Source organism: Meriones unguiculatus, chromosome 7 (assembly GCF_030254825.1).
Source record: "Meriones unguiculatus strain TT.TT164.6M chromosome 7, Bangor_MerUng_6.1, whole genome shotgun sequence".
Lineage (NCBI taxonomy): Eukaryota > Metazoa > Chordata > Mammalia > Rodentia > Muridae > Meriones > Meriones unguiculatus.
Window position 1 is genome coordinate 24767279 of NC_083355.1, and position 66801 is coordinate 24834079.

At 53.6% G+C, this 66801-nt stretch overlaps 6 protein-coding genes across 13 annotated transcripts; all 6 read right to left on the bottom strand.

Annotated features, from left to right (window-relative positions):
• Positions 1–1983: 1983 nt before the first annotated feature.
• On the bottom strand, positions 1984–4614 carry Hoxb5 (homeobox B5). The gene is made up of 2 exons (XM_021641966.2): positions 3924–4614; positions 1984–3249 (listed from the first exon to the last, which is right to left on the bottom strand). Exons 1-2 carry the CDS (start codon positions 4483–4485, stop codon positions 3002–3004), a joined length of 810 nt encoding a protein of 269 aa, XP_021497641.1. The 5' UTR covers positions 4486–4614; the 3' UTR covers positions 1984–3001.
• A 2050-nt stretch (positions 4615–6664) lies between these two features.
• On the bottom strand, positions 6665–15994 carry Hoxb6 (homeobox B6). 3 transcript variants are annotated; one of them, XM_060386875.1, is made up of 4 exons: positions 15972–15994; positions 15441–15718; positions 8740–9265; positions 6665–7637 (listed from the first exon to the last, which is right to left on the bottom strand). In XM_060386875.1, exons 3-4 carry the CDS (start codon positions 9152–9154, stop codon positions 7378–7380), a joined length of 675 nt encoding a protein of 224 aa, XP_060242858.1. In that variant the 5' UTR covers positions 9155–9265; positions 15441–15718; positions 15972–15994; the 3' UTR covers positions 6665–7377. The 3 variants fall into 3 exon arrangements, with proteins under 3 accessions (XP_060242858.1, XP_021497643.1, XP_060242857.1); XM_021641968.2 differs by having other exon boundaries at positions 8740–9233; positions 15441–15985; XM_060386874.1 differs by having other exon boundaries at positions 15441–15985.
• A 2399-nt stretch (positions 15995–18393) lies between these two features.
• Hoxb7 (homeobox B7) lies at positions 18394–22230 on the bottom strand. Its single transcript, XM_021641969.2, has 2 exons — positions 21580–22230; positions 18394–19203 (listed from the first exon to the last, which is right to left on the bottom strand). The coding sequence occupies exons 1-2, from the start codon at positions 21971–21973 to the stop codon at positions 18941–18943; spliced, it is 657 nt and encodes a 218-aa protein (XP_021497644.1). The 5' UTR covers positions 21974–22230; the 3' UTR covers positions 18394–18940.
• A 1920-nt stretch (positions 22231–24150) lies between these two features.
• On the bottom strand, positions 24151–26976 carry Hoxb8 (homeobox B8). 2 transcript variants are annotated; one of them, XM_060386876.1, is made up of 3 exons: positions 26716–26976; positions 25856–26336; positions 24151–24906 (listed from the first exon to the last, which is right to left on the bottom strand). In XM_060386876.1, the coding sequence occupies exons 2-3, from the start codon at positions 26277–26279 to the stop codon at positions 24593–24595; spliced, it is 738 nt and encodes a 245-aa protein (XP_060242859.1). In that variant the 5' UTR covers positions 26280–26336; positions 26716–26976; the 3' UTR covers positions 24151–24592. The 2 variants fall into 2 exon arrangements, with proteins under 2 accessions (XP_060242859.1, XP_060242860.1); XM_060386877.1 differs by having other exon boundaries at positions 24151–24903; positions 25856–26976.
• A 5972-nt stretch (positions 26977–32948) lies between these two features.
• On the bottom strand, positions 32949–37989 carry Hoxb9 (homeobox B9). The gene is made up of 2 exons (XM_021645342.2): positions 37296–37989; positions 32949–34726 (listed from the first exon to the last, which is right to left on the bottom strand). The coding sequence occupies exons 1-2, from the start codon at positions 37831–37833 to the stop codon at positions 34491–34493; spliced, it is 774 nt and encodes a 257-aa protein (XP_021501017.1). The 5' UTR covers positions 37834–37989; the 3' UTR covers positions 32949–34490.
• Positions 37990–41608: 3619 nt separating this feature from the next.
• On the bottom strand, positions 41609–58925 carry LOC110553428 (uncharacterized). Of its 5 annotated transcripts, XM_021645343.2 has the most exons (5): positions 58490–58606; positions 57636–58002; positions 45227–45376; positions 44724–44856; positions 41609–42853 (listed from the first exon to the last, which is right to left on the bottom strand). In XM_021645343.2, the coding sequence occupies exons 2-5, from the start codon at positions 57871–57873 to the stop codon at positions 42763–42765; spliced, it is 612 nt and encodes a 203-aa protein (XP_021501018.1). In that variant the 5' UTR covers positions 57874–58002; positions 58490–58606; the 3' UTR covers positions 41609–42762. The 5 variants fall into 5 exon arrangements, 1 of the variants encoding a protein (XP_021501018.1); XR_009592808.1 differs by lacking the exons at positions 57636–58002; positions 58490–58606 and adding an exon at positions 58791–58925 and having other exon boundaries at positions 41609–44856; positions 45227–47933; XR_009592809.1 differs by lacking the exons at positions 57636–58002; positions 58490–58606 and adding an exon at positions 58791–58916 and having other exon boundaries at positions 41609–44856.
• Between the last annotated feature and the right edge of the window lie 7876 nt (positions 58926–66801).

A 66801-nucleotide genomic window follows, 5' to 3' on the forward strand; every position in this document is an offset into this window, starting at 1 on the left:
ATTCAGAATCCGGAGGAGGAAGAAGAGGAAAGAGAAACGTCTCAGTCTCTTTTGGAAATCTGTGTTTCTGGGCAGGTTGTATTTGTGTCAGGGTAGCTAGACATACCAGCATCCTCCACACCTGGACAGAAGCTCTCTTCTCTCCTACCCCTGGTCGGGAAGTAGGTTTGGAGCTGAAGGGCTACGAACCCGCTCTGTCTGCTCCTTGTTTTAACTCAAGCTCCTTCTTACAGATCAGCAGAAGAAATCAATTTGATACCAACAGGCCGAAGTGGAGTATTAAAAAGGATGAGCTCCCACATTCTAGATAACCCTGGGGATAAGGGGGGGATCATAGAGAGTGCAGGGGTGTTCTTTATGGGGGGGCAGACATCCCAAACCCAGAGAGCATTCTAGGGTGAGATAGCCCACAGCAGCCGCCTACCCTGGCCCTTTCTCTCAAATATATCCAGGTGAACGTGCCTTCCGGGTTCTCCCAACACACCCCAGACAAACGAATCTCATAAAATTCCTCTTCTGGGGGGGTTAGGGGTGATCTCCCTGAAGATAGCCTGCAGGGAAATGCCCCCCAACAGTTCACACCCCTCCTTCCTGACCCCTAATTTCCAAAGACATTGAAGGAACATGGACCCCCACAAGCCCCCCCTTCTCCACAGAGCTCTTGTACATAAAAAACTACACACCTCCCTTCCATGGAAGCCTTATAAGAAGTGAGCCCCAATTCTCAGAACTGAGTATGGAAAGAAAAAACAACAACCAACAACAACAACTGTTAAATTTCCTCCTGTACCATTCCACAGCCCTACTGGAAACAAAATTCACTTCTCCCATCCTGAGCCCCCAAACTGCAAGGGAAGAAACCGAAAGCTGGACTTACTGTTGTGCGCTGGGCCTGGGCTGTGGCCACTGCCTTCCTGGGCTTTTCCCGGCTGCTCTAAGCTGGAAGAGCGCTCACCTACCTCTGCCCCCTTCCCCACCACAGTGAGCAGTTAAAGTGTCACTTAACATTCTGGAGAATGTGAAATATACTGCGCGGTGTCAACTCCCCAAAACCATAAAACTAACTTTATGGACCTCACGTGACTTTCTCGAGCCAGTGAGGGGTATCTGTCTGACTTCTCGGCGATTTTTACGATCTAACTTCGAGATAAAACCCCTATCCATTTGACATCTAAATGTCATAGCGACTTTTGGGGTAGTTTGCTTTCGGCAAAGGGGGACAAAGTCACGGGGTGAGAGGGAAGGAGGGCCCCATACAGCCTCCAAGATCTTCACCATCACCTCACCGGCTCCCCCTCCCCCCTCCAGGTCCTGTAAGAAGTTGGGCCCAGCTGGAAGGGAGTGACCGGGTAAGTGTCCAGACTTGACTCTTTGCTCAGGGTGGAGGCTGAACTGGATGGATGAAGACTGGGCCCTGGTCCTGAACCAGGCTGGAGGGGGAATCAGGGGTCTTTCAGGAGGAACCCCAACCAAGAGGCAAAGGTCAGTCGGGACCTCTGGAGAGGAGGACCCTCCCCCCGAAAAGTGTACAGAAGGCCAAGTGTGACAGGAAACCTTTGAAATCGAACTGACTTTTTTTTTCCTTAGTGGGTGGCAGAGCTGAACTGGGGTTTGGAGTAGGAGACAGAGCATCTGGGCAGGCCTTTCCCAGTCTCAAAGACCAGGAACCTTCCTGCTCAGAACTTAGGCCCAAATTACTCTTCCTGGAGCATTTCCCACAGGCTTTCCAACCCAGCTGGTGGGAAGTCAGGATGGAGTCCAGCTAAGGCCTCCATGAAGTCCCTGGACCTCTCAGTTCCAGTTCCGTAGGCATGAAGGCCTGCCTGTCTCCTGGCCCAACCATCAGTGGCCAACCTAGGGACTTAGGTGACTCTGAGGGATTTCTAGTGGAGATCCTACTTTCCTTTCCTTTATGCCCTAGGCTTATCAAAGATGGTCTTAGGCTAGGTTGTGGCCCCCGAAGAAAAGACAAGCGGAAGGGCATTGGAGTGGGGGAGACATTTATTTGACTTCAAGGAAAAGCTACAAACATACCGAAAGCTAATCACTGAGACAGGCCTGGCAGAGACAGATTTCACACGTAGCACAGCATTCACTCGCTCACTACAAATGGTTTTAGAAGCGAAATGGGTAAGGGAGGAAGTGATTGGCCTGGCCCAGACTATCCCCATATTTACATACAAGCTTTGGGTCTTCTAGCCAGACCCACAGATTCACAGAGGGGTAAAAAAAAAAAAAAAAAAAATCACAAGACATTTTACACTGAGGATTATTTCTGATTCCACGCACTCCCAGAGTAGGCCTTGTGGGGCCTACCAGGCAGCAGGGGCTTAACTCTCACTCTTTCCCTCCCTTCTTCTCCATATCCACACTTTGGTCCTTCACAGCCCTCCTCGCCACCCCAGGAACAAGCCAGTAGGAGAATTGAGCCTAGGAAGTGGGGGGCTGAAGAAAGATGAGGTGGGCGGAAAGAGACACAATCATGGACTGCATTTCCCCAGGCCAGCTCAGCTGGGCCTAGCGCTGCTGCCCCTCATGGAAGTTTCCAGGGGAAACTCAAAATACAGCCACCATCCTTTTATAAATAAGTTAGAACACAGACGGGGAGGGGAACATTAAACATGCGGATTTCTTTTTCTTTTTCTTTTTCTTTTCTTTTTTTTTTTTTTTTTTTTCCTGGGGAAAGGAATGCAACCACGGAGACGAGGACATTCAGAGACACTGGCAATTTGGGGCGAGCGGGGGAGGATGTGGGGGATCATGGAGGGGAAATAATAATAATAATTATTATTATTAACAATAATAACAAGATAAACCAGTCCAGGAGAGAGGGAGCCATGGGAAGACCTAAGACCAAACGAAAAGCTGTAACACAAGACTGGGGCGAGACAGGCTCCTGGGAACAGGTTCCCAGCGAGCTGTGGCAGCACAGGGAGAGTTGGAAGGGTCGGGCTGGGGGTGGTGCGGACTCTTGGGCCGCCCAGGGCTCCTCCGGATGGGCTCATGGTTGGAAGGCGCTGCCGGCTGTAGCCAGGCTCATACTTTTCAGTTTGTTGTCTTTCTTCCACTTCATGCGCCGGTTCTGGAACCAGATCTTGATCTGCCGCTCGGACAGGCACAGGGCGTGCGCGATCTCGATGCGCCGCCGCCGGGTCAGGTAGCGGTTGAAGTGGAATTCCTTCTCCAGCTCCAGGGTCTGGTAGCGAGTGTACGCCGTCCGGGCCCTTTTCCCGTCCGGCCCAGTCATATCTAGAGCGGGTTAGAGGAGAACCCCGAGGCAATGTTATTCCGGTTAAAGGAGGGGGGCACCGAGTGGGAGGGGGCGAGGAGCAGGACCCAGGCGTCCCCAGCACCCAGCTCCCCGCAGCTCCGGTCCTCCTCACTCCGGATGCCCGCGCCCAGCCTCTGTTTCTCCATCCCTTTCTCCCTACTTCTGGCTTTGTCTCCGGCTCCGTCCCTATGCCTCACCCCAGGCTGGCTTCAGGCTGCCGCTCGCCCCCCCGGGAGGGAGGAGAGCCGCGGCGCTTCTGCCCTAGAAAGCTCCCCGTTTCCAGCCCATTCCCCCTTTGCTTAGCAGCTGTCTCAAAATTTCAGGAACAAACAGGACCCTTCCCCACAACACACAAATCCCATCTTTCTTCCTAGAGCCAGGCGACTGGCCGGGTAAATAAAACCTAAGCTGAGCGTGGCAACAAATTGCTTTTTCTTTAAAAGCCCACGCGTAGCCAAAGACCCTGTTTGTCTCTACCCATGGAACTGTGGGGACCCTTTGGACACTTCTCCCTCTTGGTGGGGGGGGGGAAGGAATCTATATTTGAGGCAAAGCCAGGCTTTCCTCGCGCCCCCCCACCAACCTCCAACCTAGAGCAGGGATGCTGAGAGGACAAAAAAAGAGAGGGAGAGAGAGAGAGATGGAGATTTACCGTGGCTGATGTGAAGCTTCCTCATCCAGGGAAATATCTGCGGAGCCTGCCCCTCGGGCGCGGCTGTAGAGGTGGCCATGGGCTCTGGCTGTGCCCGAGCTAGGCTGGGGCTGCTCAGCTGGCTGGCCGCTTCCTCGGGCTCGGAGGACGCGCTGGCCTCGTCTATTTCGGTGAAATTGGCGCTGGAGCTGGCTGGGGTCGCCTGGTCGGATGGGGACGAAGCGGAGGGCTTGGCGCCGTGGCTGTCGCCGTTGGTGCAGGGCAGGGACTCGGGCGAGGACAGGGAGCAGCTGGACGTCGCCTGCCTGAAGCGGGGCTCCTGGGCGGACGCGGGGAAGGCGCGCGAGCCCTCGCCCACCGCCCCAAAGTGGCTGGAGGAGGCCGAGGAGCGGTTGACGCTGAGATCCATCCCATTGTAACTGTAGCCGTAAGAGCCGGCGTGCATGGCAGCGGGATCCCTGTACGAGCCGCTCAGAGAGCTGCCACTGCCATAATTTAGCAACTGATAGTCCGGGCCATTTGGATAACGCCCCGAGAAGGAGTTTACAAAGTACGAGCTCATTTGGGTGATTTTGGAGGGCTTGATTTGTGGATCGTGGTCGTTATAACCCTGTGCTTGACGATTTATGATGTATTAATGAATTATAGCGATGCACTGTACTTCGTTTTGCTATGTATGCGGCCAAATATGGGGGGGGCTGGAAGGGGGGATGGGGGGGCGTTAGGGAATCACGTGCTTTTGTTGACCAGTCGTAAATTCTCGCTGATGACCTCAAGAGGTAATTCATGCTCTATGGTTACAAATAATGACGATCGGAGAATCGTTAGGGCCGATTCAATGCGAGCCTCCGAGAAGGGAGGAGGTGGGGGGGCGGGAGGAAAAAGAGAGAAGGGGGAGAGACGGGGAGAAGCTCGGCGTTGGCCTCTGAGCAGAGCGCGCCACCTCCCGGCGGCTGGCGGGAGCAGCGGGCCTCAGGCCGCCATGGCGGCGTCGGCAGCCTCCTGGCTGGCTCGGTGCTACCGCCGAGCAAGCAAGAAACCCCGGGTCCGCAGCTCACCCGCGGGCTTGAACCTTTAGGAGAATGGATTTGAGTCTCTCGCCCACTTTTTTATTTATTTTATTTTATTTTTTTAGGGTGTGGTCATTCCCTCTATTTATGTCCCCTCTGACATTATTATTAACATTATTATCGTCATCGTCATCACCACCACCATCATCGCCACCGTTTTAACTCTGGAGATTAGAGACGTAGCTGCCCGACCTTCCCTCCTTAAGCTTCTCCAGTCCCCCAAGTTGAGTAAGGAAGTGGGGATGGGGGGGGATGGTCAGAGGTTTCGTGTGAAGAACAGTTATCACGAGTGCTCTCCCTCAGCTGAGCCAGGCCTGCTTCCTGGCCGGGCTGCTTCGGTGCTGGCGGGTCCACACCACCAGAGAACCACGGGGCTGGAAGAGGCAGGGAAGCTCTTCGTTTTCCTGGGCCCCTGGGAAGTCTGAAGTTTTCCTTCTGACCTTGTCTTTAGCCTAGGCCTAGGAACAGAGCTGAACGGGTGGGGGGGGGGGGGGGCTAGAAGAGGAACAGAGCCGAGGCAAAGAGTAGAACGACGGCTTAGGTTTGGGGGAGTTTGGGGGGTAGAACAGATCCCCTTCGCAGTCTCGCCAGATGCCAGCCGTCCCTTTTGGAGGCTGGATCCGAAGCCTTGTGGCGCTGGTGGCTCAGAGTTGGAGAATTTGTTCACTGGCCTTTCCCCGCCTTCCCCTTCCCCGGGAAGGGGTTCGGGAGAGCGGCGGCCCCTCACGGAGCACGCTGGGCGGCCAGACATCTCCGCAGCTGGGCCCCTTCTGCCAGGCGGCTATTTTCTTTAAAAATAAAAATAAAAATAAAAATAAAATAAAATAACAGAGAGAGAGAGAGAGAGAGAGAGAGCGGGAGAAGGAAGAAAAGAAAACGGTGCCTGGAGCTCTCGGCTTGGGTGAGGGTGGGAGTCGAGAGAAAATGAGCCATTTTGGGATTGAGAAGAGGAGTCTGACTTGCCCCATCACCTGGCCCTCTGCCCTCACTCAGGTCTCCAAAGAGCAAGGTAAAGTCAGGCCCTTTGCAGCCTTCTGCTCCCGGGTTCTCGGTCCCTTCCTTGCCACCAGTTCCTACTTAATATGAGAAGGGGCACCCTGGAGCCTGTGGAGAGGTGCCCAGTGGCCTCATTTTTCAGTCTCCAGAGCAATAGGCCAGGGAGCCGAGGGCCAAGACCGGCAGAGACAACCATGTGGACGGGCCAAAGGCCAGGGGCCTTGGCTTGCAGAGGACAGAGAAAAAAAAAAGAAAGAAAGAAAAACAAAACAAAACAAAACAAAACAGTGCCGAGGCTCCCAGACCCACCCAGCTCTGTCTCTCTAGGGCTCTGAGCAAGGAGGCCTCAAAGTGGCATCCCTCCAGAGCCTCACCACCAAGGCGAACTTAGAGAGCGAGAGGGAGAAGGCTTCCTCCATCCTTTAAGTCTGAATGGGAGAGGCGGTTGTGAATTTAGCGTCAGCGAGGCACGACCACGCCGCCGGGGCCTGGGAGGCCGGATTGCAGGCCTCTGCTTTTGGCTCCTGCTTTTATCTCAACTGTAACTTCCGAATGGAGTCCGGCGGCTGGGAAGGTCCTTGGGGCTCGGACCTTTGCTGTTCAGACTCAGGGGTGACAGGGTGGCTGGGGGACTATGGGGGAGGGGAAAAAACGGCAGGGAAGGATTGGATGTGATTGAGCTGCGAGTTTTCACATCTTTATTATCATCATCATCATCATCATAATCATTATTAATAATATTAATATTATTACCGAAGTATTCCACGTCCAGACCCTAAGACAAGACTACAAACACAACACATAAAAAAATTAATAAAATAGAACTTTGTTTTCTTCTGAGGCTCCTCTTCTTACTTCTAGGTAGTATGTGCTCCTTCCAGTGGCTTTGGGGAGGGGGTAGGAGAGGCAAGTCTGGGGTGAGGGAGTCTTTCAGGTCCCTGCTGAGGGGACAGCGAATCTACCATTGAACCGTGCACTGGGTACGGGTGGGGGGACATGGACGAAATGAGACAAGGACAAGAGCGTTCCGCTCTGCTTCCGGGAGACATCCAGTGAGTCCGATTCTCAGTTCTCACCAAGGGAGCCTGCTGAGGCCAAGGTGGGTTCTTCCGGGAGGGAGGAGGCGCCGGGGTGCTGGGTGGTCAGCGCCCCCACCCCAAGCGCCCCGGGAAGAGCTCTGCGGAAGGGGGCGTCCGGGAGAGCGCTGGGCCCCGCCCGTCTGGCGCTGGACAGCAAGTCCCCAAACTCCCTCCCCCCAACCCCCGACCGCAGAGCCTTCTGGGGCTTTCGGGTGCCCTCGGTTCCTCCAACAGGCCTCTCTCCTCTCTCTCCTCTCTCCTCTCTCTCTCTCTCCCTCCGTGTCCCTCCTCCCTCTGCAGCAAGCACCTTCACTCGGCCGGTTTTTCTTCCTCCTCCTCCGCACTGAGCTGAGACGCGCTGAGCAGTTTGCTCTCCTTTTTCCACTTCATGCGTCGGTTCTGAAACCAGATCTTGATCTGCCGCTCGGTCAGGCACAGGGCGTGCGCGATCTCGATGCGCCGCCGGCGGGTCAGGTAGCGATTGTAGTGAAATTCTTTCTCCAGCTCCAGGGTCTGGTAACGCGTGTAGGTCTGGCGGCCCCGTCGACCGCTGGGCCCGAAAGAGGAACCTGTTACGCAGAGGGGAGAAACTGAGGCCTCGGGGGTCACCACACCAAACCCCCGACAGCCCCTCTCCCACGGGGCCCTCCAAAGTAATGCTAGGGAGGGTCGGAGTTGTCTTTCCCCTCGCCCGGTCCCTGGTACCCCCTTTCCCACTCCTCCAGCGCCCCCTCCAGATTCCCTCCTGGGCCTCCCGGGCCTGTGGCTTTCTTTCTGTCTAGACCTTCAGTGGGGGAGGGGAGGGGCAGTTGGCTGCCACCTGAGCTTAGGAGGAGGGGCTGGCCAGGTGTGTCTCCCGCTAGCTGCATCTTTTCCTTTTCCTTTTTTTCCATCCATCCATCCATCCATCCATCTCTCCCTACCCCACTGGGCGATAGATTCTGGCTCTTAGATCCATAATGATCGATTCATAGTCTGCATTAACAGCTCCTCACTTTCCTGTCCTGCTAATGGACATCAACTGGGACTCTTGAAGCCGACAGATAATCCAACCCGAGACCCGGGCGCCGGCCTGTCCCTCTCCCTCCCTCCGCCCGTCCCCTCTTTACTCTTCCTTCCTCGGACTACCACCCCTTCCTGGGGGCTCCCCAGTGCCCCCACCCCCAACCCCCAGCCCCAGGGAAACACAATCCAGGGACCCAGTAAACTGGCCCTTACAGGCGTCACGCGCCCCCTCCCCCTTCCATGACGCACTCTTGTTTTTAAATGGAGTGGTCTTTGGGTGCTGGGACCCGGGCAGATCCAGATGGGGGGAGGTCACCGAGGACAGTAAAACCAGACGCTGACTCCCCCCCCGCCCCGTCCTCTATCTGACTAGCCACTCTCGCCTGTCTCTCTCTCTCTCTCTCTCTCTCTCTCTCTCTCTCTCTCTCTCTCTCTCTCTCAGAGCCCACTGACTCCCCCTGCCTTTACTGTGCAAGCTGGGACTTTGCAAACTTTGCAACTTCTAAGGGCAGGAGGACCCATCTAGAGGCACGGCCCCCCCTCCCCATCTCGCCCTATCTGCTGAGCTGCCCACCTGGGGGGTGGGGGGGGACATGACACCCGCTAAGTCTGCCCTTCTGCTTGAGCGGGGACCCCGGCGCGGGACAGCGGGCGGCTCTCACTCACTGTTGCACGAATTCATGCGCTGCATCCACGGGTAGACGGGCGTGGAGCACTTTTGCTCCTCGCTCTCTCCGAAGACGCTCTTGTCCTGGGCGCAGTCGGACTTGCGCGGCTCCGGGTGGAACGGGGGAGGCTCGTCCCCGCCGGAGAGGGCGCAGGCCGCGTCCTTCTCCCGGTAGAAGGCGGGCGCCGGCCCGTAGTCGCAGGGCGCCGCCCGGCCGTAGCCTCCGCCGGCCGGTGGGTAGTAGGACGAAGCCGCGAAACCCTTGTCCTGGCCCGGGCCAGGCCCGTAGGGCGCCGGGTAGTGCCGCAGCGGGTCCGCATAGCCCGACGAGTAGAGCGGCAGCTGGCCCAGGAAGGACTCCTGCCCGCTGGCCAGAGTGACGGGGAAGGTGGAGTTCACGAAATAGGAACTCATCGGGAGGGGAGGCGCGCGCGGCCGCTGCTGGCTCCGCCGGGTTTATGATTTGTTGTGTTTTATAGTCCGAGCGCCTCGCCTATTAGTAGTATAGCCGAGATTGGGTTTTAGCTGAGGGGGGATGGCGAGGTGCCAGTGAGGGCCAGAAGGAAATACAACCATCTGATCCAACACTGACCAATGGCAGAGGCAGGAATTGTCAAATAGCACCCAGGAGGAGCGCAGCCTGCACGAGGGACCCGCGCACAAACCTATCAACCTTTTCCCCCTCCTCTCTCTCTCTCTCTCTCTCTCTCTCTCTCTCTCTCTCTCTCTCTCCCCACCACGAGCCCTGTTCCACCTACGTAGGATCTGCGAAAGAGGCGTCTGTGCTTTTGAGGGGAGGAGGAAACATGGAGATGAAGATCGCCCCGTTCCCTGGCGATGAAATAAATACACTCCTCCCCCCCTCCCCAACCCCACGCAGGAATAGGGAAAAGTTAATTGTGTTTTCAGAAAAGTTAACCCCTGCGTTGCATGGGCCCCGTTCTCTCGAGGGAGGGCTGGGTAAATGCCCACGAAGGTCGTTGAGAGAGAATGAAACACAGAGGTCTGTTGGGGGGGGGGGGGGATGGACGAAGTTGCCCGCTCATTTGCTTCATTTTAGAAACAGAGGGAAGAAAACACCCTCCTCTGCACGTTTGGAAAATTGTTTGTTCTGTTTATCAGGCCCGGCTCTCCCCCTTTAAGCTTAGGTGTGTTGGATCACGGCTTCAAACACAACTCTCTCTGGCTTGCTTAGAGGGGACAAGCCAAACTCCTATGCCTACAATAAAATGTCAGGGGTGTTTGAGCCCAGCTTCTCCCTCTGGCTGCTAGGCTAGGCTGGCAGCTTCTGGCGAGCCTGTTCTTACGCCCAAGACAGCTCAGCCGGCCTGGTGGCAGTCTGGACTGACAATGGGGCCTTGGGGGAAAAAAAAAAAAAGAAAAAACTAATAGTCCCTAAACTTAGTGATATAAAGTGCAGGAGTGAGGTGTAACCCAATCTTCTACTTGTTTGCATAGCTAATCTGCCTGCAACCCTCACTCTGGCTCCGCTCAATGTACCCTCACCTCTCACCATCCCTGGCTACGGCTTTTTAGATCAAGGCCATCCCAGTAAATCTAGACACAGGGAGGAAAAAACGTTCTCTTGGAAATGTGAGTCTTCAGATCCTCATACTGGAGAAGGTGAAAGTCCACTGAAAAGAACCTTCTCTCTCTGTCTCTCTCTCTCTCTCTCTCTCCCTCTCTGCTCTCTCTATAAATTGGTAATTCCCTTTGAAATCCCATCCAAGACTTGGTTTAGACTTAGTCTTGTAGGAAGGGAAGCAAGCGAAGGCCGCTAGGTCTCCCTAGCATCCATCAACTGGCCCTCTCCAGCTCAGACACCCACAACCCTCTGGTTTCTAAGCCACTCTACAGCACCCCCACCTCGTGTTTGTATCAGCTGCTAAGCTGCTGTGAGAACTTGAGAGTCAAGAGAATATCTGTGTTCTCTTTCTCTCTATCCGAAGAAAATAAGGACAGGTTTCCCCAAGCTGAAGGGCACAATGCATTTCTGACATTCTAAAAATGCACAACCAGGCCAAACAGGGAAGAGTGATAACCTTCCTTCCAATGAATTCAGGGGGACTGTGTGTAGAATGAAGTGTGAAACCAGCCCGGGCTGGCCCACCTCTGCCTTGCTGTTTGGGTACCTTTTTGTGGGCCAGCCTCTGCCCACGGGTAACAGGAAAGGGCCGAGGATGGTTGATCAAGAGTGAGGATTTATTTGGCTGCAAAGTGGCCTCTGAAGCTCTTTGAACTCAAAGCGACTGCTAGGCTGTCTCTTTGTGTGTGGGGAGGAACCCCCAACCATCTCTAGGTGTCTTTCTTAGCCTTCATACATGGGAGTGGGGAGTGTAAGAATTTTTTTTTTAAGCTCAAACCTCCTCATGGAGCAGAAATGCTCCGATCCAGAAATGGCTAAGCCAACTCTGAGAGAGAAGTGGGGGGCTGTTTCAGCAAGGGGACAAGGCGCAGAAGAATTACCACCACTACCACCACCATCTTGCCACTGAGGCTGGGCCTTGGGCCTCAGCTCTTCTCCCTGGTCACAATGTCCTCATCACAGGAAATATGGTATAGCTGTCCATGTAAACTGTGGTCAGAGTAAGAGGAGGTGAAGGAGGAGGCTTTTTTCCTTTGATAGAAGCAGGAAAACAGCTGCCTTCTCCTTTAAAGGAGCAGCCCGAATTAACCTCACCTCTGCAGGTTGCTGGTCTGAAGGCGGAGCCTCTGCAGGCAGGGCCAGGGCGCCTGGAATTGGGCATGAAAGGAAATAGCGCCTCATCGCTCTTATCTAAGCCCAGAGGTATTTATGAGCGTTTATTCATCTGATCCGTTTGTTTGGGGAAAAAGAGCAGGCAGGCAGAGCCGGGCCAGGGACCGCCTGGTTTCTGGAGCCAGGTCTCTACAGATCAGTCTGTGGTCCCATCCACCTCCGGTTTGTCTGTCTGCGCGAGGGAATATGTAAATACCCAGCAGGCATCAGCCAGTTCTCCGCCAGAGCTCCCTCGCCCCCTCTTTCGCAGACGGAGGGACGTCCATAGATACCAAGCCCTGGGTACACATCAGTGGGATCCTCCTGACACCCCACAGGCAGGGTTTATAATTGTGATTTTTCTGGGCCTTGAGTCTGCAGCCCCGTGGGTAAGCGCGCATTCCAGTTCCCAGAGGAATGTTGCCTAAGTCATGCTCAGCTCAGGAGTGAAAATCTCCGGAAGGTAATCTTAGGAATGGCATTTGCCTGTGTGAGGAGGAGGAGGCGAGAGACAATATCTAGGCTTCCTATTTCCTCTGACATACAGAGCTCTTCTTCCCCACCCCCCACCCCCCACGCTCCAGCTCCTTGAATAGTGGGCGCTTTCTGCTCTCCCACCCCCAACTTCACCTGGGGTGGGGAGAATGAAAATGTCTCCAGCCCAATTCTCTCCCTGGATACTGATTGCCCGAAATGTTCCCCAGTGGTGCAATGTGGTGGCTCCCACAGATTGGAAGGAGGCTCTTTAACTTGGACACCCTGCCCTAAAATCCGGCTGGTCCAAATCGAGGTACAAAGACCTCATTTCCATTATGCAAATGAGCGGCATCTTCTCTGATCTTCTAGGAATAGCAGGGACCCTTCTCTCTCCTTCTCCGGTTCACCCTTACCCTCAAAGCCCCCGAAGTGATTCAAGCCCTGTAGTAGCCTGACTTCCCTCTCCTTCTGGTTGCTCAGAAGAGAGAGAGAGAGAGATAGAGAGAGAGAAAAAATTTAGGAGGGCCCCAGACCTTCCTGCCAGATCCCTCGGGGCCTCCCGCAGAGCGACTCACTAAGCCTGGCCTTCCAGCCGCCAGAAAGTCACTCTCGACACGGGGGAGGAGAGGAAAAAAAAAAAAAAAAAAGCTTAAAGATCTGTTGCAGAGGCTCAGACTCTAGAGGCGCCTACCCCAACCCTTAGCCCCTCAGCTCAGGGACACCGCGGCCAGCCTGGCACCGCAGGCAATTTCCTGGAGCCCCCCGCCCGAGAACGGGGGGCCACAGCACCTTGAAAGGAGCTTCCTCCGGCCTTTTGAAAGGCCGAGCTAATCAGTAACCGGTGAGACTCGAGCCCGGACGCCGGCGGCGGAGGCGCGCACCCCGCCCTCGCCACCCCCTCCTGGGAAAGCGGTTCCGTTAGCCGGGTGCGAGGGGGACCTCGGCGGGAACGGGAATTACGGCGGGTTTTTTTTTTTTGGGGGGGGGGAGAGGGCGTTCCTTTAAATGCTTCCCTCCTCGCTCCCGGTTTTCCCCACCGAGGCGAGGCCTGCGTGCGCGCTGCGTGCGTCGATTTCGCTTGAACCGGTGGAGAATTTGGGGGGAGGGGAGGGGAGGGGACGGACCCACTCCCCTGGCGGACACCCGCAGCTTCCAGAAAACTCGGTTCAACTCCTCCACACACAACACACACACACACACACACACACACACACACATACACACACACACGCGGGACCCGCCAGCTCAGGAATCGGCCCAAAACCACAAACCGACTGCGAGGAGACAGAGCAGGTTTGTCTTTTGACAACCAAGTGGAACTGCCCGGCCGGCGCCTCCCCCTGGACGGGGGTGACTCTCCGTCCCTGGGCTGAGAAGAAAACTAAATAAACCTTGAGCAGCTTTGGCCTCCCCAGCGCCCCCCCCCCGCAGACGTGACTCGTGTCTTAGGTGGCGATGGGGGTGGTGGGCTTGAACCCCCAACCCTCTGGTTCGGCACCCCCCCTCTCCCCCGCCAGTGGGTTAGAGGAACGCTGACCTCCGCCTCTGCTGCCGGCCTCCGGGTTGGGATGCTGGGAGAAGGCCGAGGGGGGCGGAACGGGAGCCCCACCTCCGCTCTCTGATCTCCCCTCGGAGGCCAGGATGCGGCGGAGGGCACCGGCCGGGGAGGGGGGACCCCACCGAACCGTGCGGCTGGGAGTGTCGAGCGAGCGGCTGGCTTGTGCCAGAGACGCCTGTCCCCGAACGGACGGTAGATGGCAGCAAACCGCATAATTTGGGTCTGAGGAAACCGTCCGAGGGACAATTTATAACCCACTAGGAGGACTACAGGGGGAAGGGACCTTTAGTTGGGGTGGATTTGGGGAGTGGGAGGATATTTTCCGCATCAAAATAGGGTCCTAGATGCTGGCGATTAGTTGCTCTTGCTAGGAAGCCAAGCTGCCTCTGTGAGCCCAGCCCCAGGACTGGGTCCAGAGCTTTTTTCCCCCTCTGGGCCCCCGGGGAGCCCCAGTCCTGTGCCACAAGTGGCCACGTTTCCTTCTCCGAATAGCTCAGGAGGACCAAACGTACCGACGCGGTCGCCCCGCGGTCTAAAAATCCCAGACAAGCAGAGGCCTGAGCCCGAACCACCTGCACAGGCTTTAAATGAACAGGGAGGCAGCCAATCTCTGTTCGCGCAAACCAGACCAAACCAAACCACAATGGTCTCCTGTCCTTCACGCCCTAGGACACTTGTCTCTCCGCGCACACCTTCCCCGGGGACCCTTCACCCCCATTTCTCAGCCCTCACCAGCTGGCCTGTACCCCACCAGCTACTGTAGGAATCTGTGTCACACCCAGCAAATCTGCCCCCTCCCCCAACCCTAGGGAACAAAAATGGAGCGCCGAGGGATGGGACTTAGCCCTCAAATCAGCCTCCTAGGCTCAAGCCACTGGGTCCTCTAGTTGGGCTTTCTTTCTTTTCTTTTTTTTAATCCCCTCCCCCAACACACACACATAGAACCAAGTGGATTTCTTTTTTGTGTGTGTGAACAAGCCAGAAACAACTGCTAAAGTATCTCCAAAAGCCACCTTCAAATCCAGGAAAGTTTGCAATGTTTCCATGTCAGACATGCATTTTCCCCCCTCTCCACCCCAAATACACACATTGTACTCCAATGAAACACAAGCAACAAAATCAGTCGCGACAAGAGACCAACAGGCTTGAACCTACCGCGTGAAAAAAACCACAAAACTCTCTCTCCCTTCAGGCGAGGCTCCCTCGGGCTGGCGGAGGGGGGGGCGGGGTGGCAAGAGCATCTCTGGCTTTGGGTCCCTTCACCCCACAACGCTTTAACCTCAGAACCGTCTCCGACAGAAGATAGCGAACATCCATCTGTGAATTCCCCCCCCCTTTTTTTTCTTTTTTTTTTTTTTAATGTCCCTCTAGCCAACCTCCCCGCCCTCGGCCGGCCTCTGCGGAGATTCCAGGCCCTACCGAGACCAGGATGTCCCTCAGCGCCACCGCCCCTCGTGCCAACGCAGCCGGGAAACCGCTGTTCTCCACACACAAGCACAGGGCAGTCTGGGGAGGCCAGGCCCAGGGAGAGCCGGAGGGAGGTGAGCAAGAACCCGCCAGGGCCAGCGTGGCTGGAGCTCAGACGGCCCCCACCCTCTTTTTCGCACCCCCCCATCTCTGGAGCTCTCTCTCCCAGCTTAAAAAAAAAAAAAAAAAAAAAAAAAAACGGCAACGTGAAACTGGCCTCTGAGGCCCCTTTCCCTTCCTCCTCCCCCCATCTTCCCTGCAGCCTCTCCCCCCTCCAGGAAGCAGCCATCCCTCTCTCTCTCTCTACCACAGAATTTCCAGGGAAGCCTCTCCCAGCAGCGCCCAGAGGTGGGGTTCACCCCAGTCTTGGGATGGGGGGAGGAGGGAGAAAAAAAACCCTAAGCCCCACCCCCTGCAAAAAACCGATGCAAAAGAATTAAGAATTGTAGAATCTCCCTTACCTTTGCAGAACTTGGGGTTGCTGGTTTTTGTTTTTATTTTTTACCCCCCTCCGGATTCAAAAGGTGGGGAGGAACGGGGAAAAGGAGCGTTCGGTTTCTTCTCCAGCTTCCAGAGAATATTGTCCCAACCTGAGAGCCGTCGTTTCCCCTTCTCTGACTTGAGAGAGAGGCTGTTTCGCTTTTCTGACATTTGCATAGAAAATGGAGTAAGTTCTGGCTTTGAAAAATCGTACCGGGCTGCAGTCCCGGGCAGATTGTCCATCTACCTTTCATGATGACTAAAAAAAAAAAAAATCCCAGATCAGCAAGCAAATTAACTTAGGAATCAAAAAATTATTTTTGGTTCTCTCTTTTGTGTAATTCCCACCCCCTCCTTCCCTCTCTCTCTCTCTCACTCTCCTCTCCCCCCTCTCTCTTCCTCTCTCTCTCTCCCTCTCCCTCTCTCTCTCTCTTGCTCTCGCTCTATCGAGCTGATATTGAAATATAAAAATATCAAGAGGCTGGAGCCCTGAAGGACGGTAGTGCTCCGACCTAGGTGTGGTGCCCAAAAGAATGCTGCATTAGAACCACAAGGGAAATGATAAAAAGTTCATGTTCACGATCGCCCGGCCACATGACCGGCGCCGGCCAATCGCTGGATTCAACCACTCATAAACTTCTATCACAAAGTTGTAAATTTTCATAAAACAACAAGGAATTTATTGCATTTCTTCATGGCTGCTCCACCAGCAACCCTTTTCTCGGTCGCCATCTTCTTTTCTTCCCCTTCTCTCTCTCTCTCTTTTTCTTTTTTTTCCTTTTTTTTTTTTTTTTAGGGAAACCCCAGTCTGAGACATGGTGAGATCTAGGATGCAGGAATTCAGGGTGGAGAAGCCATCAAGATTCAGCTAGAACCAGGGCTTTCTCCGGAACCTCCCCGTTTTCCTCAAGAGCAACGCCTGTCTTTTATAGTAAAAATAAATAAATAAATAAATATTTTTTAAAAAATCCCCCCCAGATCTCTCACACTGGCCTGGTGTGAGTCCAACAGGCAGGAAGGTGAGGCAGAAGCAGCAGCCGGGGTTGGGAGCTGCTCTCTGCGAAAAGCAAAGCTCCCCCCGGAACCCCTTCTCCCTCTCTGAACCCCACACCCCCAACCCCAGAGCCTCCCCCACCTGTGAGCTGGCAGCTTCGCAGGTGTGTGTTTGGGGGGGAGGGGGCTCACCCCGCAGGGCCTCATTCTTGCCCCGAGAGAGAAGGTGTCCTGGATGGGGGCCAAGCTTGATAGCCTGACGGGCAGGACTCCCCACCTGAGCACCTCAGAAACCGGGGGAGGGAACCCCGGATCGCGGGCCTCACCGGCCCCAGCGCCGACCTGGGGGAAAGCCCAGCGCTCTCCGGGGGGCGGCTGCAACGGCGGCCGGGAAGCCGCAGGTTCCTTTAGGGGCACCTTCCTACGAACTGGAGCCGCAGGTCTACGGGGCCTTTTCTTACAAATTCAAATGAAGCAGGTTTTTGTTGTTGTTGTTGTTGTTTCCGGAAAAAAAGAAAAGAAAAGAAAACCAAAAACCCAAACCCAACCCCCTTTCCCAAACCCTTTCGATTTCAGGTAGCGTTCTGGAAACCAGTGAGGGTCTGTAAACGAACAAATATTAAAATTCAGCGCCTCAGGTCTAGGTGTAAAGCCACGCTCGCTTAATTGTTCTGTCCAGCAATTGAGGATTTGCAAAAAAATGATAATAACAACCCACTCTGCTTTTCTGGGTTTAAAAACAAACAAACAAAAATAAAACCTCTCTACATTTTAGGTTGAGATTCTGGTGACCGAACGCAGGGGGGAAAATATAATAATTCCCTTTTTAAATTATTTTTTTTTCTCTTCTTCCCCCTGTGTGTGTGTGTCCCTCAGAAGGTTCCAGGCTGGCGGCCCTCAAGGGCAGGCTGAATGACCAGCGCAGAGGAAACTCTGGCGACCTGCGCTGCCAGAGTCGCTGCCAGACCTCGCTGCGGCCGCTCCATCCCGGTAGACTCGGTTCTCGCTCGTGGGACCGGCTGTCCTTAAAGTTTGGTGCGGATCGCCCCTCGTCAAGTTCAGGATGAAGTAGATGTTAACACGTACGGTAAAATAATAATAATAATAATAATAATAATAATAATAAATCGGATTTGATAAAATCAGGGAAGCACACACGGGCGGGAAATGTTTGCCTGCCGACCGAGCGTGGGGGAAAAGCTCTGGGCAGGCTAGGAGGCCTCTGCCCGCTGCCCTGGCCTCCGCCCAAACCGCGGCAGGGTGGGCCGGGGCTGGCCCTTCGCTCTCCTTCCATCTGTCTTTCCGAGGCCTACCATTTTGGGTTTCCTCGCTGTATTTGTGGCCGGTCACCAGGCTCGGGTTTCAGCGAGTCCTGGACAGGAAAAAGGCAGGCTTTTTGTAACCCTGGAAGCTTTTCAAGTTGGGGTGTGAGCAGAGCATATGGTTTCCCGCGGATGTGTACACTCGGGGGCAAATGTGAGCCTCTGCTTCCAACCCAAGGTGTGAATGTACGCCCGGCCTGCGTCCGTGTGTCCGTGAGTGACTGTGAACGTGTGCCTGCTTGTGAGTGTGTGTGAATGCATGTGCTCTGGGCACGGGGCCAGGCGGATTGTGTGAAAGCCTGGTATGTATGCTTGTGAATCTATGGACGCCCGTGTTTATTTGTGACTTTAACGGTGTGTACATTTGTGCGCTGTCAGCTTGTAAATATGGGGATTGGGTGTTTGGTGAAAGTATAGAGAGAATGTGTGTGTGTGTGTGTGTGTGTGTGTGATATTGGGTGCCTCAGTTGGCAGTCTACGTAACAGGGGAATCTGGAAGATAAAAGCAAAGCCAACACACACACACACACACAAAGCCAGCAGAGGGACCCTGGGACACCCACCCACCCACCAGCCTTGACCTCCTCCCAGCCATAGGGAGACAGAAAATACGTCATCGTTGATTTTTTTTTAACTCTGTTTTATTTTTCCATCCTTCAGATATACAGAAAGAGGCTCGCGGGTAGGAGCCAGGATCAGCAGCTGAGTGCGTCAGAGGCAGAAGCTCGTGGGTCCTTGGGGCTCCCTGAGGCCCTCATAGTGCTGCTGTTGGGAAGTATGGGGGAGGCGAGGAACCACACATTAACCCGGAACCACACTTCACAAAGACAGCTTCAGAGGAGGCTTACAAAACAGCAAGATTTGTACAAAGACCTTACTACCGACATAGAAGAAGGAGGCACGTTCCCGAGAGCTACAGGGCAGGTAGATGAGGTCCTTCCCAAACTGTACAAAAACAGACAACACACTTTCCCATAGGTAGTATAACTTTTTTTTTTTACAGCATCGAGAAACCCAAATTTCACCCTTCTATCTCGCTTTTTTTTTTTTTTAACTGCTCCATTTAAATAGTTTCCCCCCTTCTTCTTTGAGTTTCTTGCTTCAGTTCCCAGAACTGGGTTCTCCTTCTCTTCTCTCTCTCCCCTACTCTTTGCTCTCTCTGTCCCTCACTCTTCCTCCTCCTCCTCCTCCTCCTCTGCTTCTGCCTTGTCCTGACCAGTGACCCCGGAGCCTGAGGTTTTGTTCTCCTTTTTCCACTTCATGCGCCGGTTCTGAAACCAGATTTTGATCTGTCTTTCAGTGAGGCAGAGCGCGTGCGCGATCTCGATGCGCCGCCGGCGGGTCAGGTAGCGGTTGTAGTGAAACTCTTTCTCCAGCTCCAGGGTCTGGTAACGCGTGTAGGTCTGGCGGCCCCGCTTTCGGTCAGTCCCTACTCACAGTATTTAGGGGAAGAGAGAGAGAAAGAGAGATCAGTGCGTGAAAAAATGCCCAGACAACCCCAACCTCCTTTGTAGGTGGTTCGATGTCCTGAGGTCAGGAAAAGACCACATTACTGGGACCAAATTAACCCCTTTCGCTGCTGCGTGCAGAAAAACTTCCAAGCTTCTCGGAGTAAACATTTGTTTTCTTTCTTTTCTTCTTTTCCCCCGTGTGTGTGTGTGTGTGTGTGTGTGTGTGTGTGTGTTTCTGTGTGTTTGCGTCCACAAGAGTTGTTTTGCTTTCCAAGCCTGTGAGGGAGGGGGAGTAGGGTGCCTTGCCTTGTAGCCTGTGGTTGGTTTTGAACTCATGGCAGCCCTCCTGATACAGCCTCCTGAGCGCCAAGTGCTAGGTTTACAGGCCAGCCCTAGCACACCAGATAGCCCTGTTATCCATGAAGGGTGGCGTTCTCGGTCAGGACCTTCAGGAAACCAGGTAGACCTTAGCTAAGGCTCCTAGAGGCGATATTCCTAAGGGACCAGTGCAGAACGAGGGCTAATTAATTCTTCCTCTCTCTCTCAGGCCAGGAGCCCCAGGTCTGCCCTCTCCCTTTCAGATGGCCTTGGAGGTATGGGGCTCTGGAAACCATTTTAGTGACCCTGGAGTGCGTCTCCAGGCCTGGTCTGAGAAGAAAAGAACATAAAAGGGGGGGAGGGCACGGGCCCAGTCCCCACCCAAACCTGTCATGGAATGGGGAAGAGGCAAGAATTTTCTTTCCTTGGACCTTGGAATTATTAGTCTGACAGCAGTTGCCTCCTGGACTCCTTCCCAGTGAGCAGCAAGCAAGGCCTGCTCCTTGCCTGCCTGCCTGCCTGCCTGCCTGCCTGCCTGCCTTCCTTCCCAGAAAACCTAATTGTCTGAAGCAATCTTCATGCCTCCAGGACTGCAAGGGAGAAAGGTAGGCCCTCGGCCTACCGTGCAGAAGGAAGGTGGGGTCCAAGGGTGTCTGAGAACTTCCAGCTTAGACCCAGAACACACCCCACCCCCAGGAGACTTTGGGGAGCTGCTGCCATTAGCCCCTCTTGGGAAGGAGAGGGGAGAGGCGAGGCGGCTGAAGGCCATAATTTCAAGTCAGCTATAAGCCAGGCTTGAAATATTTACGAGGGGGAAAAAAAAAGTGGGCGTGGGGGGGCTTTGATAAACCAACTGGAAAGTCAGTTCAATTACAGGGTAGGTAATAGAAATCAGCAACAGCAATACCCCTGGTGTGAGAGCTGGTTTCTTCATGCCTCTGACCCCCAACCCTGATGAGGCTGAGGGTCTCTGACCCTCTTGGGTCTCCTGAGCCTTGGGGTTGGCTTCCAAGCCCATCTGCCCTGGGGAAATGTAAAGAGAGGTGGGGGGGGGGGCTTTGAAGGAGACCCGATGGAAGGAAGCCTTGGCATCTTGTGGTTCCTAAAGCAGCAGCTGGAAGGCTTGACTCTGTTGATTTGGTTCCACCGAGTCCCAGCCCCTTCCCAAAGAGGAGATTCATCTCCTTGGAGTGATACCCTCCAAACTTAGCTGCTCCCCAGGGGTGCGTGGAACCCCGGAAAAGACACCTGAACAAGCCGTGCCCTCAGAAGGCCTTCGCCTCCTTTTGAGCCAGCCCCCTTTTAGAGTCCGCCAGGGGCGGGAGGGGTCAAAGGACTGGTCCGCTCTGCCCTGGGTCTCAGCCTAACTCCCCTTCCCCTCTCTCTGGCTCCACGTCTCTTCTGCACCTCCTCCAGCTAGGCCTCTAGAGCCCACCTCTAATTGTCCTGATGGGAATAACGGGGGAGCGGGGTTGGCTGGAAAGGAAGGGGGAGGGGAGAATGCTCAGCCCCAAGGCCCCCTCTTCTATATCTTATCCAGGCTAGGGCTGGGGGTGGGGGGGGACACACCCAGAACTGAGCTCTCGGGCATGGAAGGGGTGGGGAGAGGAGAGAGAGAGAGAGAGAGAGAGAGAGAGAGAGAGAGAAGACCCTAATGGCTATTCTCTGCAAACCCCAGCCTTCCTAGGCAAGACAAACGGCCTCGTCTCCAGCCCGTGCCGGCTCTGCTGATAAATATTTAAAGCTAAAAGGCCCGGAGGAAGGGTTGGGGGGCGGGCTGGGGGGCTTGAGCGCTGTGGCACCGGCCAAAAAAAAAAAAAAAAGGAGAGAGAGAGAGAGAGAGAGAGAGAGAGAGAGAGAGATCCGCTGGGGCCTGAAGAGCACCGAACCAAACTGGGGGTGGGGGCGGCGCGCGGGGTCCCAGAACTGCAGCCAGGAGCGCCCCGGCCGCGGAGCGGGGTGCCCGGCGGTGGAAGGGGGCCCCTCCGGGGGGACCGTGGCCCGGAGGTCGCGGCTCGGGGACCGCTCAGTGTTACCTGAGCTCCGCATCCAGGGGTAGATCCGGAAGTTACTCTCGGCCGCCAAGTCCCTCGGCTCCTTGGCGCCAGGCGCCTTGGCGGGGTCGCCGGGACACACCCCGGAGAGGTTCTGCTCAAAGGGCGCGCAGTGCATGTTGAAGGAACCCGGTTCGAGCCCGTAGCCGGCCGCGTAGACGCCGGCCGAGCTCTGGCCAGCCATGCCCCCCCCGCCGGGGTACAGGCCCTGCACGGAGGCGGAGAACGGGGCGCCGGGACCCGCTGCATAGCCCGGGCGCTGGGGGTTGGAGGCAAAGGCGCAAGAAGTTTGTTCGGGGAAGGCTCCTGGAGCGAAAACCGAACTTGCGGCTGGATATTTAGAAAATAAAGCATTCGCATAATACAATGAACTCATAATTTGGCCGGATGATTTGTAGTCGGGGACGTTTTAGTGTCGGTTTTACGAGATTCCTTGATATATTACAGAATTAGAGTCCAGATTTACACCAAAAAGGACCCCCTTTTTCCTCTTTGGGCCACGTGACCCCGGCCCACGTGATCCGCCCTCGGCCAATGATCTCCCGGCCTCCCGGAGGCTCCCGGTAATGTGGAAAAAATTGTGGTGGCGTTGGATTTTATAAAATATGATCGATAATGAATGGGAAGGCCGGGGCCCTGAGGACTGGGGCTGGGGGGCTCGAGGGCCCCCGCGGGCTGGAGGCAGCTTGCAGGCGAGATTTGGGGGGGGGGGGGTGTGTGAGGAAGGAATTGAGTGGAAGCGAAAAATAAATAACCTCCGAGCCATCCGTGTTGTCGCCCCCACCTCCCCACCTCCCCCTCCCCCCCACCCCCCAGCCTGTTCCAGAGCAAGAGACAGACGCAGGGGTTGAATGTGAGCAACTTAGGGGGGGTGGGTAGGTGCTGGGCACGTATTTATTAGCTCGGGCTAATCCATCCGGCCTGCTACTGTTCCCCCCCCCACACACACACACCCCAAATAAAAGAGGGACCAGGCGAGGCGAGCCCGGCCTCCTCCTGGCTGTGGGGACTAAAAGTGGGTCAAGGCGATCCTAAGGCAGGAAAGCCAAGCCACCACAGGCGGCTGGACGCTGAGATTTCTGGTGACTAAAGAAGGAAAAGGAAAGGGGGTGGGGAGGGTATCCAATAAATAAATAAATAAATGCACAAAAATAATAACAGAAAGAACGGGATGGAGTGGGGAGAGAAAGGAAGCGGGGGGAGCCGCTGGGGTCCGCGTCGCTGCCTTTCCCCCCGGTTCCGGAGGGCGGATGCCTCGCTCGGTGGTTGCCAGCCAGGCAGAGGCTGCTGCGGCAGGCCGCGGCCTAGAGCCTGGGAGGCGGCGGCGGCCCGCGGAGGGGAGGCGGGGAAGGACCTGTCCTTCCCGCTGCTCCCGCTCCCCCTAACCTGAGTCCGGGGGCGGGCGGGGGGACAAAATGGAAATGTAAACTCAGCAGCCCCGCGCTCCATCTCTTTCGCTCCCCTCCCAGCATCCCCCCCACCCCCGCCCCCAGGACACCCACATGGAAACAAAGAGAGAGAGAGAAAGAGAGAGAGAGAGAGAGCGAGAAGTGGCCGGGGACGCCAGCCACCAGCCCGGGTACAAACATCTCTTCTCCCTCCGGGAGCGGCCTGGGCGCTGGAGTCTCCCCGGGCCCCGCAGCCCTCGGATGGCGAGGGGAAGGGAGGGGGTTCCTCTGGCTCCCCTCCCTCGACCCCTCTCTCCTCCAATCCCGTGCAGACGCCTCCCTCCGCACTCCCCCCCCAAACCCGAGCCCCCGGGCCCAGGGCCTCGCACCACCTGCTTCCAGCCTCCGCCCCCTCCTCTCGGCGACCCAGCCTAGGCCAGCCCAGGAGCCCCCAGACCAACCACCTCCCCCCCCCAACTCCATCCCAGCCCCGGGAGGCGCCGGGGAGCCAAGGAGGAGCGCCGGCCCCGGGCCAGCCTCGGGTTCTCTCGCTTGTAAACTTTATTGTAACTCTTCCGCCCTTTTCAGGCGCAGACAACAGAACAAAGTATGGAGAAACAACAAAATATATAATTGGCCCCTCCCTCCCCACCCCCATAAAGCAATTCACGGATACAGGGTACATTCTCTTCACAGTAAAACCTAAGAACACTTTTTAACAACTGCTCACAGCGCGCATGCTAACTAAAAGTAATCTCTTTTTGAGGAACACTTAAAAGACAAAAAACAACAACAAAAAAAATTGTCAAAAAAAACCAAAGGAGGAGGGGACAGGAGGGGGGAAAGAGAGAAGCTAGAGAGAAAAAGCCAGCGAACTGGGGGGTGGAGAGGGGAGGGGATGGGCAGCGGGGAGAGGGGTTGCAAGAAAGATGAGGACGCGGTGAGAGAGAGAGAGAGAGAGAGAGAGAGAGAGAGAGAGAGAGAGAGAGAGAGAGAAAGTGAGAGGGAGACAGAGAGAATTACGGCGTGAATAGGCAGTTTCATGTTGTTGGGAGGACTCAGCGGAATCGTCGGTACCTCGGTCGTTACAAAGAAGCACATTCAAAGGAAGGGGGGAAAAAGACCATTGCACAAGGAGGCTTTGTGTGCGTGTGTGTGCGTGTGTGTGTGTGTTTTTACACGGGGATGGGGCGAGGGGGCTCTGCCAGGGCCGCAGTCCTGGCAGGACGAGGGAGTCCTTGCTCTAAAATCCTTTTCTTGTCTCTCTCTTTTTTTTCTTTCCTTCTTTCTTCTTTTTTCCTTTTTTTTTTTCTTCTCTTTTTTTCTTTTCTTTTCTTTCTTTCTTTCCCCCCACACCCCGGCCCCCGAGAGAAGGGAAGGAGATCCACGGTAGCTCACACACAGAAGCTATTACGAGCAACTACCACTAGCGGGGGACTGGCGCGGCGGGCGGGGGACGCTGCGGTGGGAGGCCCGGCTCCCGGCTGCGCTGGCCGAGCGGGGCCGGAGCTCTCGGAGGCGGGGGGCGGGCGGCGGCGTGGTCGCGGGAGGGACCGGCGGGCGAGCCGCGGGGGCCCCCGGGCAGTCCCAGCGTGGGGGGTTCGAGCCTACTTCTTGTCGCCCTTGTGCGCATCGCCCTGCTCGGCGGCGCCCGCCTCCGGCGCCCTCTCCAGCTTCTCCTTCTCCAGCTCCTCCTGCTCGCACTTGCTGCTGGGGAACTTATCCTTGTTATTCTCCTTTTTCCACTTCATCCTCCGGTTCTGGAACCAGATTTTGACCTGTCTCTCTGTCAGTCCCAGCGCGTGTGACACCTCGATCCGCCGCTTGCGCGTCAGATAGGGGTTAAAGAGGAACTCCTTCTCCAGCTCCAGGGTCTGGTAGCGGCTGTAGGTCTGGCGGCCTCGCCTGCGTCCGGCGGCTGCTGGGAAGGGGGGAAAAAGGGCGAGACGGAGGGGAGGGTGGGGGAGGGGGCAGAGAGAGAGAGAGGGGGAGAGAGAGAGAGGGAGAGAAGGTCGGAAGATTCGTGAACCGGCCTAGGAGACCAGGATAATAAAGTCAGGGGACCCTCGTGCGGGGGCGGGAGGGAGGGGGGCAGGGAGGGGGGCCGAGGGGGAGACCAGACAGCTCTTGGAGCTGCCGTGGCTCTAAAGGAACAGCCCCCCCTTTCCTCCCGGTAACTCCGAACCGGAGTGGGGCGGGGAGGGGTGGAGAGGGGTGGGGGGCGGCGGCTCCCATCTATTCAAAGTGCCATAAAGTTTAGGAGGAAGGATGCGGAGGGGGGCGAATAAGAATGAAAAAAAAAAAAAAAAAGCCCGAGTGGGGTCCGGGAACCCACCTTGAAAAGCAAAGCTCCCCCCTCCGTGCCCCCCGCAAGAGCCTCTGTTGCCCCAGAAGAAAAGTTTCTTCAGGGTAATTAACCTATAAAGCCATCCGAGGAGACGCTAAGCCCCGGGCGCGCCCCCCCACCTCTCCACTCCCACCACTCTTTCTCCAAAGCCCCCCATAAAACAGTAAAAAAAGGGGGGAGAGGGTGGGGGTGGGGAGAGAGAAGGAGAGGAGAAAGAAAAGTAAAAGGAGGGTGAGGAGTTTATGGGTTCAGGAAATTCGCCTGGCGACCCCCCCCACATCCCCCCGCGCCTTCAAAGGAAGCGAAAAGAAAAGGAGTTGAGGCGGGGGGGGGGCGGAGGATAAAAAAAAAAAGAAAAGAAAGTGGGAAGGAAGGGAGGAGAGGAGGTAGGTGATTGGGAGTCCTGGGAGCCGGGGATGCTGCGGGCCTTCCCGGCCTCCCCCCCAGACCCCTCCGGCCGGTCCGGGAGCGGGGAGAGGGGGGGTGAGGTGCTCGGCGAGGAAGGCCCCCCCCGGGGGCTCACCTTGAGGGCGCATCCAGGGGAAGAGCTGGGTGGGCGACGGGCTCTGCTCGGAGCCCTCAGCCTCCTCTCCCAGGCCGCTGGCGGCGGCGAGCTTGCAGTCGGCGTACTGCACCAGGTCCGGGTCCTGCGCGCCGAACAGGCTCTGGCGCTGCAGCGGGTCGTAGCCGTAGAAGTTGCCCGGGTCCCCGTGGCACGCCACGGCGCACGGGTTCTGCTGGTAGGGCGCCGTGGACAGCGAGGACGGCCCGTGGTAGAACTCCTGGATTTGCGTCGGGTGCTGGAAGCTGCCGCCGCCGCTGGGACCGTACACCACGGTGGGTCGGCCGCCCAGGTCCTGGGCGAAGCCGCAGTCATAGTAATTGGGGCGCAGGGACTCCCCGGTTTTGTATTTGGAGAACAGTGAGTTGACGAAATAAGAGCTCATTTTATTGAATTTTTTGGAGGCGGCGGCGGCGGCGGCGGCGGAGGCTGTAGTTGGGGGCTGTTGGGGAGGGGGGTGGGGAGGGGGAAAGGGAGGGAGAGAGAGGAGAGAGAGGAGAGAGAGAGAGAGAGAGAGGGAAAAAAAACAGCGGATTCGCCGGCTCCTAGTCACCTCGCCAGGGAAGGAGAGGAAAGGGAGGAGGAAGGGGGGGGAAGAAAGAAGGAAGGAAGAAAGGAGGGAAGGAAGGAAGGAAGGAAGGAAGGAAGGAAGGAAGGAAGGAAGGAAAAGAAAGGAAAGACGAAGATCTCCGAGCCGCCCACACTTTTTGTGATTTCCAGGAACGGGAGAGCGGAGCCTGCAGAAAGTCTAAGCCTGCATGGCAGCCGCGGCTCGCTCGCCCTCCCCCCCACCCCCCACCCCCCAAAAAACAAAAATATACCGCCACTTAAAGAGGTCCTCGCTTTACATTTCGAAGAAGGGATGCCAGTTCATAAACAGTTTTCGGTGATTTACTTCCCTCCAAATGAGTTCTTTCATATTTTGCCCCGTCCTTTCACCATCATTTGCATCCATTAGAGGCCCGTCATCCTATTGGCTTCTGGGTACTCCTCCCGGACAGAACGCAGAGCGAGGGTGAGAGCGAGAGAGAGAGAGAGCGAGCGCGAGAGAGAGCTAGAGCGAGAGAGCGCCAGGGAGTGAGGAGAGGGCAGGGAGGGAAAAAAAAAAAGGAGGGGAAGGGAAAAAAAAAAACACCCAGGGAGAGAGAGGGGGGAGAGGGGGGAGAGGGAGGGGGAGAGAGAGAGAGAGAGAGAGAGAGAGAGAGAGAAAACGAATACGGATTAAATCTGTTTAACTACCTACATTAATGAGATATCTCTCGCCTCACAACAAATCAAATACCTTCGCAGACCACCCCCAAAGACTGATGTGGGGGAGCCTCGGAAAAACACCACGCGCGCGCACATTTCCACGACGCCGCGCCTGGCGTAGGCACGCTGTTAATTTCGCAATTTTAACGAGGCAATTGGAGTCTTTCTAAATGTCAGGGTCGCTTCGGAAAAAATGTAAAAGAACACGGCTTAATTGCGCCGAGTTTTAAAAGGTCCTATAAATGTAATTGGTATTTTAATACAAGTTATCAAATCATAGAGCTTCCTCTCCTAAACATATTTTCCAAACAAACGAGGTAGTCATATTTAAAGCTTTAATGATCAATTTCCTTATTATTGATAAAGGTTTAACTATCGTGTGGAAGGGAATTGGCTGGGTAACCAGCCTCCCCCCACCACACACACAAAAAAACCGGCTGTAAACTCTTTAACAAACTATAAAACGCAATAAACCCGGAGTCTGTTGTTGATGCCGAAGCGCATAAAAGCTGTTAGCATTTTACGAGTTCTTTCCTCTACAGCTATAAAACTGCAGCTCCGTTCGCCCCCGCCGCCCGGCTGCGGCTCGGTGGGGGCGGATAAGCCGAACGACACCGATTATGGGTTGCTGTTGATTTTTTTTTTTTTCGGCGCAAACGGTGATTTCTTCTTCTTTTTCTTTTTTTTTTTTTTTTTCCCTGAGATTTTTCACCTCCTTCGCCCTTACCGACACACCTGCCCCCACCCCCACCACCCTCTTTAGAAGCCCCAAACCTCCCCCCCCCCCCCCGTCTGTCCCCACCCAGGTCACTGCACGGAGCAGACATTCAAGGTTTTTCTTTCCAAAGGGGAGTCTGCGAGGGTCCGAGCAAGGAAGAAGAAACTTTCTGGTTAATGGCCAGTGCTGAAGCAGAACGGGGTTCTCCTTCGGGCTCGGGCGGGCGGCTGCCAGTTCTACAGTTTATATAGGCTTTACCTGCTGGTCTTGGGGTGTTGTGTGTGCTGCAAGGGAGAGAGGGGGGTCTTCTGGAGGCCTGTTGGCCTAGCCAGGGAGGACTGAGGGAGAAGAAAGGGTCTGGTGCTGTCAAAAGGATGACTTCTCACATGGCCACTCCACACCTGTGCCCGGCCTTGGGATCCAGTAACCAAACTCAGTTGTCGCCCAGCTCCCTGGGGCCAAGTCCCTGTATCCTCCACCCAGGCCTCCTAGATATTGACGGGACCGGTCCACCACCAGAAGAGATTCCGGTAGTGGGGACTAAGGCTGGGTACCAAGGCCTTGGTGAATGCTACCTATGTCCTCCAGTGCCCTGGGCAAAGGCCGCAAGGTGAGAGTCTAAAAGGCACCTGTTTTTCTTCTGTGCCCTCATAGCCACTTGACCACCTGCTTCAGCCTTGGGGTGAAAGGACTCAGATAAAGCAAGGCCTCTGAGATATCCGTTTCCCCTACTTCTCTTCTTGGGGTGCCTTTAGTTGAACCTTGAAAAAAAAAAAACAAACCTAAAGATCTGAGGCCTCAGAACCCAGAATGTGCCCCATTCCAAATGCAGGGCCTTCTCTGGGTACCTGGCACGGGGCTGGCAGCGGTTAGACCTTAGGAGGCCCAGTGTGAGAGGCAGGACCAAAGGCGGGCTGGCCTCCCGAGGCCGCTGGTGTGCGAAAGGAAGCCGGAACGAGAGAGAAGAGGAGGGAGAAATATTCTAGAACAAAGGCAGAATCAATTTTACAAATAAATTCAATCGATTGCTCATTCTCTGGGATGCTTCTTTTGGGGAGGGGTCCCATGAACCCCAACCTTTGCAAAAAAAAAAAAAATGAAGCCACAACGTTTCCAAGAGAGCTGCATTACTGGTTTCCACTTAACCTTCTAAAGTGAGTCCAGTGAATGGGGGAACGGGGCGGGGGACAAAAAGGGAAGGGAAGAGAAATGAACCAGGCTCTGGTTGTTTTGTTGTTTTTGTTTTTGTTTGGGCTTTTGCTTTTTTTTTTTTTTTAACACCAGGCAGAGGGTGCAGTGAGGTAAAACCCAAAGCAGAGTCAAGTTATTTCGGGAGCGAGCATTTTCCTCAAGTGCAGGGCTGGAGGGGGGGTTATGGTCACGGATCCGAGGGCTCGCTGGTGAGGTAGAAATCCAACGGCTCGTTCTAAATCATCCTTGCACCGTGCCAGAAATTTCTGATGGAAGGAAAATGTTTCTGTTATAAGAAAGGAGGAAGGAAAAAAAAAAAAAAAAAAAACCCAAGAAAGAGCACGGAGATAATTTATAAGCCCCCAACCGAGGGCAGATTTATTGGAGAACCTCAAGTCACTCTCCGCTGGCCTCCCCGCACCTGGTGCCGCGCAAAGGGGAGAAGCTACACGTGGGGTCATTTTTGGAGGCTCAGGTTGGAGCAGACTGAAGCTGGGGAACCAGCCTGGAGGGGTCCTGGGCGTTCAGAGCGACCGCCCCGGAACGCACCCCGCCCGGGGCCTGGACTCCAGCTGCTCGGTGGCCGCGGACGGACCGGGTCCCCTCGCTTCGCCCGAGGAAGGGATCCGGGAGCCGAGGCTGGGCGCGCGCAGGGAGCCGTGGCCCTCACCTGCCCGCCGGGAGGAGCGCGGGGAAGGCCCCGCCGGCCCGTCCCTGACCCCGCAGGGGAGACCCTGCCTGAGCCTGGGTGGTCAGGCGCCGGCCCAGCCCGGGCCTGGACCCCCGCAAAAGCTCTGGAGCCGGCGGCGCCCAGGGGTGGGGACACCAAAGCCGGGTCCCCATTGCTCCCCATTTGGGGGTGTCTGGGACCCGGATGCAGGTCGGATTCCCTCTCCAGCAGGTGTGGGCAGCCCACCGAGGGCACAGCTTCCTCCTCAGACCCGCAGGTCCCTTCCCCTCACCTGACCCCACCGGCCTGCCCCTCATCCCCTTCGCCCTCACTGCAGGGAAACCCCACTTCTCCAATCAATCAGCCTACTCGGTTTGGGCCCATCCTCTCACTATTTTTATCATTAACACGAATCCCCGGTTCCCGTGCATTGCTCGCCCCACCAAGCACCTTCTCGGGTGAGAAACAATTTCTTGGTGGGAAAAAAAAAAAAAAAAAAAAACAACCCAGAAAACGAACCATTGGAGAAGGGAGGGGAGCGTCTACTATCATTGGAACACATACAATAGGGGAAAGGGGGCTATAACAAACCCTACACTTTTATTACGTGCAAATTAGGCATGACTTTTGGTAGCTCGCTCTCAGTTCCCGGATACAGGGCCCAACAAGGTGCAGCGTGCAGCCGCAGGAGCCCGGGGCTGCAGAGCCGGAAGGTTTCCTATGGAGCAAGGGTGCCATCTAGCGGCCACTCCGCAGAATGACGCCCTTGCGTCTGCCCAGCCAGGTTCTCCGAGAACCAGCAGAGGAGGCGGCGAGAGATTAAACTTTCCTCGTTACTAGAAAGAGGGGAGAGAGATGTGAGCAGATAAGAGAAAAGGCTGCGGGATCAGGAAACGGCTCGTGAAATAGTTCAGATAAGCTCAAAGAAAAAAAAAAAGAAGCTGTAAGCCCACCCACCCTCTAACTTCTGGGGGAGACGCAAAGCCTTTGCACCCATTATGGTCAGTGAAAGAAGAAACCGAGCGCTTTTTAAGCCCTGCTGGACAGTTTCACAAGCTGAGGGCTAACAACTGGGCTTTTGTGTGTGTGTGTGTGTGTGTGTGTGTGTGTGTGTGTGTGTGTGTGTGTGTACCGGGAAAGGCTGAGGAAATGGAATGGAACTGAGGAAGGAGATATCTCTTCCCCAGACTTCTGCTCCTCACCCCCTCGCTGGACCCTGTGTGTGTGTGTGTGTGTGTGTGTGTGTGTGTGTGTACCCTACCCCCGGGTAGGCAAAGGTTTCTTGTTTACCGCTGGCGGTTCTAGCACAGACGGAAGTCCCAATTTTGACTGCCGAAGAAGCTTTGAGGACCACAAACTGTTCTTTCTCCCTGCTGTCAGCGCCTTTACTTTTTTATTTTCAACCCTCAGGGAATCCCACCCCACCCCACTGCCCCTGATTCCCAAGTTCCAGACCCCCAAGCCCCAGACCTGGGTTCAGGAGGGGGTGAGCGTGGGGGTCCCCCTAATAAGGCTGCCCCATCCTCCCAGCAGGTCCGGAGCCCGGGCTCATCTGTGGCTTTCCTCTCCGGAAAGTTTCCCCTCACTGTTTGCTTTGCTGCTGTTTAGTTTCTTAACCTTCAGAAATTTATACCCTATAAACTTTTATAGCGGTCATATTCTTTTATTGCCGCGCACAAGGCATTGAATTCTTCTCCCAGCTTCTTGCTGCCTCGCACTCTCTCGGTCTCTTTCTCTCTCTGAATCTCTCTTTTATGACAACTGATTTCCCCATCTCCGGCTCCCCGAGCCTCTGCACCTTCGCCTTTGTTTGCCTTGAAAGAAGCCACCACCCCGGGGCTGGGGACCCAGACGCCGCTTGCTGCCCTGAGCCCACTCCAGACGCCCTCCTACCCTGCAGAGGCCCAGTCTCCAGCCTCGCTCTTTATGCTTCCTTTTGGCAGAAACTGGGCTCCCTCGGCTCAGCCTCTGCAGCCGGCAGAGCCCGGAGAGCCAAGGATGGAGGAGCAGCCCCATCTACACCAGCTGTAAAGCCAGATTAATTTTCCATCTTTAGCATAAGCCTCCTGGCAGGCTGCCTGTCCCAGCTGCGGTCCCGGGAGCATCCCTGTCTCTCGCCTCCAGTCTCTCTCTCTCGGATCTCCCCTTGCCCTTTCGTTAGAGAGGGGTAGGACCGGTCTGGGCAGGCTTCTTCCTTTCACTCGGGCTAGCCTTTGTCCTCATCTCCACCCCAAGCCCGCAGCGTCGCGGCTGCCGTGTGGCAGTGTGCAGCGGCTGAGAAGCTCGCTCGCTTGGGGCCAGCGGCAGGGCTGGAGGCTGGCGGCAGCCGGAGCCTCAGGACCGAAATAAGAAAAGCAGGGCTTCCGTGACTCCGGGACACAGCGCAGTGCAGAGAGGAACAGAAAGACGCCTCTGGAAACCGAGTGTCACTCTGGGGGTCCTTTTGGAAAGGAATTCCTCCTCCCTTCCGAAACATCCGTGGCTTTCTTTGGAGAGCTACCACACGCCCTCCAGACTCTGCAAGCCTCAGACCAAGGCTGCTGTCCTAATAGCCCGACCCCAGATGTGGGGGGTGGGGGTAGGGGGGTCAGATATCGACAAAGAATCCTGAGCTTCAAACCCTTGGAGCCACCCAAGCTCTGGTGCACCTCTGAGTCTCCTGGCGCCGTCCCCCAGGCCATAGAAGAGGAAGGCTGCTCACTGCCCTCTTGTTCTGAAGCGGTTAGCTGAGAGGTGAGCCCCCACGCGCTACAAGCCAGCCTCTCCTTCCCCTGAGTTAGTGGGCTTGGTCCGCAGAGGAACTTTGTCTCCGTGAAGACCCCTTGCTCTGGGCTCTTGCACCCCTTCTCCTTTTTCCTCCTCCCCCACTCCCGGGTCTACTGAAAGGATCTTGCTCCGTTTAAGCAGGGGTCTTGGGACTTGGGACCCCACCAACCAGGTGTCAGCCTCACCAGAGCAGGTAGAGGGGCCCCCAAATAGGTCTGAGGAGAAAGCCCCGTGGCTGTGGACGCTAACTTATGTTTGTTTGAAGCCATGCTCTCTAAGCAACTGAGCTCTTCGTTTAAGGACCAGAGGAGAAGCAACGCAGAATCAGACACAGGCGAAGTTCGTTTTCTAGAGCGATATATATATTTTTTGTTCTTTTTTTTCTTTTTCTTCCAAAAAACAAACAGTTAAGAGTTCTAGGCCCCTTGCCCTCCCCACTCCCACCCTCTACCCTCCCTTATAAGCAACAGCTGGAAAATCATTGCCAAAGAAATCACGAAACACAAGCACAATTTCACCACAGCCACTGACAAAGCAAAAAATAATAATAATAATAAAAATAAAAAGGAATCATAATAAAATAAAACTCAAAGTTCTACTGGAACGGCGTCTTTGCAGGGGAGGGAGAAGCAGGCCCAGGAGTGGAAGGGGTTGAAAAGCTGGGGGGGAGGAGAGGAGCGGAGGATGAGCCCCTGCTGGATGGCGGAGGGAGGCATGTTTTCTGACTCTTTCCTTTGCACGCGGGACTGTTTGTGCTGGCATCAGCAGCGGGGTGGGCACAGCGGTGTGCTCTTCAGGAGGTGAAGCCCCCCACTCTGAGCTTTTTTTGTGGGGAAGGGAGTCTCGCTTTGTCCCTCTGGCTAGATGTCAAGGGGTTCTCTTCTCCGTGGGTCAGAAACGGGGAGAGACCCGCTAGCCCCGCTTGCTGAAGCCATTGCTCCTCCTGTCCTGACCACCTCTGTGGACTGGAGCTGGGAAAATTGATTCACAATATATTTTCAGACTCCTCCGGCCTGACCTGGCCTTCTCTATGATGGGGTTGACCTAGCAGGGGGGCAAGAAGGGGCTTTTTTTTTTTTTTCCTACCAGGGGAGACTTGACTAGCTGGTGCAAGATGGATTTGGCTGAAAGGAGAGTTTATTTCAGAGCTAGGGGGGGAAATGGGTAAGAAGGCAAGACTGTGGCTGGCAGGAAAAGCTACGGTCTGTCAAGGGGGCAGTATGAAGCCGGGAATGGCATTGCCAAGGTTCCACTGCCCACCATCTGACCTCCTTTAGCTGGAAGGAGAGGGAAGCATGCAGAATCAAACACTTCCTGCGGGAAAGTGAAAACCCCAGGAGAGGCTCCGCTAAAGGAACCATCCCAAAAACCACTCCCCGCTTTTTCTTGGGGACTGGACTGGCCCCATCTGCCCACAGGCCTCTCCTGGCAGTTCCATGGGGATAAGTATTGGGGTGTTGAGACCGTGGGCTGCAGGGCCTCATTCGGGACAACCCGGGACACCTTCCTAGCGTGCGTTCGGATCAAGGGGCGGAACCTGGATGAATCTGCTTTGAGGGCCGCCCTGCTGGGCTCCAAACTCTGTCTGTGGGCATCCGTTGGGCTAGGTGCAATTAAAGGGTTCCCGGGCTGTGACTGGATAGGTGCAGGGAGGGGACGGGCGGATTGAGAGAGAGAGGGGCTGGGGCTTTCAAGGAAAAAAAATATATTAGCGGGGATCCTAGGAGCATTGGCTAGGGTTTCCTTTCCTTGAGGCCCGTCACTTTTCTAGGAACCAAGTACAGCTAGCTTCTAACTTAACAAAACTTCCTTCTAACAGGGTTGGGGGGCAGAGAGAGAGAGAGAGAGAGAGAGAGATGGACAGGCAAAAGAGAGTGTAGATGAGGAACTTTAAAGAGGAGATACCCTTCCCCACTCACTTGGATACAACCCAGACAGGCAGTGGCTTTGCAGCCACCACATAAATAATAAGAGCGAGGAGGAAGGGGGGGAGGTCATCTTTACTCTTTGCCCTGCTCCTTATTCATTTTCTTCATTTTCATCCGCCGGTTCTGAAACCAGATTTTGACTTGTCTCTCACTCAGATTGAGGAGTCTGGCCACCTCGTGCCTTCGGTCCCTGGTGAGGTACATATTGAAGAGAAACTCCTTCTCCAGCTCCAGCGTCTGGTATTTGGTGTAGGGACAGCGCTTTTTCCGGGAAGAGCGGGCGTGCAGCCAATTGGCAGAGGGGTTGGCTGAAAGAGAAGGGATAGAATCAAAGGAAGGAAGGGGGTGAGGGGTCCCAGGCCAAGAGGGCACCCTCAGGTCTCCATTCTGCACCTGGAGGGTTACAGAAAGACACCCAGACCTTCAAGATCCCGGCAAACACCCCGAGGTGGGCCAGGAGTTAAGACAGGCAGCTCCAGGGGACCAGCACTTTGAAGAGGACAAGAGCCAAACTAGCCAAGCTTCTCTGGAGCTTTGACTGCTCCAGGCCCTCAGCCTTCCCCTACTGGTGTCCAAACAGACCCGGACAGGTCAGAAGAGCTCAGTATGACCTGAAAGTTCCCTTGGCTCTAGATTTCTGAGCAAAGAGAAAGAACTGGGTAGGGAATGGAGCTGTGTTCATCAGCCATCGCCATGAGATCTCTGGTGGCTTCTGTCCAGCCCCAGTAGACCCTGCCTAGACCTAGATCATAATCTCTCAGCTTTGGTCTAGAAGGCAGCGGACGTGTGAGTCTGGAGAGACAGCCCTCCCCACCACCACACTCCACAAACAAGAGCCCGCATTTACAGCCGCAACACCCAGAACACTCCAACTCACAAGCAACCCAATTGCAACCATTTATCAATTGCAGCCGGTGGACAGGGGGAGCCCCGAGGCTCCCGGATAACTTATGGTGGCAATAGCCTCTTCTTTTCAGCTCCCTCAGCTCACGGTTTGGTTAACACAAGTTCAGGGAAGCTGGGAAGCAAAATTGCTCAGCCCCAAGGTGGGGAAGGAGAGAGGAGGTGGGAAAACTGGAAGCCCTTCACAGCACACCTAGCCTTTTTTTTTTTTTTAACTGACCCTACAGGGGAAAAAAGTATAATTGAGTGGGAGAGGGACAAAGAGAGGAGATAGCACACACACACACACACACACACACACACACACACACACACACAGGCTTCCTTTTTTTCTCTGAAGCATCTCTCCCTAGACCCCGGGACTCAGAAAAAGTTGCCCTCCAAAAAGCTTCCCATTCCCCAAATGAAAAGCCCTGAATATCTACGTGTATTTTTAAAAATTCACCCTACACTAAGTAGCCTGTCCTACCAATTTGCAGCGCTATTTCCTTAATGTGATTGCCTGGGATGGGACCCGCAGCCACATTAAATATGAAAGAGGAGAGGGGGAAAAAAACTGTTCATAATTGATCCTAGCCAAATGGCTGCCTCGCAATAATGGGCTTTCCAGGCCGAGTTTGGGGCCATGGGGGGCGAGGGGTCTGTTTGGGTGTTTGCTGGGGGTTTGGGAAGAGCCAGGCCCCGGGGATATCAGCTCCAAATGACTCAGCCTGGCAGGTTGGAGGTATGGGGGGGGGGCTGCAAGGAACAAGGGGGAGCGACGTCCCTCCTTGCTTTCCAGAGGGCAAGCATGACCCTCAGAGGACCCATTGGCCACTCTGATGGTGGGAAATCTGATAGGACAAGCAAGGACTAAACTACTGGCCCAAAGGACTCCCCGATCTTTAACAACAACAACAACAAACAAAAAGTAAAGAGTTCTCTCTCTCTCTCTCAGCCAGCCGCACTTTTCCACTTGGGGTTTTAGCAAGGGTGCGTTCAGGAGTGGGAGTTGGCAAGAAACTCTCCAAGGGTAGAATTCTCCGCCCCTGCGCAGTCCTCCTTCCGCCCCTCCCCCGGGTCCCTCGGGGTGTGGGTGTCCTCTCCCCCGTTCTAGAAGTGGGCCCTGACTTTCAGCAAGTGGTTCCTAGACTCTCTCGGGGGGGGGGGGGGCAAGACTGTCCGGGCTAGGTGCCCCGGAGCCCCGGGGAGAGCAAAGGGCGGGGGGCACCGCAGAGGAACCGGCCACCCCAGCGAGGACGCCCTAGAAGGGCGGGTGTTGCGGGGGGAGACCCCAGAGGAAAGCCTCCCGGGGAGAGGGGTCCCGTCCCCGCACCCTGGGCCTTTCTCCCCCCTTCCCCGCCCCCCTCCAGGCGCCGGCTGCCGACCCGACGCGGCTACCGCGCGAACTCTGCTCGGCACGAACCTCCGCCAAGCTGTTGCATCGCAAATAAAATCCTAATGAGCCCCCTCCCCCTGCCCCTCGGCCGGCGGGGACCGTCTGCGCGTGGCGCTGGCGGCGCGGCCCTGCGCCCTCTCCGGCCCGGGCCCGCGCGGGCCCTCGGCCACGCTGGCCACGCTGGCCACGGCCCTGTCCCCCACGCCACTGTCTCAGGTCCCCTCTCCCTGTTTCCAGCCCGGGGCTGGGGGGGACCAGAGAGAGTCGGTCCCCGGGTCCCAGCGCCTACAGCCACTGCGGGTGGGGGCGGCCTCAGTGTCCCCCCCTTTGGGGCACACAGCTTTTTTTTTTTTCCTTTCCCAGGTCCCTTCCTCCCTCTCCCTTCCACCCCCTTCCAGCCCCGCGGCCCCCGGCGCGCTGTCCCCCCAACATCCTCCGCTCTCTGGCCTCTCCCCTGCCCTTCCCTGGGCCTGGCCTGCAGCCTCGGAAGGGGGTGGGTGGGGTTGGGGTGGGGAGGGAGAGGGGGGAGGGAGGAGAGGAGAGGATTTCCTTCCTTCTTTTTTTTTTTTTTCTCTCTTTTTTTTTTTATAACTTACTTTGATCCGGCCTCTCTTTGTCCTCGCTTCCTTCGCAAATTTTATTGTCCCCGTAGCCGGCTCTTTGATTAGACAGCGCGGCCTCCCGGGCCGCCGAAGTTTCCAAACTGTAGTCGGGCGTGCCCTGTTTGAGCAGCTCCCCCGGCGCGCCCAGCAGCGGCTCCGCCTTCACCGCCGCCTGGCCCTGCCCCGGGGCGGCCTCCGGGCGCGGCGCCGGCTCCAGCCAGGTGCGGAGGTACCTGCCCTCGGGCCCCGGCGCGCCCTGGGGCTGCAGGTACGGGTGGTAGACGGGCGGGAGGCTCCCCGACGCGTGCGGGCTGAGCGGCGCCCAGGAGGCGCCGAACACCGGCGCCTTAGGCTGGAAGCTGCACGAGGGGAAGTCCAGGTGTTCGGCGGCGGCGGCGGCGGCGGGGCCCGGCGGCTGAGGCCGCGGGTTCGAGTACTGGCCCGACGGGAACTTGCCGGGAGGCGCGTCCTCGCTCTCGTGACTTATGATCGAGTCGACGTAGTAGCTGCTGAGCGTCCCGGAAAGGGACATCCTCAAGACATTATCCGCGCGCCTCGCCTCGCACGGGGGGCCCCGAGAAGGGAGAGCGCTCGCCGAGCCGGGGGGGAAACGGGGGCGCACGGATCCGGCGTGGAGGGGCTCTCGGACGCGACCCCCCGACACCGCCGGCACATCCACGCGCGCCCAGGCGCGCACGCACGCACCCCGGACCCCCACCCTCCCGCCCCCAGCCCCCCCTCCTGGCTCAACTTCTCCCAGCCGACAAAGTACAGTGGAGTAGTACAGCCGGGCTCCGGAGCTCCTTGCAAAATGATTGGTCAAAGTTTTGCGGACTGCCTTGATAAAGCGTCAGCTCCGACATAAATCAATCGGGCTGGGGGGGTGTGGGGGGTGAGGGGTGGGCGAGGGCGGGGGTGGGGGCGGGGTGGGGGCGTGGGGGGGCTTCGCGCTGCGCCCGCTGCTGTCATCCGTCCTCGCTGCATTCCATATCCAGGATGGATCGTTTTTATGCTGATGCGATGTGCTATCACGTCAGGACTCCGGCGGCCACGTAACCTCAGCCGGAGCTGCCGGGCCGCCCCGTGGGCCCCTCCCGCTCCTTGCAGGAAAGGGGGGTGGGGTGGGGAGGGTGTTCTCATCGTGGGGCGAAGGGGGCGGAGGAGAGGCGGAGGCGAGCAGCGGGCTGCCTCTGGAGGGACTCGGGCTGCGGAGCCCTCTCCCCAGGCGGGTTGGAGAGAGAGAGAGAGAGAGAGAGAGAGAGAGAGAGAGAGAGAGAGAGTGTGTGTGTGTGTGAGGGGGGAGGGAGGACCAGCGTGCAGGGGAGGGGGAGCGCCCCAGCCTCGGAGCAGCGGGAGGGACCCGACAGGGTAATTAAAGAGGAGGTAGTCTTGTCAAACCCCCCCCAACACCTCCACCTCCACCCCGCAGGCCCTCATTTCCTGTCCTCTGTCCCCTTGACAGAGATGTTTATTAAGCAACAGCAGCAGCGCAGCGACCCACAGGAGATGAAGTAAAGGGATGGGGGAAAAAGTTGGGGGGGTGTTTATAGGACGGTTATCCTCCTTAGAGGCGGGGGGTTCAGGACCCAGTTTGGGGAGATTTACAGGACTGGCCTCTCCCTTTGATCCTGCAGCGGCTGAGAGGGGAGAAAGGGGAAATTTGGTGGGCCCAGGGTCCGAAGCATCCTCCTCTGGCCTGAAATTAGAGTCCGCCTAAGGCCAAAGGGACTCGCTAGGCCTTGGAACTAGTCCACGGAAGAGTTTCAGGCAGCTAACCGGCTTTATTCAACTCCTTGAAATTTCTTGGGCCTTTATGGAGGGCTGGGTCCAACGGCCATTTCATCCAGAAACCTCTGAGACCCTTAAAACTGTCTAGGTAAGGAGGGGGTAACGTGAGAAAGGATCGGAGAAGCTCTCCAGAGATGGAGACAGGGCCCCCAGACAGGCACAAGTGCCTTACCTTCCTTTCCATCCCCAAAGAGAAAGGGGCCAGCTGAATTCTCAGCCCAGCTCTCCTTACCCAGATTTGCAGCTCTGGAAAACGTCCAAAGGCCAACCCGGGGCAGCGCCAATTACAGTGGAGTCCCCGGAATCAGTGCGTCCCCCCCCCGCAGCCTCCCCCCCCCAATCCTCTCGTGGAGCTTCTAAACAGTGCATTTTATTAGCAGCTATTCTGCGGCCCTGCGCAGGGACTCCCCAGAGGCCACGGGCTGGCTTCCTGGCGGCTCTCCCAGCTCTTGGCTCTTCAGCTTCTGCCCGGGTACAGGCGCGCCTCCCTGGTGTGGAGGTCTGGGGGGGCCGGTCCCTAGGCGGGCTAGGTTTCCTCTGGGTAGGTGTAGGGACAGTTTTCCTGGCTGTTCTCTGGCAAACTGGAGCCATGACCTCCTCATCCTTCTTCCCTCCTTTTAGAAAAAGTGCCATTCTAACTTGGGGATTATATATGTATATATGTATGTATATATACATATATATACATATACATACATATATGTATATATGTGTATACATAGATATACATTTAATCCCCACTGTTCCCTCTGCCCAGTGGAAGGCTGTGTGCACCTCCGCGTGCACGCGCCCACACACACACACACACACACACACACACACACGCTTGTCTTTCCAAATGAAGCCATCTCATGTCATTACGTGTGAAATACGAGAGCGGAGCGCCATATTTCTTCACATTATGGCGATTTCAAAATGATTTTTTAAAGATCAATGCAGGCGCCCAGCCGGCCCCTTCATTTCCACCCACGCTCTTGGGGAGCGACAGCCCAGCAGATCCGGAACCAAACAGCGTGAAGATCTGTTCTTTCCATATTGCCCAAAAAAATCCCCGATGCAAATTCTTCAAAGCGGCGGTTCATGCTCGGAAAAGTCAAGGGAGCCTCCCAGACCTGCCAGCGAGAGGCTGGGCCTGGAGCAAATGAATCACAGTTAGGGTAAAGCACCTGTTCCTGCTTCGCTAGACGTATAGAATCTGTCATCAGTTTTACCTGTAATAAATATAGTCTTCAGGCAAAAAGAAAAAAAAAAGAAAGAAAGAAAAAAATCCCTTCCCCACCATAAATAACAGCGTTATGAAGCATGTCGGGGTGGGTGTATGCTTTTCTGTAGTATATAAATTAGGGCCCAAAAGGACATGTGAACTGTGGGCCAGGGTATTTTTATTTATAGAAAAGTCATAGAGCAGGGCTGTTTTTAAGACCCAAGCTGTTGCAGGCGCTGGGCTCCGCCTGCTGCCCTCCTGGTTCCCATTCCTCTCCTGGGCTTTGCTGGAGAGAAGTCAAGGGGCCCATTTAGTTTAGAAAAAGGAGTCAGAGATAGAACCTTTGGGCTCCTGGCTTGTGCCCTGAAAGAGTGAGATTTAAATTCATATTTGTGAGTTTCATTAACTGCCTAGGGAATCCTTAATCCCTGGTGGAATCTTTGGTGCTTCTCCACACACACACACACACCCGGGGGTGGGTGAGGAGACGAGCCAGGCCTCTTTTCTGAGTTAGAAACAGTTTTGATATTTGCTCAAGACACTGGGGTAAAAACAATGTGGAAGAGACAGGTTTGGAAGACCTCTCTGTCTTCTCTAGAGATGATTACAGAGGAAAGAGAATGAACTTTTCCCTCATCCCTGGAGTCTATACCCCACCCCACTCCCCTCCAGGTGAAGACGCAGCAGCTAGCCAGCAAGCAAGCAAGGAGTCTCGCCCTTGCCACGGAGCTTTCCAGAAGGGATTGCTGCCTGGAGCTCAGCTTCAACAGAGGCAAATGACAAAAATGGTCACCCTTGCTGGGATGCCCTGTGAACCCCTCAGACCTTTTTTTTTTCCTTCCTAGGCAATGATACCCACCGTGCCAGAGCAGAGCACACAGAATGGTGGCCCCTGGGACCCAGGGTCTAACAATACTTAATAAAAATAACATTCCAGTGGGGTCACTGTCCGGAGAGCAGAGCTACACTGCATCCCACCCCCTTTCCTAAAGAGAAAGAAAACCCTGTGTTCCCTGCAGCCGTTTCTTACACTGGATACACTGGAGCCTTGACTGAACACAGCTGAGGCCAGTAGCTAGAAACATGAAAAAAAAAAAAAAAAAAACACTCTAAGGCAAAGACTCAAGCCACACTTGGGGCCCCCAGGCAGCCAAGAAGAGGAGGCTGACCCTGACCACAAGCAGCCGGTAAGTGCCTACTCTTTGGGAGACTCTTTGGTGTGTGTGTGTGTGTGTGTGTGTGTGTGTCAGTGAGAAGAGAAAAACCTAGGGATTTAAAAGGGAGTACAAGAGAAAAATAAAAGGAAAACAGTGAGAAAAGAGAAAATACTTGGTTTTTAATTAATAAACTAAAGCTGAAATTGATGCACGTTGGATTTGAGCAGATGTTTGTCCTCCGTCGGTTTCAAACATTGGTTCCAAATCAGTTTTCTATAGGAGAACCTATCATTCCAATATGCTCGATTCCATACATTTACAGTATATGTGCACAGTCTTCCCAACTGTAATACTAAATGCGCCTGAACACTGGCACTTAAGATCTAAGTGTGTGGTTATGTACATAATTTCTGTGAACACTGTAGATTAATAGTGATTCTGTTCCTTTTAAAAAGTATGACCCCAAATCTGGTGTGCATGTTTAAAAAAACAAACAAACAAAAAAACAAACAAACAAAAAACCCCACACCTATAGAGAAAAAAGCCTGGGTATTTATGCCTAAATTTTGGCTATAAAATATTAGCTGATGTAGAAGCCTCCCGTGAAATCTTGCCTCTTAGTATTCAAGCAAGTTTTATATTGCATCTTCGAATAAATAAATGTGTGTGTGTTAAAGCTGGATTCAATTACTGGAACATTTTACGGGAAGGTGAAGGAAATACCTCCAACTGACCCAGAAGAGGTCATGAAATTTGGTGACTTTTGTTATCCAACCATGAAATCCTTTACTGCGTATCTTGCCCCAACAGGCAGGGACAGCATGCACTGTGTGACACTTATTTCATGGTAGCGATGGGCATAAGGGTGGAAATATCATTGCTTGTGTGTCTTACACAAGTGTGAAGGAAAAGCAGACAGACAGAGTGAGACAGTCGTCAGGTTAACTGTGAAGGTCCTGACAAAGCACCACTGCAGACTACAAAATTGTCAGTCCCCCGTCTCTGTCCCCCAAGCACTGGAGACATTTCTTCTGACCCTCAGGATTAGACTGCAGACCTACTCTGGGATACAGGGAGGTTTAAAGATACTTGTTCCCTTAGACATTGGAGGGGAAAAAGGAGACACCAGAACCCACACCCTTTGTCCAGAAACAATCTCCAAACAGGTATCACCAAGTATGTACACTGAGGCAGAAATCTGGGAGCTTCCACAGCCCCAGGGAGGGATCCTGACTGGAAAATAACCAAATCTTCTGACAGCCCTCACAGGATGTCAGAGGTCAGCGGGCCCCACTGGACCTGAGGAATCTTCTTACCAACTCTCAGCCACCACAAATATCCAAGACAGTGGGAGGTGGCCGAGTCCTTTGGGAGGAGGCATCAAGAAGGCCAAACGGGGTGAGCTGCAGGCGGAGCGGAAAGGGTTCTGAGCAGGTAGAAGGCTATTACACAATTGCTTCCATAAAACCTTTGGCTGTTGTAAAACTCTCTGCTCTCCAAAGACTTTATATTCTCCTTTCTCTCTAACATCCCTTGTTTTCTTTCTTCTTATTCCTCCTCCTCCTCCTCTCTCTTTTTTTTTTTTTAACAGCACTTTTCCTGGGAGGAGGTGGCCAGGGTGGGGAACCAGCCAAGTGGTGGAGTATGGCCTGGCTTGTTTTTTGTTTTGTTTTGTTTTGTTTTGTTTTTTAAGAGGTCCGAGGAGAATCAAGGTAAGGCAGCAGGAACTTTCCAGACCCCCTTGCCCCACAGAAGGAGATGAGAAAATGTTAAAGTTCAGAGTTTAAGGCCCTTCCTTATGAAGCAAAAAAAACCCTCTGCTCTAGGAGGATACTCTCCCTGTGTTCTCTGCCTTTGCAGAGACCTCTTATTCAAACACCCTCCACCCACCCCCCTCACTGTCTAAATCAGCCTGGCGCCTGGAGTCCCATCCGGTCGGGAGCCTCTTTCCTGGGCCCCTTTGCCCATTTCCTCTGCCTCAAGCAGGGAAAGATTTTAGGAACAAAAGTTAGCCTATGCCTTGGCAAGTCCTCCTTCCCACCAGCACTCCTAGGGACTTCTTTCCTGGGCACTGAGCCAGCAGCAGCCTTGAAGGGCTGGGGTCAGAGAGGACGAAACTGCCCTACCCCGAAACTGTCCGGGCGCCAGCCCCACCATCACGCCAGGCTGCACCGAATAACCTAGCATCTTTAGATTCTGCTGCTCCTTAGGCCATTTCCCCAGAGGGTGGCCCTCGAGACGTGTGTGAACCTACAGGCCAGCTCAGCTAGTGGGTAAAGAACCAACTAGAATCTGGGAAAGGAAGCCCCCCCCACGTCCACTTCTGGAGTCTTACCCACTAGGGGGCCCTAGGAGGGACCCCAAAGGCTGGCAGACAGAGACTGCAAATGACCCCGGTGTTTCTCTTTGGGATTGCTACCCACTGGCCCCTTAGAGGAACTTCAAAGTTGTTTTGGTTTTTGTTTGTTTGTTTTGCTCAGGTAGAGCCCCTGTCATCCAAAGATACGAAGACTCAGAGGACTCCCCCCAAAGCCCTGTTGGGGAAAAAAACCAAGGCAGTGCAGAAACCTTTCATGGAAGGTCTGACTGCAGACAGGAGCCCATAACCCAAGGGCTTGAAGCCCTGGCAGCTGCTATCTTTGACTTTGCAGCAAAAGAGATCACCTGAAGGTGCCTTTGAGAGATGCTCATACTCCTACCCTATCTTTTTCTCCTCTCTCTCTCTGGTGAACAGACATCTTAGAATCCTAGAACTCCCCAGGTTTCTTCTTGAGGGAACACTTTTTGCTATTCCCAGATGAGGAGCCCCTTTTATTATTCTGCAAGGGGTAACCCGCCAGTCCTGAAGGGCCCTACCCGACCCCTCCAGCTAAGCGAGAAGCAGTAACTGCCGTGGATCAGGTGGTTTGATGTTGTTGTGTTCAGAAAGCCAGGCCCAACAACATGAAACTACCTAATTCACTCTGCAGTTCCAGTTCAAGCTCCGGGCCAGGGGCCCACCCGGGCGGGCTCCCGTGGGCCAACGTGGCCACAGGGCTTGCATCCCCTGCCTGACTTGTTTTCTTCTACTTCTTCCTAACAGAAAAAAGAGCCTAACAGAGCCCAGCTGCTGGTAAACAAGGGATTTGAAGAGCTGGGCCCAGGACTCCAGGAACTCCTTCAAGAACCCTGGCCAGGGTCTCTAAGCGATACCTGCTTGGGCCTCGCTGGAGGGCTCCCCAGATGAAAAGGATTCTTAACATCAAACTGCTAGAAAGGCTCCCGTACACTCACCATCTGGCCAGTCCCTGGGCTCCAGGGTTACCAGGACTCCCAGGCAGCTCTGAGAGGTCAAACCTTCCAGTTCTATGCCAATCCCAGTCTTGAGGCCAGGGAGTGGGGCGGGATGAGGGGAGTAGACAGGAGACTGGAGCCAAGCAGAACCAAGAAAGAAAGTCAGAGTTAGAAAGTATCACGGATTCACGGATTCTAAGGCCACAGACAGCTGGGCGGGAAGAGAGACAGCAGGCTGGCTTGAACCGCAGCTCTGCTGAAACGTGCTAGGACCCTCCCTGGCTGTACAGATGCTGAGCAGCCTCAGGTAGGACACTCTTTTCCGCCTTTATAGAGAAGTGGAGATGTTGAGAACCTGGCTTGGGCGCAGGCAGGGAACTAGTTTGGGTCTCCCTTGCTCCCTCGTGCTCTAGACAGGCTTCTCTCCCCACTCCCCTCCCTCCCCGCGTTGTCACAAGCTTCACACCATCCTGAAGTTGAGACCACAACAATCAGAGACTTACCTGAGCCGGCGCTGGGGAGTCGGTGGGGCCCGGCTCTCTCCCTCCCCCGCCCTGGAAGGCGAGTGTCCGCGTGGCCACATGTCCGGCGTGGAAATCGGAGGTAAGGAGGGAGTCTGCCTGGCTGCCGGCATCCCCCTCGGGGATGTAAATCTTGGGGACCGGAAATACAATAAAACTTCACCGTGCTGATGAACTTCAAACAGTTTATATCCCCTCTTGTCCTGAAAAGAAACACGGCTTTGGGGGGCAGGGGGGCGGGTAAAACGGAAGGGAAACAATTTAGGAGGTGAAGGAGCTTGCGCAGAAAGAGGTCCCCCAGGCCTCGGTGGTGCCCTTCTCTCTAGCTCCGTGGCCAGGGCTGCAAGCCGATTCGCCTAACCTGGGCTCCTAGAGTCCGGAGCACACCCAAGAGCCCTGGATGAGGGCTCCCAGCAACCTGCCTAGGCAGAGCTGAGCGCCCTGCACTCCTCGCCACAAGCCCAGCTCTGTGCCACACCCTGTGTTGTCTGCTCGAGGAGGGCTTTTTTTAGTTTAATTTAGTTTAGTTTAGTTTTGTTTTTTTTTTAGGGCGTCCAGACCTTTGCCCTGCCCGCCCGTTTATTGCCAGGTACTTGCTAGAATGGGACAGGGGACTTGGGAAATTCTCAAGGCCTGAAAGGGGGGTTGGGGGGATGAGCAGTGAGGGGCTCCAAAGGAGAAACTCGCGGGGGACCAACTCGTCCCGCTTGGAGAGCAGAGTGAGAGCTCAGAGTGGCGTTTGGTCCCCCTCCCCCCAGGTTCCCTGCCTGCTCCTCTTTTTTAAAAAGCCTCCAAACCAAATCCAAACAATCACCAACTAAGCGGACCTCGACTTGCCACTGCTCTTTCCGCTTTGGGAAGTTTGCTTTTTTTTTTTTCCAAAATTTCGCGGAATCCGGATTTGCTCCACCAGGGGACTGCAGGGAAATTAAGAAAAACAGTTCCCTTTCTCGGAATTTTGGGAGCTCTAAGTACGTGTTTAAGTGAAGGACGACAGCACCCTTGGATTCCGTGCACCCCAATTATTCATCACCAAACACCAAAGCTTTGGGTCTAAAGTACACTCGAGAGGCTGCTGAGACTACCTCGGCTCAGCTCAGGACCGGGGCTGGGGCTGAGCTGCAGGCCTAGGAGGGTTACCCAGCCCCATAACCCAGACACACAGGTGCAGCAGCCCTGACCTAGCCAACTCATTCCCCCCTCCAGGACATGCTGCCAAGGCTCCCTCCGCTGGTGCTTTAAAGGTGAGGGGGAAACAGAAAATACCAAGCTGTTTCTCATCGTTTAAATAATAATAATAATAATAATAAAATCCAAAAGGCTGAATTGGCCCCGTTCTGCCCAGGTTTGGCCAGGGGTGAGGAGAATCGTGGGCTGGTGTGCCCTGTGGTGGCACCAGCCTTCCTGACACCAAGATGGAAGAGCATTTGGGACAGGAAGCACCTTACACCTCTCAAATATTTATTTCCCCAAATGACATCTCCCAACTCTGCTCACCGTGTACCCCACTCTGCCCCCACCCCCGCCCCTTGTTTTCAGTCTTCACCCCGCTCGGTTTCTATCGAGAATACTGTGGTGGCAGCCATGCCTGTAGCCCCTTTCCCTCCAGAAGACACAGAGGAGGGAAGAGGAAGGACAGAAGGGCCAAGGGTTCTCTCATCAGAACTAGTCTTTTTCCGTTTCCGATGGAGCTGCCCGGCCAGGGATGCCCATGGCTGAAGATCAGTGTGCTGGCTCCCTGCACGCCGCTGGCCTGGTCTCTGTAGCTCCGTGGCTGAGGACAGGGGCTCTGTGGGAAACTAGGAGAGGCTGCACTCAACACAACAAACTCGTGAGCTCTGCAGCGTCCCCTACTCTCAGCCCCTGAGCTGGGCGGGGGGGGGGGGGGGGGGGCATTGGTCTGCTTCAAAAAGAAGCCCGCAAGGATTCAGACTCCCCTGAGCAGGGCTACTGGTGTCTTCAAATACAGCCCTGACTATTGCTGGGACACCGTCGAAGAAGCTACTCAGTACGTAAGGGCCCTTTGGGCAGTTCTTCCTATCACCCCTCAGACGATTTCCAAGTTCTTTCCCAAAACATGTCCATCTCCAAATTATTTAGAAGCCCTACAGTCAAACGATGATAAGAGGCAAGGGGACGTCTTCATAGTCCCCTTTCTTCTTGAAGTTAACGCATACTTCTAGCATGAAGGAGGAAGATGAGGCTGGGCAATCTGGATGATGAGAGGAAACAGTGCGGACACAGAAACAGAACCCCAGATCCTTAGAAGAAACTGACATGTTGAGACTCTTTTGCTTAGAGTCACAAGGATAAATATTTCTTTGAAATCCCCGCTCCCTTTCTCCCCCTGGGGTTCCTTACGAGGCAGAGAAGGGGCAGTTTCTGACCAGTCAAAGGTGCCAGAAGCCAACTCCCCGACCCCAAAAGCGGGGAATTTTGTTTTGTTTTGTTTTAAGTCTAGCGCTGTGCCTTGGACAAGCCGCTCCGCGGTCGGCTAGCGAGTGAGGCGCAGGACGCGACCGACCTCTAGGCGGCGCCCTGGCGTGGACTCGGCGCGCGGCCCGATCGTCCCCGAGCGTCTCCGAAGCTCAGCGTCCAATACCGAGCAAGCGGAGGGACAGGTTCCCGCAGCTGCAACTGGGCCTGGCTGGCCTGGAGCCGGCCGCCAGCGCGTCGCCTTTGGCGCCCTCTGCCAAGCAAGAGAAACAAGATTAAAAGAGCGCTGCCTGGGAAAGGACTGGGCAGCGAAGGGAGGCTGCACCAGGGCCCCAGCCCCCACCCCTGCTCGGGTCCTTCCGCAGCGGAATCTCCTTTGATCTCCCCTGTCGCCCCGCTACGGGGCAGCGCCAGCGTCTTTAACTCCCTCCCCCAACCAGAAGAGGCGAAGTCCCCGGACTTAGCCCAAGATCTGAGCAAAATAGTCAAGAATACTTGAGCAGGGCTGGGAAAAAAAACAAAACAAAAAAAGTACCCTCCACTCCAAAGTGAATCTTCTACTCCAAAATAAACACCTTCCAACAGCCAACAAATGTGGCGGTTTTCCCTTAGCGTACTTCATTTCCGGAGCGACAACTTTTAGAGACAGTTTCTGCTGCAGCGTTGGGGTCCCCTGGGTTTCAGATTGGGTGCAAGCCATAAGAACACTGGAAGTCGGGCTGGAGAGTTGGCTCAGAGGTTAAGAGCACTGGCTGCTCTTCCAGAGGTCCGGAGTTCAATTCCCAGCAACCACATGGTGGCTTACAACCATCTATAGTGCCCTCTTCTGGCGCGCAGGTGTCCATGCAGACAGAACATTGTATAGACAATAAATAAATCTTAAAAAAAAAAAAAAAAAAAAAACACAAAAACACTGGAAGTGAAGACAGGGCAAGGCAAACCCGACCCTCCCTTCAGGGAACGGCCAGTTCATAACCTTCCTAACTGAGGGGCACTGGGCCAGTGTTTTAGGCCCTCAAAAAAAAAAAAAGACACACTGGACAGGAAAGTGGAGTTTGAAAACCTTGTGAAACTAGGAGAAGATGCGGGAACCTTTCCTACACCCCAAAGCTGGAGGGCATTCTTGGCCAGACCCCGTCACTGTAACAGGAACCCCATTTCCCACCCCCACCCCTGACCATTGCCGGGACGAAGTATACGCTGTATTAAATTCTAGATGGAGCAAAGAGAGACTTTGTGTGGACCCCAGAGGCCTGTGAGGCTGTGCTCAGAGCCAGTCAGGACCAGAGAGGCATGGGGCGGAAGAGATCAAATCCTCCCTCCTCCTTCCCGCCTGACAGAGGTGCCATCTTCCTGGAACCAGCTGCCAAACTTATTTCTAAGGCAAGAGACCAGAGAATCCCAGCGGAGAGGGAGGGCGGGGGAGGGAGTCCCTGGACGGGGCAGCAAAGAGCAGGACAGACTGCGGCACAGCGCCTGCCTGGGTCTCCGTTCCCAGGGGGACGCACGGTCCCCAGCCGGGCACCAGCTCTCGCGGAAGCCTAATTACCCAGCGCACATCTGGAGCAGCTGCGGCCCACCCGGCCCCAGGCACATTATTTCTCTCCAAAACCCCTATTCTCATTCCCAAGGCTGAGTCATAAAAGACTCTGGAGGGAGAATAAAGTCGGGTCTGTGTGTGTCAGCATTCCTGTGCGTGAGTGCGCGAGCGCGCGCGTCCACGGGCAGCGTCTGGCGTCTCACTGTGATTGCCCAATGGATCCCCGAAAGTTGGGGGGTGGGGGAGAGAAGGAAATGGAGCGACATCAGGCGAATTCAACTGCGAACATACTGTGGGCCTCATTATCCGCCCATTTCAAGGGAAAGCATTTGGGTCTTGGAATTAGCCAGTTAATTGCCTCACTCCTTTGTTCGTTTCAGGGCAGGGGGAACTATCTGCCTTCCAGTAAAACCTTCTAAATTTCAAAACTTTAAGATCTTCTCATCCACAGTTTTGTCTCCATCCTGTTATATCCTGAAACATTAGGATTTGCCAAGGTCTCTCTCTTTCTCTCTCTCCCTTTCTTTCTCTCTCTTTCACACACACACACACACACACACACACACACACACAGATACTTCCTGACTGAAAAATATATTCCTTTATACATCTGTGAAAAAGCTGCCTGTCCAAGATCTTAAGGTTGTAATAATGATTAATGAACCTTGTGCCTAGAATTAAGCATGATGTCTGCAACACAGGAAACACTTAGTAAATATTAATAACAAGGAAGAGAGAGAGGAGGAGGAGGAAGAGGGAGGAGGAGGAAGTCTCCTTTGTTCTTAGAGAACCAGTCTAGGTTGGAGGGCATGAGCTTCAGCCCGCTTGTGCGATTGTGCGTAATGTATTCTTTTGACTTAGGGCACTGTCCATAAAAGTGAGGCCCCTTTGAACCTCTCAGCCTGTAAACTATCTCCTCAATAAGGAACAGCGAATTGGGGCAATTATCTGGCTCATTTCAGGTTCAAACTCCTTGTAGCCTGAAGTATCTGGATCTCATGGGGTGTGGGGGAGTCTAGAGGGTGGTGGCCTCCGAAGGGCTTCTAGGTGAGTCCTTTGCCTTTGCCATAGAAGGTGGATAGGAAAAAAAAAAAAAATCAGGGGGGCAGAGGACTGAAGCGAAATGATGGAGAAAAACTGGGTCTTGCACCTGCCCAGGAAACCCTTCAACTAGGTGAAGACTTTTGCCTGGGGGGGGGGCTTTTATTCCATACGAGGGTGGGGTGGGGAGGGTAGACATTTCCTGAGTTTCTCCCACGTGCCCAGCCCTGGGCTGAATTCTGGGCCTCCGGTGGGAGCCACACTCCACCAATTTGGCAGTGCTGACTTGGCAGCCCGGTGAGAGGTCTTGGCTCCCCCCAGAAACAGGTCTAGGGATGTGTGAAAGGCTGGCAGCCCTGCTGGGCAAGAAGAACTTCTGGCCAATCACCGGGCGTCCTTTTCAAGGCTTACGTTCTGGCGCAAAGGCAGAGCCAGAGGGTCCGCGGCAACCTCTCCCATTGTCTGTCGAAAAGAGGCCAACTCCACGGGCGGGGACGAACTTTGGTCCAGGAGTGGGACGAGGAGGGGTGAAAGGACGACTGGAGGCTCGTGACCCCCAGTTGGAAATTCCTGAAAATGCCAATTAGCTCCCCTTAATTAGTAAAGGAGGGGGCGAATGGGCACATATTTCTCCTGCTCTGATTAAGAACATTTAGGTCAGGTTGTCACAGTCATGATTATTCAGTTTAAGCTGTCCCAAGCAGAAAATTGTTTATTTTTTTTCTCCTTTCATTTTCAGGCAGGGGTTTGAATACTATTAGCTAGCTAGCCATTGGTTTCTTGATGCAGACCCAAAGCTGTCGTTTTGACAGCTGAGAGGGGGCCAACCAACAAAGGGTCAGTGTCTTACCTGCCCCAAGTCATGTTTATTTGAAATGTACAGGCAATGGAGATCAGCCAGGAGGGGCCTGGGTTAGTCACATAAGTATGTGTTGAGGGAGAAGGTTCAACAAAGCAGGTGACATAGTCCTGGGTTGAGGGGGGGCAGGAGGTTGAAGTTTGTTTACTCCCAAGGTCCTAAGGAGGCCCTAAGTGAGGTAGGGGACCAGGACAATTTTCCTAGCTGGGGGAGAAGAGAGACACCCTTTTTGGTGGAACTGAAATAAACCACAGCACAGGAAGACATTAAGAAAAGCTGGGAGGTCCCCTAGGATTGCCAGAGCTTGCCTGCTCTTCTTCTCTTACAAACAATATAACAAGGAATTTAGAAGCAGTCTGGGGCTCTAGCTTTGTGGCTCAGTGCTTGCCTCACTTGACTCTAAGTTCAATTCCAGTACTAGAGATTATAGCTCTAGCTATAGATTGCAAATCCTTCTCCTTTTAGCAAAGTTTGGTGTCAACCTCAGTTCATGGCCTCGAGACAGAGTTAGGGGCCCAGGGGGAACTGAATGGGTGGGTCAGTAAAGGACACAAAAGAACATTCTATTGCTGGTGACCCTTGTTTTCTAGCTCAGGATGCCAGCTAGGGCGTGGTTTCTGAAAAGCCTTCTCTTTCCAGGCCGCCTAAGCCCAGCTTTCATGGGCAATCGGTCTGGCCGCCACACCAAGATCAACACTGCCCAGCAGTCCCCAGTCCCCAGTCCCCTTGGTCCTAAGGAGGACAGCTGGCTTCCACTGGGAGTCCAGACTTAAGGCTGTGACTGCTGTCTGTATGTTTACTTTCTTCTTTTTAAATTTGTTTTGTTCTTTCTTTCTTATTTCTTTTCTTTCCCATCTTTCTTTCTTTCTTTCTTTCCAATTTTAGTATATGGGTTGCTGAAGCGAGCACTCTTTCTTTTTTTTTCTTTTTCAAGACAGGCTTTCACTATATAGCTCTGTCTTTGAACTCACTATGTAGACAGGGCAGGTCCCGAAATCACAGAGAGCCACCTGCCTCTGCCTCCCAAATGCTGGGATTAAAGGTGTGCACCACAATGCCCAGCCCTGGGTATTTCCAAAGGTGACAGGTGGCCTGGGAAACGCAGAATGGCCAGCAAAAGGAGAAGAAGTGAAATCTACACAAAATGACCATATTTGGTTTCCCAGGAACTGGCTTCTTTGGCCAACCCAAATGGCTCCTTTTAACCTGGGAGCTAAGTCGTCCTGAAACCTACTAAAGCTGAGGAGTGTCTTTTATCAAACTTTAAAGTATCAGTGAGTGCCTCCCTAAAACATTAAGAGCACCACCCTCCCCCCCCCCCCCAGGTTCACATACAAGGAACCAAAATTGAAATCAGAGAAGGACGGGGTGAAACTGACTTGGAAAAGCCAATTGAGAGGACAGCCCTGTGTACCACAAAATCATGTGGGTGCTGCCATTGGCCTGACCTAGAATTCCTTGCATCTCGACTCATGATGGAGTGCCCACAGTCTGTGATCTTGTGCTTTTACCAAAGTTTTGTGGGTCGCCCCACACACACACACACACAACCCACAACCTGAACTTTCTGCATTTACTGCCTTGTCCTGAGCTGTTCCACAGAGAAAGTTTGTGAAACTATTTCTCCCCTGAAAAATGTCCTCCTCTTGAGGGTGGATTGCTGCTCTCCTTGTGACCCCTGAGTTATTTTGGTCCCTGACAGGTAGATAGAAGCAGGTCCTTAGAGAAAGACAGAGACTGAAGGGGGAGAAAGACCGCTGGCCAAGAGGGGAAGAACGCTATGGACAGGTGGGACCGAAACCCGGATGCTGAGAAGAGCCCAGAAGCGGCGGCGGCGGCGGCGGCGGCGGCAGGGCGGGTGTGTTTCCAACCTTTACTAAGAGGTTAATGGCCTCGCCAGCGCCCACCCCCAGACCCCCACGTTCCAAACCTCCCCATTACAGCCCCCGGGGCTCCCTAACATTCTCTGAATAATTGGCTGGCTCCAGAGGATGGGAGAGTCCCTTTGCTGAGGACCTAGGTGGCCAGGGAGGTGGGAAACGGAGCGGGGCCCCGGGAAGTTCGTGGTCCGGAGGGAAGCAAGTTAATTGTTCCTAAGAGCGGAGTGAGGAGAAGTATTCCTCCGCACTGACGTCCAGAGATTCGCCAGAGGAAGCCCGGGCGAGGCGGCCGCCCCGGTTCTTAAGATTGCTGGGTCACCAGCGGATGGCCCCCCGCCCCCCCCCCGCTTGGCACCGAATCAGTTTCTAGTCCGCGTGGGGCCTAGAGACAGGCTCTCCTGGCATCTGCTCTGGTCCCCAGGGCGGGGATGGAGGTCCTTTGGCAAGCACACCCTTGGAATTGCAACGTTTGCGCACAGCACCTGTGTGATGGCGACCTCCTCCCTTCGCCCCTTAAATATGACTTCCCGATGCCAGTGCTAGCTCCCAGCTCCAGGCGGCTGGGGGGCTCCGGTCTAGCCCCTCTCGGGCTTCCAGATACCATTCGCTCTAAGTGTTGGGCTGTGGGGGTGGCCGGCTCAGAGCACAAACCCAAGTTGAGAGTCTGAGAGTCTGTGGCTCACAGGTTTGGCCACAGTCGCTGTCTACTGGCCTTCCTGTCCTGCCTCCCCGACCATCACCGCTGTCACACTGGCCATCGCAGAGAGGCCAGCGGATTGTGCCACTTAGCTCAGTGTGTGAATGTGCCTAGAGATGCCAAGCCCCAACGATGCCAGTCATGGGTGGGTGGGTGGGGGGTCTCCAGAGGCCTGCACTGAGCACATGAGTCTGCACCGTCACTTGCAGCCAGGAGTCGGAGGAGGATGCAAAGGCCTCCATTCCCTTCAATAACCTAACTCCAGAGATGGCTGGTCCCACCGGGAGCCAAAGAAGAAAATCCTAAAAAAGAGACTTCTCACCCTGGAAGCCCAGGAAAGAAAACGTTGCTGCTGGAGCCTCTGATCCCTCTGGCTCACCTTGGAGCTCAGGAGCCCTGGTCCCTGGGCCAAGGTGACGTCGGACTGAAGAAGAGGTAAGAGCAGAAATCCGGCTGCTCTCTGCTTGTCTTTTAAGGGTTATGTCTATAGATAGCAGCTTCTCTCTCCATGAAGGAGTTTCGAAAGATCTCTTTAACCACCCTGGCTATGAGACAAGGTGTAACTTTTCTTTTGAGAGAGACTTTTTACAAAAAGACTGTCTCCCTCTGAAGCCCACACCGGCTTGGGCTTCTTTTTCTGCTTATCTATTTGTTTAGACTAAGACCCCTTCTTTCTCCTCTCCTGAAGGGTCTCAGAGTTAAACAGGAGTCCGGAAATGCTTTAAAAGAGGAAGGCCTGGGGACGGGAGAGGCTTAGATGAGTCCCAAGCCGGGGACCAGCAGGGAGGCATGTTGCTTAATTATCCCAGCTAGGGAAAGGCTTTTCTCCCAATAACTCTGGCTGGAAGAAGGAAGAATGGAAAGTAGGCTGACAATGGCCACTTGACATCTTTCTGAGAAAGAAGACATTGGCGTTCCAGACCCAAGTTTTTCGCCCTGGGTGCTTTTGTGAGCTGATTACATGTGGTGGTGGAGAGGAGGAACACAGCACCAAATGGTGTTTTAAAGGTGATGGTTGACCTGGTTCAGCACAGAAATCTCAGCAAAAAAAGGGGAGTGGGGTAGTCATTAACCATGTGTGGCCTCAATTCCAGACACATATTGCCCTATTGCCCTCAGCAATTCAGAGAGGCAGGCTTAAACTGAAGTTCAAGGAATCAGAAAGCCTACAAATGGGATTTCATGATTTTACAAAAAGAGAGGAAGAAAGAAGAAAAGAAGGAAGGAAGGAAGGAAGGAAGGAAGGAAGGAAGAAAGAAAGAAAGAAAGAAAGAAAGAAAGAAAGAAAGAAAGAAAGAAAAGCTTTATGTCATTTTTCTGACAAAACCTGGATGAGGAAGCAGGAAGAGGAGGTTTGGGGAAAGAGCAAGAGGTTTCAGCCCTGCTGTTTGGTTCCCTGGACCCCAGTCCCGGGAACCCTGTGCTCTCAGGCTCAAGTTGGCCCCCTCTACATTGCCAAACTGACTGGAAAGTTGCAAGGCAGTCAAGAAGACCTTTTTTCCTCACTGCTCTCGGGAGGAGTCTGCTTATGCAAGCACATTGCAAGTGTGGGATATACTCTCCAGAACTTCTGGTTTATGGATCAAAGTGGGTCTGGAGACCCATGGGGGCAGCTCGGCAGGATAGGCAGATGGCACCCCCAGGCCCTGGTCTCACTTCCAGATTCACTCCACAAACCTCAACCTGCCCCTGCCCCCCACTTACCCAAACCCTTACTCTGGATGTCTCTCTGCCAGCTAGGATCTCTTGGTCAAATTGCAGACTCCCTCTGACTACCTGAATAGCTACTTTTTTTTTTTCCTTCTCCGGTTTTTGAAAACTGCAGAAGCTATGATCCTTATGAGGAAGAAGGTGCTGCTGGGCCCTGGGAGAGGGACTGTGGAATCAAATAACTTCTGAGCCGGGGAGGACAGGGTCTACTATGATGCCCGTGGCGTTTCTCCCGGCCTGCACGGGTCTCCTCACATTCCTTTCTTTCCCTCTCCATCCTTTTCCACCAAACCAAAAAAGGCCATGAATTTTCAGGTTCTCTATATTCGGAGAGACACACACAAAATCTGGGAGGGAGGGGAAGATGGAGGGAAGAGAGAATTCGAGAGAGGGAGGTTCCCACAGATCACAGCAAATTCTTTAATTTAGCAGCACTTGAAATCCAGTGTTTTACTCCCTAGGAGGAAAGTCTGATAGTAGGTGCTTAGGGTCCTTAGCCTCCTGCCTCCCGCCCCCTCAGAGGAGGCCAGTGCCTTCTGAGGTGGGAGGAAGGTAGGGACAGCCATAATTAGTGGAAGGAGGACAGTCTGTGCGATTATAGCATGATAGGGTGAGTGTCCTTCGAATTTTTGCTTGTGTGTGTGTGTGTGTGAGAGAGAGAGAGAGAGAGAGAGAGAGTTCTAACTTGAGGCAGAGTCCTGGGCTCTCCTTGAGAACGGGGAGCAAAGAGCAATGTAATTGGCAGTGGAGGAGGCTTTCGTTTGATCCCCGCTAGCTATCTCTCTGGACTTGCAACCAAGTGCGAGAAGCGGGACTTTGGTCCCAGGGTCCCAGGAAGATTTGGAGAGGATATTCCATCAGGAGAAGCCCCAGCCTCGCTCTCCTAAAAGGAGTAAGGGAAGTGCATTCAGAAGCAGAAATCTGGCCCTGGGGGGGGGGGGGGAAGCCCAGATAGGCCCTTTAAGGCTCTCTATTTCTTTTTGCAAAGCCCAGCCCCACGCAGCATGCTACCACGTGTAGCACAGAGCACATACGTGAACTGGGGAGAAGGGAGGTCCGTAGGTGCTACTTTTGTTACTTAGGACAAACATAATGGCGAGCAGCATGTGACTTCGTGTCCCTCCGGCATGCTTGGACAAATCATCATCTTTCACCCACTGTTTACTCTGAGATGGGCAGTTTGTGGCCTTGTGGAATTCCTTACCCAGGAGGGCACAGCCCCTCCGTGCTTACTCTCTCTCTCTCTCTCTCTCTCTCTCTCTCTCTTTCCCCCCCCCCCCGCCTTTCCAAACCTCAAGTGGTTCTGGGTGTTGATCCCACAAGCCACATCTCTAGATTTCAAGCTCTCCTCCACCACCACCACCCCCATCCCCCGGCCCTGTGCCCGCTCGCTCCTGTCCCTCTCCAAGACCTGCACGCACACGGCACGCAGCGTTTCTGTGGGTGTGGGTTTCGATTAAGATGGCGGCGCCCGGATCCTCAGTACTCCAAGGCAGGAGGCCACCTGGGTCCCACCTAGACCCAGCATCGCATCTCGGAGGGGAAGGAACCTAGATTTTTTTTTTCCCTCACAGTCCCTCAAAGACAAAAGAAGTCCTCTGCTCCCAGCATTCTTCCTCCATTCATTCCAAGGGGGTAGCTAGAGAGAGAGAGAGAGAGAGAGAGAGAGAGAGAGAGAGAGAGAGCTGGGGGGTGCTCCCCTCCGAACCCCACACAGTTGCGGACAGAAGTTTTTTGTTTTTTTTTTTGTTTGTTTGTTTGTTTGTTTTTTCCTTTTTAATCGGGGGAAAGGACTGGGCAATTTCCTAAGCAGTCCCCATCAAGGAGGCCGGTTAGGGCAGATGACCTCTGTCGCTCCAGGTCCTATTGGAGTCCAGGCTTGTGGGCTAGAAGAATGGGCGAAGATGGGAAATGCGGCGGGACGAGGGGAGGGAACCCTGGGGACCCCAAACACGCGCGCGCGCGCTGGAGAGGAATAGTTGAGCCAGAGAGAGAGTGGGGGAGGCCCCGGGCTGGCGGCGGCGCGGCCTTGAAGTCTCCACCCGGAACCTGGGTCGGTCTGGAGCTCAAGGTTAAGCCGCTGGCCGCGAGGCCTCTAGGGCTGGTCACCATCAGTCGGTGATCGAAGCTCGCGCCCCCAGGTCGCCAGGCCGCACAGGGCCCTCCTCCGCGCGCGCGCGCCTGCTCCTACCCAGGGTGAGCTCAGGCGCGGGGACCAGGCCACCTACCTCTAGGAACGGGCGTCTCCACAGGCTGCGAGGCCCTCAGGTGTCTAGGACCGAGGTGGGGGGCCACCCCAGAGCGGGCCCCGGGCCACCGCCCCCGCCCTTTGGGGCCTCGTGAACAGAGCGTGTCTGCCGCGGTGGCGCCGACGGTGGCGCTTGGGAGGGGTGGGGGCTGCTCTCCGGAGCATCCTGCGTCTCCGCGGCGCCACCGGCGGGTGCGGGGCGAGGCCGCGTGGACCATCCCGGAGCCGCCTTCCCCAGGGCGGCCTCACCAGAGCGGTCTACACCGCCCTGGGTGCCGTCGGATCGGCGGGTGGCGGGGAGGTGCCAAGGACAGGCCAGAGCCAGCAACTGTGAGCTGCGGAGATGGCTAGGAGGAAGGAGAGGTGTGTGTGTGTGTGTGTGTGAGAGAGAGAGAGAGAGAGAGAGAGAGAGAGAGAGAGAGAGAGAGAGAGAGAGACGAAGGGAGAGAGGGAAAGAGGGTGGGGGTAAGATTCAAGTTAGTTCCCAGAGAAAATTGTCAGGTGCAGAAATAGACAAACAGACAAAGGAAGCCTGGAAGAAACCAGCAAGAAGAAACAGAACAAGACGGACAGAAGAAAGCCCCCGGCGGAGCGGGGGCGTCTGAAGCCAGCGACAAGTTGTCCTTGAGAGTTGGGAATGTGGGAGGGGAGGGGGGAGGCCCAGAGAGCCAGAGAGAACGGAAGAGAGCCGGCGTGCAGACCTTGGGCGGGAGGCCACCGAGTCCCCTTCTGGACAGACGGGGAGAGTAGGACCCTCCTCCACCCCACCCCACCCCCGGCCTGTTGCAGCCCCCCTCCCACCAGCTCGACTTCCCGCGCTCTACACGGACGGACCAGCAGCTCCTGCCTGCAGGACGGCACCAGGTCGGAGGTTGCCTGGCCGCCTCCACTTGGCTACTTATTAAAATGACTTTGTTCCAGGGCCATAAGCGGCGTTGTTTTCTTTTTCTATTGGATAAGCAGCACAAACTGAGTCCAGAGGGAACGACCTTGACCAAGGTCAAAGAGAGAGCCCGGGCGTTTTACTTACTACACCAGCTCAGGGGACTTTGAGTTTGGACCCTGCAATTCTGAGCCTTTAAAAAAAAAATTTTTTTTTTCTCTCTTTGAGACCGAAATGGTGGCTCCAACTTACCTGTAATTAGCCTGAGTTTCAGCCTCCTGACGCCCAGCAGTCAGGCGTCCTAGGAACCCCTCACCTCTCAGATTTCAACTTCTTTCCTCCTTTCCCCCTTTCTTCCTTTCCTCCTCCTCTTTCTCCTCCTCCTCCTCCTCTCTTCCCCTTAAGTAACCCAGGCTGGGCTGAAACTCTGTGTAGCCAAAAAATGACATCAGAAGTTGGACCTTCCACAGATCTGACTTCCCTCCTCAGTCAACGTGGGACTCAGTCCAGCCTCTTTTTGCCAGCCTTTGTAGGTAAGCCTAGAGGGCCAGTAATGGTCTGTCTGCCCTCTGTGTTCCAGGCCTGGCTCTGCCATTTACTGTAGGACTTCAGACTCCAAACTTTCTCCCCCATCGCTAGTTCTTAATATGGGAGTCTCTCACTGTAGCCCCCGTTGGCCTGGCCTGAAACTAGCAATATAACCCAGACTGACTGTGAACTCAAGGCAATTCTTCCCCAGACCCCTGGCGTCTGGGGTTAGAGGCGTGAACCATCACGCCTAGCTGTCTTCTCTTTGGGGCTCAGTTTCTGCCTTTGTAAGATGGAGACCAGTTGAGCGGTATGTTTTGCATTTATGGCCATCTTAAATTGCTGAAGGAATGGCACATCAAAGTGGCAATTTATGACATGATAGGGCTAGGGGGGATTACCTCAGTGGTAGAGCACTTGCCTGGCATACACGTGACCCCTTGCTTGATTTGAAGAAGAAGGAGAAGAAGAAGAAGAAGAAGAAGAAGAAGAAGAAGAAGAAGAAGAAGAAGAAGAAGAAGAAGAAGAAGAAAGAAGAAGAAGAAGAAAACGTGAAATTTTGCTTCCACTGGTGGCGGTACATGCCTTTAATCCCAGCACTGAGAGGCAGAGTCATGCTGATAAATTCGAGGTCAGCCTGGTCTACAGAGTGAGTTCCAGGACAGCCAGAACTACACAGAGACAGGGCTTCTCTGCAGCCCTGGCTGTCCTGAAACTTGCTCTGTAGACCAGGCTGGCCTCAAACTCATGGAGGTCCACCTGCCTCTGCCTCCCAGTGCTAAGATTAAAAGCTTGCACCACCAGCACCTGGAGAGTTTGTATTCTTTTATGTTGGCTTCATCTGATCACCGTGAGAGGTTAGGCTTATCTACTTGACTGTAGGCTACAGAAATTAAGCTTATTTCACTGCGGTACCATATCCCACTGCAAAACTACATCACAGAGTTTTCACCCATCAGGTCTCAGTGAACTTTTTTGGGTTACTTCCTGTTTTAGACCTATGAAAAATCTGCTCTGAATATTCTTGTCTCTGTGTTTTGGGTGTTTGTTTTGTTTTGTTGAAACTAATTTTCACTATGTAGCCCTGGCTGTCCTGGAACTTGCGCTATAGACCAAGCTTGTCCTTGAACCCACAGAGATCTGCCTCTGCCTCTGCCTCTGCCTCTGCCTCTGCCTCTGCCTCTGCCTCTGCCTCTGCCTCTGCCTCTGCCTCTGCCTCTGCCTCTGCCTCTGCCTCTGCCTCTGCCTCTGCCTCTGCCTCTGCCTCTGCCTCCCAAGTGCATGTGCCACCACTGCCTGGCCATCTCTGTGTTTTTAAAATTATTTTGTGAGTATGGGCATTTTGTTTGCATATATGTCTGTGTGCTATATCTATGCCTGGTGGCCACAGAGGTCAGAAGCTCGCTTTGGATCCCCTGGACTGGAGTTACAAACTATTGTGAACCAACATGTGGGTGCTGGGAATCAAACCCAAGTCCTCTGGAAGAGCAGCCAGCGCTCTTGACCACTGTACCATCTCTCCAGCCTCCGTCTATATGTTTTGATGGATACCTGCACGCAGACACTTTCCAGTGCCTGGAATTGTTGACCAAGATTGTTTTAGTCGCTCTGGTTCATTGGAGGATTTTATGCACTGAAAATTGTGGCAAAACACAACAAAAACTGCTGAGGAGATATCTCAGTTGGTAAGATATTCACTGCCCAAGCTTTAAGAACATGAGCTCAGACCCCTGGTACCTGTGTAAAAAGCGTGGGCAGTTTGTGTGTGTAATTCTAGCACTAGGGATTCAGAGACAAATCCTTAGGGCTCTCTGGCCAGCTAGTCTAGCAAAATCAACAACCTCTAGGTTCATTAGGAGACCCTGTCTCAAAAAATAAGGCGGAAAGCAATTGAAGAAGACATTCAACATCAACTTCTGGTCTCCACCAACACAAGCACACACATGTACATATATGCATGCACACACACATAGACCACACACACATACAAATTACTCTTGAAACTTTTTTTTTTTTTTTTAGATTTCTTTGTTCTATGTGTGTGAATGTTTTGTCTCCAGGTATGTTATGAGCATTCCTGATACCCTCAGAGTTCAGAAGAGGGCATTGGCCACCCCTCCACCCTGAAACTGGAGTTGCAGATGATTGTGAGCTATTATGTAAGTGCTGGTAATGAAACCCAGGTCCTCTGCAAAAGCAAGTGTTCTTAACTACTGAGCCATGTCTCCAACCCCCAGAAACAGCTTTTTATTTATGTGTACATGTGTGTGTGTGTGTGTGTGTGTGTGTGTGTGTGTGTGTGTGTGTAGTTCAGCAGGAACCCACAGAATCCAGAAGAGGGCATTGGATCTCCCGAAGTTGAAGTTATAACCAATTGTGAACCTCCTGATGTGAGAGTTGGGAATCAAATTTGGGTCCTGTGGAAGAGCAGCAAAAGCTCTTAACCATGGGGCCATCTCTCTCTCTCTCTCTCTCTTTATATATATATATATATATATATATACACACATATTTCTCTTTTTGTTTTTGAAACAGGGTCTCTCTGGGTAGCCTTGGCTGTCTTGCAACTTGCTCTGTAGACCAGGCTGGCCTCGGACTCATAGAGATCCTCCTGCCACCACCACCCAGCTTCCTAATTATTTTTAATTGTGTATTTCAGGATGCTATGTTCGTTTGAATTGCTGTGATCTCTAGAAGTCTCCCATCTGGCAGAACAGAGTGCCGGGATGTGGATCACCATGCTGTCTGTGTGGTGCTGAGATTTAATTTTTCTAGCATAAGTACTTAATGCTGCCACTATCCATACATGGTGCTATGTTATAGCTTTACATTTTATTCAGATCATACATGCTAGGCAAGCACTCTGCCATGTGGGTTACACCCCCAGGTCCCCAAAAACTTTTTGAAAAAGATCAATAAAATAGATAAGCCTTAGGCAAAATGATCAGGACAGAGAGAGGGGAATACGAATTATCATCGTTAGTAAGGGTTATTCACGTATTTATTTATTATTTATTTGTGTGTACGTGTTCATGTCAGGGATTCAAATACAAGCAACGTGTGTCGTTGCTTGTGTGGAGACCAGAGGTCAATCAGAAGCATCTTTCTCAGTTGCTTTCCACCATCCACCATGGCTTTTTGTTTGGTTTAGTTTGTTTTTGCTTTTGTGTGTGTGTGTGTGTGTGTATTTTGGTTGATTGGTTGGTTTTTGTTTTGTTTTTGCGTCTCTCATTGAACCAGAAGTTTGCTGATTCAGCTAGATGGGCTGGGCCACCTCCCAGCCCCATGAGCCTCAAAGCCCACCGAAGAAGAGACATATTCAGAATACACTTAAGTCCATACAGAAGTTGAATTTGCGTCAAGAACTTTTCCAAAAGGCAGAGGGTTTGGTTCAATCAGAGAGAGCTTACCCTAGCATCATTTTAGGGCAGTTCAAGATACCAAGAGGCTAAAAAAGCTTAACAAAATGGTTTCCAAAATGGAAACCAAGATGGCCTCAGTGGGAGATGCCAGCGAGTATACTGAAGACAGAGTCAGTCTTGCAGAAACTTCAGGAAGACATTCTTAAGGAGGACATCGTCCTGCTAGTAAGATGAGAAAATTGAAAGGAAGCAACAATTATATACGAGCCCACACGTGTACAAAAGTCCTGAGCAAACATTTCAGCAAATCAAATGCAGCAATGAATGAAAAGACCAAAACCTGATGATCAAGGGGGAGTTCGAGCCAGATGGCCTGAATTCAACTCTGAGAGCCACAGGAGGCAGGAAGAGAACCGGGTCCCCCTGAAATCTGTCCTATGGTCTTCACATGCGCTTCCCCTAGCACGCATGCACTGCCCCTCCCACCAAACACACCAACAAATGAGTAAATGAATGGGATTTGGAAAATAATGTAGAAAATCCTGGTAGAGGGACTAGAGAGTCAGCTCAGCAGTTAAGAGCGTGGCAGCTCACATCTGTAACTCCAACCCCAGGAAATTTAAGAACCCTTTCCCACCTCCCAAGTCACCAGGATACATAGACATGTAAAAACATTCATACACACAAAATAATCAAATAAGCCTTTAACAGATATGTCTACTTAAAGCTTCACAAAAACTGGGCCTGGTGCTACACACCTGTGGTCAACCCTGGCACTCGGGAGGTGGAGGCAGGAGAACCAGAATTTACTTGAGATAGGGTCTCCTGGAGCCCAGGCTGGTCTCCATCTTGCCAAATAGCCCAAGCGACCCTTGATCCTGGTTCTCCTTCTGGCTTATGGTCTGGTTTAATTTCCATTTTCAGTTTTTGAGACAAGATCTCTCTGTATTTTATCCTGGCTGGCCTGGAACTCCCTGTGTGGCTCCAAATGGTCTCAGACTTGCTGGGTTATTCCTGCCTCTGCCTTCCCAGTGTTGGGATTACAAGTGTAAACACCACCCTTGGCAGTTTCTGACTCTTGGTAGATGTCTCCCTAACAGAATCCGGGCTGTCCCCTGTTGCTGAGTGTCTCTGTAAATATTAATCATGTCAGCTTACCTGGCAATTTTGTTCAAATTCCCTAGAAATTTGTGTCTGTTGCTCTTTGGGCTTCATGTATTTTGGAGCTCTGATACTGTTTGTTTCGTTTTTTTGTTTTTATCAAAATCTCAAACCGATTTTACCAATAAAGACTGGGGTAAAAGCCTGCTAGCTGAGAGAGGCAGAGAAAGCACCCTGCTGACCTTCCTCTGCAGTGGATTCCCCAAAAGAAAACATGCTCCTTCCCACCAGCCTCAAAAACACCCTCAAACCGAATGCCGCTCCCTTCTACCTCCTCTGTGGCACTCTATCCATCCTCCTCACTTCCTCTTACTCTCTAGGTTCTTTTTCTTCCTATGATCACATCCTACGAGCTGGTTGCTTGCTCCACCTCTTGACCTGCGGTTGACTTTATTTAATCCTGTTAACGATATTCAAACAATACTCAATCTTGGATTGAAGGCTGAGCCACACCACAGCTAGAATCAGGTTTTTCCAGGGGATCCTGTCTCAAATAAATTCTGGTTCTCCTCCTCCACCTCCTGAGTGAGGACAGGTTGGTGACGGGTGTAAGGCACCATGCCCCGTTTTTGTGAATCAAAAACAAACTTGGGTCCCCAGTGTGATTAAATGCCCTGTGACATCTCTCCCCTTTCATCTAAATAAAAGAAGAAAAAGTTTTAACGAATGAAGCTCTTTCTGCCAAGCTTTCCACAGTGTCCAGCTTGGTTGCACGGCAGGTGTAGGATGAAGCGTTCTTGAGTTCAAAGTTCTGTGAAATGTTCCTGTCAGTCTCCTGTGAACTCGGCGGTTTGGATGTCCTGAGAAGTTTGTCATCCGAAGCCTGTCTTTGAGTGGTATTTGTCAGCGTCGTGGCAATCCCGGGAGGTCGCCTGGTGGCAGAGGGGGCATGGGGCAGTTTTGCTCAGCGGTTAACGTTACTGTGATGCGGGTGGATTCATCACTGCAGTGCCCCATCATCTTCCTGGAGACCTCAAAGGTCACTGCTAGGGGTGGTCACAGTTTGTGGTAGAAAACCCTGAACATTTTAAATGCCACATTCAACAGATCCCAGGAAGGTCTGAGGACCACAATCTCTTAAGTACATCCCAGGCACACAAACTGTGTTCCTAGTTTCCTGCTTCAGGCTCAAACCTGAAAACACGTACAGGAACCTAGAGGAAGCCTATTTCTAGAATTGCTTAGTCCTCAGTATGAAGACTAGCACCACGAGAGAAAATTCATATATCTATATAACATTTATATATATAATATTTATACCTTAAGAAAAGTTTTAAAGCATCAAATAAAAACCAAAAGATTATGAGATTACTGGCAATAAAATAGTCCTTTATCTTTCTCTGTCCCGTACCAGGAGGCTCTTCCGATAGGAAACACATTTTGGGTTTCCTTTTTTTTTTCTTCTTTAAAAGACTTGTTTATTTTATGTAAATGAGTATGTACACCTGCAGGCCAGAAGAGGGCATCAGATCCCAGTATAGATGATTGTGAGCCACCATGTGGTTGCTGGGAATTGAACTCAGTACCCCTGGAAGAGCAGACAGTGGTGCTATTTAACCACTAAGCCATCTCTCCAGCCCCCGGGTTTCCTTTAAAAAAATTATTTATTATTTATACAGTTTTCTGCCTGCATGCCAGAAGAGGGTACCAGATCTCATTTATAGATTGTTATGAGCCACCATGTGGTTGCTGGGACTTGAGCTCAGGACCTTTAATGAGGAAGAGCATTACAGTACTCTTAACCTCTGAGCTATCTCTCCAGCCCAGGGTTTTTTTTTCTTCAACAAGCATGTGTGGGTTTAGAGAAGGAGAAAGCCATGCTCCAACCCCAAAGCCAGCTTTCTTTTGTTTGTTTGTTTGTTTTTGTTTTTAGTTTTCAGTTTTTCAAAACAGTGTTTCTCTGTGTAGCCTTGCCTATGCTGTCCTGAACTTGCTTTGTAGACCAGGCTGGCCTCGAACTCACAGAGATCAGCCTGCCTCTGCCTCCCCACATGTTGGGATCACAGGCCTGGGCCACTTCCAGAGCACCAGTTTTAATTTTTAATTGAATTGGGACCATTTGCCAACTTATGTCTGTAGAGGGCAGCAGAGACAAACTGGAGGGTGGGTGATACCCCTTGACCAATTTGCTCTTTCTCTTGGGACATTTTGTCTTGATGGTCCGTCCTTTTAATTCAGATGTTTCGCTTCTCCAGTCGTCTCCAGATGCTATTGTCCTCCTGGAACAGAACTTCCGACATTTTGTTGGATGCTTTCACAAAACCCTGCCCCAGCCCTACCTCTGGGGGGTTGGGTTTCGTTTTCTTTGGCAGGTTAAATCTTTCCTAGGGAAAAATGTTTTCTGGCAACAGAAGAAGTATTATCTGTAGGCATGCCTTTTAAAAACTCTTCTATTTATGTTTCTTCTATCTTTTTCTCTCTACTCCATCCCAATCCCTTCCAACCAGGTAGGAGAGAGAAAGGGTTAGTGGGAAAGGGGGCACAGTTCTCTTAGGTGCTTCCTGCTGGGCAGGGTCCTTGGGTTCCTTGGAGCTGGTCCCATCCTTGTTTCAGGAGATCCGCATCTTCTTCTCTCACAACGGCAACCAGGAGCCACAGGGGGAAGCAGGAGCAGCCTTGTTCTTTCTCGTATCTTCACACACCCTGGGCTCTGGCGTTTATCTTCTCTCCAGAGTCCTCAGATTAAAACTATCTTGCAGCTTGTAGAGAGCTCCTCTCAGAGCCCGCATGAGGCAAACAGGCTGCTGCTTCAGACCACCTGAATCGGTCCCACATCCCACACCTGGGGCCAAAACAAAAACGTGTGTATAACCACAGCAATTATCTTTCATTTGGTATTTTAAAAATTCTATTGAAAATTCGAAACTAAATATACCTCAGTGTTTGTGGATAAATATACCTACGTTACCCTTTCTCTTTATATTATAACTTCAAGGTTTTAGTATTTAATTTTAGATCCCAAAGGACCTTCACTTCGAATTTCAGCCAGCCTTTTGCAAGCGGCTTTTAAACTGAAATCACTGTCATTCTCATGTGCCTGCCTCTTCTCCCAAGTGCTGGGATTAAAGGTGTGAGCCACTGCCTGGCAATGGATTCCTTATAATTATTCTCATAGGTTGTTCTGGTTTAATTTGCGTCTTCATTTCCCCTTATTTTTGGAGGGTCGGGGTAAACTTTCAAGTTTTATTATTCTTGCTGATTTATTCTGAATT

Bases quoted from the DNA above. Each gene is read 5' to 3' on its own strand.
- Hoxb8 (XM_060386876.1), bottom strand. From the start codon at position 26,279: ATGAGCTCTTATTTCGTCAACTCACTGTTCTCCAAATACAAAACCGGG. The intron at 24,907-25,855 runs GTGAGCCCCCGG...CCCCCTTCCCAG, and splicing joins CCCCTGGATGCGCCCTCAAG to CAGCCGCCGGACGCAGGCGA.
- Hoxb9 (XM_021645342.2), bottom strand. From the start codon at position 37,833: ATGTCCCTTTCCGGGACGCTCAGCAGCTACTACGTCGACTCGATCATA. The intron at 34,727-37,295 runs GTAAGTTATAAA...CTTCTCTTTCAG, and splicing joins CAAAGAGAGGCCGGATCAAA to CCAACCCCTCTGCCAATTGG.
- LOC110553428 (XM_021645343.2), bottom strand. From the start codon at position 57,873: ATGGTCCACGCGGCCTCGCCCCGCACCCGCCGGTGGCGCCGCGGAGAC. The intron at 44,857-45,226 runs GTAAGTCTCTGA...GCTTGGCTCCAG, and splicing joins ACTCCCCAGCGCCGGCTCAG to TCTCCTGTCTACTCCCCTCA. The intron at 42,854-44,723 runs GTGAGTGTACGG...CTCCGCCTGCAG, and splicing joins GCCCAGGGACTGGCCAGATG to CTCACCCCGTTTGGCCTTCT.
- Hoxb7 (XM_021641969.2), bottom strand. From the start codon at position 21,973: ATGAGTTCATTGTATTATGCGAATGCTTTATTTTCTAAATATCCAGCC. The intron at 19,204-21,579 runs GTAACACTGAGC...TACTGTGAGTAG, and splicing joins CCCCTGGATGCGGAGCTCAG to GGACTGACCGAAAGCGGGGC.
- Hoxb5 (XM_021641966.2), bottom strand. From the start codon at position 4,485: ATGAGCTCGTACTTTGTAAACTCCTTCTCGGGGCGTTATCCAAATGGC. The intron at 3,250-3,923 runs GTAAATCTCCAT...AACCCGCTCTAG, and splicing joins GAAGCTTCACATCAGCCACG to ATATGACTGGGCCGGACGGG.
- Hoxb6 (XM_060386875.1), bottom strand. From the start codon at position 9,154: ATGAGTTCCTATTTCGTGAACTCCACCTTCCCCGTCACTCTGGCCAGC. The intron at 7,638-8,739 runs GTGAGTGAGAGC...TCTGCGTAACAG, and splicing joins GCGCATGAATTCGTGCAACA to GTTCCTCTTTCGGGCCCAGC.